This window comes from Saccostrea cucullata, unplaced genomic scaffold, assembly GCF_032062105.1.
Source record: "Saccostrea cucullata isolate Sc308-1 unplaced genomic scaffold, CSIRO_AGI_Scuc_v1 ctg1644, whole genome shotgun sequence".
Taxonomy (NCBI): domain Eukaryota; kingdom Metazoa; phylum Mollusca; class Bivalvia; order Ostreida; family Ostreidae; genus Saccostrea; species Saccostrea cuccullata.
In genome coordinates this window covers 1-72,089 of record NW_026939053.1, presented here as the reverse complement: position 1 = coordinate 72,089, position 72,089 = coordinate 1, and the positions used below count along the sequence as shown (strand labels likewise).

The window sequence follows — 72,089 nt, the reverse complement described above, 5'->3', positions numbered from 1 at the left end:
TGTTTTTTTCCTTAATGCTATATGTACATGAAAATCTATAAAGTACAAGTATGTGGAATATTGTATTTTTTATATATACAAATAACTGTATTTTTTTTTTCAATAGTTCTAGAATGTACTTACTCAGTACAAGTATGTGGAATATTGTATTATTTATATATACAAATAACTGTATTTTTTCAATGGCTATATTTTATTGAAGTTTGGACATCTGAATACATGTATATCAAAAATCAAATTTAATTAATTATTTCTATCTGATCCAGGGAGCCCCTGGCACCCCAGGTGAAGATATATTAGGAGGGCCTCCGCGGAGGTATTACCTCCAATTTTTTTTTGTTAATTATTATTGAAATAAAAAAAATAAAAAAAAAAAAAAAAAAAAAAAAAAAAGAACTGAAGTTGAATATCATATATTGATAAAAGTTGATGAAGAAAACAACACTGTTGCTATGGTAACCAAGAAGGGAAAATGTTCGATTTTGTGAACTTTATATCAATATTAAACCCTGTGTGCCAACTTCTTGCATCCACTTAGAGATTGGATGATAGTCAAAATTAAAAGTCAGGTTAGCTGTTAATAAATATCAATCATAAAAGTTTTGGGAATCTACATTTAAGGGTATGTATCCAAGGAAAGAAAATATTTTTCAGGTTTTTAAGCATATATTTTCTGCTTATCTCCATAGCAACACTCTATTTAAAGAATCTAATCTGATTTTTTTCAAATGGGAAAATTAGGAGCACACCAACACCCTTAAAAATTGATCATTAGTTATGAGGAAATGTGCTTTTTTAAAAGATAGGATCAGATTTAAACAAACAGAGTGTTACTTTGAAGGCTCTCCGTGGTGTAAAAACCTTGGCAACCATTGCCAACCAAAATGAAATATCATATTTTGTTCTTGGTATATGTTTCAAGGCTCTTTTTTGTATTATTTGGTCTTATTTCATCCTATAATTGCTTTTTATTTTTACGTGTATGACTTTATATAATTCAATGAATATTTTTTTTTACTTTTGAATACTTTGTTACCATAGTAACGTATGTAATAGCTGATTTACCAAACATGTTTATCATGCATTTGAGACATCTGACCTTCAACTTTTGGAAACAGTCATTGCCAATTGTTTGCTTTGCCGCAAATGTTAACTATGGGGCTCTAAACATGTTAAAAAATGCCATTTTTCGAACTTAAAGACATGTTGCCATGGTAACTATAAAACATAGCAACCAATTTTTGCCTGATTTAAGTTTAGGGTATCAATGACTTTTATCATAGAAAGTTTGGAGAAATTCTGAGACTATGCGTGCCACAGCTCCTATATAAAATTTCAAATCATTACAGAGAATGCCTCTTAATTACTGGTTTTCCAGAGGCATATGAAATTTAAGAAAAAATAGAACTTCCATGGACGTTGATTAAAGGTGTGGTCGCTTTTTGGAGGCTCTGTTTTTAGTGCATATCCCCTTAGACAAATTAAAAGCATTAATGGACGTTGTCGGCTGTCACACTGTTCTTGACACTGCTACTGAAATTGGAACATCATACTGGTATGGAAAGATGAGTAGTAATTTGAAATATGAGGAAAAAATGAAGAGAAGTTGGTGGGAGATGATATCCAGGCTTTTTTCTTGAGAAAAAAAAATGGAGGAGAGGGCAGGATTTTATAGAATTATGTATTCAAATTGAACATTAGGGTGAGATGCTTCTACATGTATATTGTGCCGTGACGTATCTAACTTGACGTTACATCGAAGTCTCCCCAAGGTTTCACAACTATCCATTTTGAGAAAGCTCGTGTGACCTTATTGGTAATTGGAATGTGGTGAAATTTTCCAATATTGTTGCATTATGACTCTATATTATAAATATGCCTGTTGATTGTTTTCATGAAATCATGATAAAATTTTAGAAAGAAATTCCACGAACTTTTTGATCAACCCTCGTACATGTTTATGCAGAAAACGTTACTTAATTCAAACAAAGAAGCAGGAGAAATTACCTAGCTAGTTTACTTAGACCAAGAACCCGCTTGTTTGGCAAATATCCTATGGACACCTGAAAAGAGACATAGGTTTTAATGACAATTTATTGTACAGTCAGTTGATTCCTTTTATGGATTACACAGGAAAATATTGTATGTTCACACCTGAAAATAATACTGTAACTATTTATTCTTGAGAATTTCACTCTTGTCTAAAGTACATTGTATTCCTTAGAGTACATAGAGCAATATAGTCACAATACTTGAAAATTTTGTCTTGCATATAAAAATTAAATAATATTATCTCATGAAAATTAAAGAAGTCACAAAAATTAAAATATAAGGATCCTCTGTATACACTTTACAGTGCTGAATATAAAATAATGGCATACTGACCTTCCCCATAAAAGGCACCATATGATGTTCACACAAAGAAAACATCTCTATATCCTTCACTATCACCATTTCATCATGGTCCTCATCAAATATGGCATCATTCAAAATATCTGCAATAAAATATTCATAAATAACAGCATGAATAAGAACCTTATGAGCATTGTTTATTGGCTTTTAGATGACATTACCTTTGAGTTTGGGCTGATTGCTCTTTTTTTAAAATAATGATCAGTCACAAACTAACTTGAATAAAAAGCAAAAACATAAACTTTACAATTTATTGTTCAGTTATCCCTAAACTTAACTACAGCAATATTTCTTTCTTTTTTATATATTTTTGTTGATACTACGTGGTTTATTTGGGGCATATTGAGTTTTTGCCCTGTCCATCCTTCTGTCTGTCTGCTTGACAAACAAAATCTTTATCCTATAATTGTCATATATATTCATATTTCACATGTATATTTCTTGTGACAAGATCTTACCTTAGGTCCAAACTGTTTTTACCTTTTTTTTGACCTTGAAGTTTGACTAACTTTTGAAAAACTTGTATCTTTAATTGCCATAACTTTTGAATTGTGAGCCTACTTAAAATGTGTATTTCATGTTCCAGAGTTGGGCATCATTATTTTTACCATTTGACTCTGACCTCACGTAGAACTCTGGCATCAAAACTTTTAATACATTGCACTGGGTGTGGCCATAAGTCTTTCCTTTAATGATATCATAAAAAATTAAAATTGTTCAGTTTAATAAGAGTCAGATTTTTACAGAGTTTTTGTGTGAATTTTTTTGATTTCAGTAATTGTGATAAAAAGCTTGAACAATACAAGTTGAAAAGATTTGTTGTCATTAATTTTGATGTAAACGCTAATTGACAAATTGAAAATTGTCTGAATTTTCAAACAAAAAGTCGCCAACGCAGGCAATTATACATAAAATGCTTCTATTGCAAAATAAATACATCCTCCTCAAAAATCAATAGGTTTTACTGGGAGTGATCAGATGAAAGTCACAAAATGATTGCCCTAAATCAAGACTGTCTAATTTTCCTGAGCCAGAAAAAACCATTTAACTTGAGACTAAATCAAAGCCAAATGTTTTTGCATATGTCATCACAAGTGACGCAACATGGAAAATTGTACATATATAGAACCATCCCTCACTCATTATCCAAACAGATCTTACCCAATATCCCATTCACAAAAAAAAATTGGCATTGATATCAATACTTTTGTTAAGTTAAATAGAATCAATATTGTCCATCTAAATCGTCATGACTTGGATGTTGATTTTTGTCCCTGACTCCCTGGCTTTCAGCCTCTTCTGAATGGCTTTACATCAATGAATATTGATGTTCTCCCACTGATTTCCTAAACCTTTCTGTTTTGCAATCACATTCCCTATTACTTGTGTAAATTGCCAATATGTATAGATAGCTGGAACCCAAAGCAATTAGCCTTGGACACTTGTATTCTTAATGCCAGTGAACTTCCGTTTTTGTACTGAAAATACCAGACATTTTAGATGTCCTCAGAAAGAAACTGACCATACACTGAATATAGATGACATCTTTCCAAACATTGGAAGAATGAATTAATTGATCACCTTTGAATTAGAAAAAAGTTCAGCTTTTACATTAAATATTGCAGTGTATGTATAACCCTTAAAGATTTAATTTAGCATTGAGGTTCTATTATTGGCATACACTCAAGGTAATTAAGCTACTGCAAAATGATTGATTCAAGATGGCAATAAAACATTTCATTGACAAGTCATTTTAGAAATAGGGTTTTCATAACTCCATAGTCAGTGCACCGTGCCATGGTAGCTTAGTTGGTAGAGCACTAGCTCCTTGATCTGAAGGTTTTGTGTTTAAGTGTTAAAGTCAGTTGTAATACATGTGTAAGAATGAACTGTTCCTTCGTCAAATACTCATCACTTTCAATTGGAAGTTTTGGGTTATTTGGATGGAACCGTTAAAAATTGAGACCAAGTGTCATGGTGAGCAATATGGCACAAGTAGAGAATCTGCACTGCTTGATGGTTACAAGTGTCGAGTAAAGGTCTAAGTTCATGCAGGCCCGTAGGAAGAAATTTCAGTTGGGGGGAGGGCACAGCCAAACATTTTCAGCTGGGGGGCAATATCATCCAACAAATCCTTAAAAAGCAAAAAAAGTTTTCAGTTTTTATTGAGGGGGCACAAGCATATAAGTACTTAAGTTTTCTATAAGTATCGGCAAAATTATTGAGGGGCACACCGAGGAAAGAATTAATGTAAAAAGAGACTTCTTAGATGGTTTCAGCAATTTTGGGCAAGTGATGGGTATAATGTACGTATGATCAGCAGAACACAAGAAGGCCAAAAGATGGGAAGTTGGATGGAAATGTTCAATGGTGTCACTGTCTGATGTCAAAAAGGACAGACAGTTAGAACAAGATGTGAAAGAGCAAGAGCCATCTTATGCATAAAATGGCCCTGTACTTATATCAATTAATTAACTATCACCCTCTTTCCCATTTCATATATCAAAATAAAGTAGACACTTAGTGCTTTCATTTTCTATTAAAAAAATTTCGTTTTTAGAATCCAGATATTGGAAAACAGGTTTGAGAAATTGCAATGTTCTTCAAATTTGCAGAAAACAGGCGTATTTGACTACCTTCAGCAAATAATTAAAATATGAGCACAGCCCACGATCCAAAAAATAAAACATGTTTTTTGATTTTCAGAAACAGAGCTTTCATTATGCATTTGCAAATTTTGGATCAGGGGTTGTGCTCTATATGAAATATTGAAAAAATGCTTCAACTTTAGGTCATTTTCAAAGGAATTTACAGGATATGAGGAAAATGACACATTTTATGACGTCATAATGCATTGACGAGATGGGAAATTACGTCACAATTAATAGATACGTGGTCACCAAGACTCCAAGTGATAAATACTGCATTTGCAGCCTAAACTGATCGGTTTTGATTTTTCAGAAATTCTCAGGGCCAAATAAGGCCCAACGTGGCTCTTGCTCTTTGAAGTTTGTTTTATGCTACTCACTCATGCTGAAAAAAATTTGACAGAGGACTTGTAATCATGAAAAGAGTGAGTGTATGAAGAGTACCAAGAATTCTTAAAGAAAGCGTAATTTGTGAACGTGTTCGTGAAATCTCAAGTATTTTTTAATGAAACGAAGGGAAACATTTAAAAGTATATGTATACTTAAGGAATCACTGTCTAGTTAAGAGAGTATGCCAGGGACATCAACAATAGTGGGAAACATGGGATAATTTGCATAACGGGCAAAGCCCGTTATGCTAAAATTAACCCATATTTCCCACTATAGTTGATGTCCCTGGCATACTCTCCTAACTAGACAGTGATTCCTTATATTTTCATTTCATAGTGAAATAAAATGGTAGATTTAGACTTTAGAAATGTAGACATAGACTTAAATTACACGAGGACTTCCATGCCAATTTCAGTAGTCCTCGCCAAATGACGTCAAACACCTAGGCAGCCGCACGAGATTTACATGCACATTTTGCCTCCTTTAGCGTCAGACACAGAGACAGATGCGCACGAGATTTGCATGCATTTTAGGCCTCCTTAGCTCCTGACCTATCGACCTGCCTAATTTACATTCCGGCAGAATTATCAAGAAATAAACTCCGACAACTTTCAAAGAGTTATCGCAGAGAAAAAAAATTAGAAATGGAAATATGATGGTGTGTATCCATCATATACCATTAACGCACATTGCATGTATAATAATCAGATAGTTTAGAAAGTATAAACCATATTAATTTGAATTTTTCAGGTCTGAATTGAAATAACTATAGCTTTCATCATTTATAATTCTGTTGTTTTACATCAACTTTTATCAATTTTATCAAAGTTGTTGCAGACTTTTGGATCGACCCTTATGAAAATCACATGATATCAGTTCTTATGTTTATTGTACAGATGTAAAGCAGAGCTGCCAACATTCTGAAATAACAAATAGTAAGGCGAGGTCTACGGACCACCTAGGCCCTCTGCCGCTGATGTTGTTTTGTAAATGAACATGCAATTTGAGGCATGTTTCTATTCTGTTTACTTTAAAACACTGACGTGAATGTGATTGGCCTTCTAAAACCGAAACGATGATACAAGCAGGCGTTGTAAGAATAATGAATATATTATAATTGTAGAAACTATATAGACTGCCAGCTATGAAAATACGGGTATTATAAACTTTGAACGAAAAAAAACTGCAATCGGAAGAATATAGAGAGAAATCGTAAGGCGTATTTTAGACGCTGATTTCGTACGCCTTACGCCAAAATCGTAAGGGTTGGCAGCTCTGGTAAAGTTGTGACATTACTTTTGGATCACGGCCCCTTAAATGTAATTATCACATATCAGTTTTTATGTTTATTGTACAGGTGTAGCTAAGTTAAACCAATAAATGCTTTTTAACAGCTCCCCTGACAAAACTGATAAACCTATTCACTGAATTCATTTTATTTCTCCTTATAACAATACTATACTACATGTATTAAATTACAAACTTTTGTTTTTCACAGTTCTCGTACATTTAATTAATTATCATGTACCCTGTCAATAATAACTGATATTCGATAATGTCAAAATAATAATATAACCAAGAAAGCGTCATGGTGAACCCAGCATGAAATTTTAAATAAATGCCGTTATGCTGTACAGTAAAACACACATATAATGAATTGACACTTACTGCTAATTAGGTGATTTTAATTTCCTATGGCTTAAGTATTTGTGATTTGTGAACTTAATTAACAAATATAATGAATGTTTGTAATAAAACAAAATATTTGTACCAATGGCACTTCGTTATAATAAAGTTGTTTTACTGTAAGAGAACGGAAAAATAATATGCATTTTTTCCCCGCAATAAGTAATTGTTATCTTATATATCTTCTAATTCTTTAATTTTTGTTTTTTTCTTAATATTAGTCTATAAGATAAGATAAGATAAGATATGTTTTATTACTAATTCAGTGCCCAAAAATATGAGCATTAAAGAGAACTATATAGTCTATATATAGAGTAAAACAGAAATAAATATGCAAATATTAATCAAAATAAACTTTGTAACATTATTATTATTATCCACCGTCTCTTAAAATCATAACAATATTGTTAAGAAACAGGATGAAGGAAATTGTTAAAATTTTACTCACCATTCATACTCTCTCTGTATCCCTTTGTGAAAAACATCAGAGCTTTTGCTGCCCTTTCTGGGGTTTTCAGAAGACCTGCTCTTGTAGGATCTTCGCCTACACCACAAAGAATGTCTTTGTAGCTGCTGGACAATTTTTCCTGGAGAAGTTTTTCTGAACTCTGTTTATCCATGACATTCTTGGAAGTTTCGCGATGCGGATCTGCCTGCTTTTTCATATCTCCAGAGTCTTGTGTAGAGAAAGAAGTAAGCAACGATTTCACAGAATTTTCCCTCTCTGCAGCAAAGTCAAAGCAATTCTGTTGATTTTCTTGATATCCTGATTTGGTCGCTAGTAAGTGAGTGTCCCCCATATCAAGCACTTATATATTTGACAACAGTTGTGAACAGCTGATGATAATCGATTCGAAACGAACGCGCTAAATCCTTGCTCTGGTCTTTAATGCTGCGCTCACAGGAAAGCAAGTAGTTGACTTCAATTAACACAATATGAATATACAACCAATTCCGATATGCATTAGCGTGACCGCATTGTCGTCACCAAGTACGCGCAAATTAAACACCTACCCAGACCCTCCCCCTTCTTGATATCGGAAATACCGTAAAAGTTGAAACCTTAAAGAACAGAACAATGTTTTCCGCATTACTTAAGTTGAACGAAGTCCACATCAACATTGACCGAGAAACCAAAAGGACGAAGGACTTGTAGTAGAAAAAACAAAAAATAAAAAAATGAACATTTCTGGCTGAGGATAAACCAACAAAACTACCGAAGTCAAATTCAACAAGTGAAGATGTTGTTTGTGAAATACTGATGCCCCTGAATGGTGGGACATGCAGCTTATAGCGAGAGGAATACTTCTGTTAAATATGAAAGCCATATAGTACTTACTGTTCAGAAGTTATGGCCAAGGTTTAATCTTTTTAAAAAGTGGGGTCAAACTCTAAGGTCAAGGTCAAAAACATTTATACCCATTAAAACTCTTGTCACATTGAATAAACATGTGAAGTATGAAAGCCCTAGAAACAATTGTTCAGAAGTTATGGCCAAGATTTGTTTTGTACTTTTTGTAAAAATGGGTCAGTAAAGGTCAAGAGGTCAAATTTGGTGGTACTCAAAGAAAGGTCTTGTCACAAGGAATACACCTATGAAATATGAAAGCCATATAGCAAGCTGTCAAAAGCTATTGGAAAGTTAAACAGACAAAGCAGACAAACAGATAGACAGACAAACAGCTAAACAGACGGACAGACACGGCAAACTTTATACCCCCGAATCTCAGACAGGGCAAACTTTATAACAACCCCCCTCCCCGAATCTTTGATTTCGAGGGGAATAGAAAATGTTATTTTTCAAACACTCATATGGTCCTACCAGTATAGGTTACATCATAGAAGCCGAGTAGTATTGATTATATCGTTTTCATGGGGCGTGGAAATCGAGGGCGCGGAGCGAAAAAATTGGCAGATCGAAAACTTATTGCATGATATGCAACGGAATTTCCAAAATATGAATGGGCTGCTATGAAAAAAAAATGTCAGAAGAATTAAAGGAACCTCGGTTTCTTTTAAGAAAAAAATGGACGATTTATCCCCTTTTGACCATCACGATGAATATCATTTCTAAGACCTTACTGCACAACGATAGGACACTTCAAATCACATACCAAAAAGTGATTAGCGCTGGGATATCATATTACAAAAAATGTTACAGGAGTTTAGGGAAACAAGTTTTAATGGATAAACCGACTTAATTTTGTTAACCAAAAATCTCCCTGGAAGAAAAAAAATATATATAAAAACTTAACCTTATAGCAAATCTTCAAGACACGCAAATTATTCCCAATGAGAGAGAGAGAGAGAGAGAGAGAGAGAGAGAGAGAGTTACCAGCCAGATAAAATCGCTTTTTCTATACCCTACCCCCGGGTCATAATAAAAATTTCAAAATCTTTTTTGTACATGTTAACATGTTTAAATCAACTTCAATCATATTTCAAAAGATGATACAGCTTCTGCCTGAAATGTGAAAAAATATTTTAAAGAAGAAGAAAGTTTTACGGACTGACCAGGTTCGTAAGGTAGGGCATAAAAATAAATTGACAATAGACACTTCAAAGACTCTCTTTCATTGCCTTAATATTATGTCTAATGGTATTTTGTGGCGAAAGTTGGGATAAATTGTTCTTATCCCGGTCCGACTGCCACTCTATTTTCTTTTTTCAAAACCCTCTCACCTTTTAAGCAGAAGCCAATTCATCTTTTGGGATTATAGTAGGCGGTGTCCTATTGTTGTGCATAACGTTTACTTTGGTTTTCATTTTTACCCTAAGATCGAAAAAGGACATTTTACCCTACAAACCCATGTTCCCAAAGCTCTTCTTACATTTTTTGGACCATGACTGTTGCTGTCCTTTAGAAGTGCAATAAGATTTCGAAATTTCATTTTCTCCTTAGTGATCTATCGAAAGTATAAAATACTATTTTTTAGGTCACCTGAGTAAACTCAGGTGACCTATTGCTATCCGTTTTCGTCTGTCGCCGTGCGTCGTTCGTAACATTTGAACATTTTCAGCTTCTTCTCTGAAACCGCTCAACCAATTTCAACCAATTTTGGCGTATGGCATACATGGGTAAAGGGGAACAAAAATTATGAATTTAATGGTCCCTGCCCCCCTGGGGCCTGGGGAGAAGGGCCAAAACAACTAGAATTAGTGCAATCTTTAAAAATCTTCTTCTTTACTCGTGGACATCAAGCAGTCAAACTGTTGGTACACTGTAAAAAATAACTAGTTAATGTCACGAAGAAAACTAGTAGATTCACTGTCCATACAATCACTACCTTAATAGTAGTTTTACCATATTATTGGTATATTTACTAGATAAGATTAGTAAATTTAGAGTTGATGAGTAACTTTCACTAGGTATCTAAGTATCTATACGACCCCCGCTCCACAACTCACTATCTTAACCAGAAAAGTGGAAGTTTACTAATCACGACCAACGCTTTACGAAACACACTAGTTAAATTCACTAGGTTTTTCTTTCAGTGTATGATTGTAATCAGCATTGAGTCCTCTACCAAAATTGTGAATTTCATGGCCCCAGGAACAGGGGTTCCAGTGCTAGGGCGGAGCTAAATAGATTATATAGTGAAAATGCTTAAATTCGTTGAAATTGTTCTTTTCTGCTAATGGGCATTAAATAAACTAACCAAGTGCATAGTTATGTTGAATAAGGCTGCCTCTTCCAAAATTGTGAATTTCATGGCCCCATGGTCAGAGGTTCTAGTGCTAGGGCAGGGCTATAAAGATTATATAGTGAAAATGCACTATTTCTTTGAAAATTTTCTTTTCTGGGCGTGGGTATTAAACTAATGAACTATGTACACAGGTAGGAGGAGGAAGGATGCCTCTTTGAGATTTGTGAATATCAGGGCCCCTGGGTTAGGGCTTCTTGTGTTAGGGCGGGGCTCTAATGTTTATATATAATGAAAATGCATGAATTCTTTGAAAATCTTTTTCTTTGTTTCTGGGTATTATGCCAGTGATCTAAGTACATATTCATAATGAAGAAAGCTGTCTTTTCCAAAATGGTTAATTTTCGGGCCCCTGGGTCAGAGGTATTTGGAGGGGGGGGGTACATAGTCTGAAAATGAATTAATGCTTTGAAATTTGGTATTAATCAACAATTTATGATGAAACAAAATTCATGATAAAATTTCTAAAATGTTTAAATATGTAGCCCCAGGGTCCGTGGTTCCTGTGGGATGGGGTGCACAACTGGTTACAAAGTGGAAATGCAGTTTCTCTTTGTTACTCTGATGTACCTCTGGGTATTAAATAAACAAAGTAAACACTTCAAGTGTGTAATTATGATAAGCAATGGTGCCTCTTTCAAAATTGTGAATTTCATGGCCTCTGGTTTAAAACATGAATCAAATTCAATTGTTGGAAAGTTGTTACAGGATACTCAGGTGACCTATAAGGCCCGTGGGCCTCTTGCATACAAAGACCGTGTTCATATATCTCCTCTTAAAATTTACGCAAAAAATAAAATGTTATTCTTGTCCTGAAGATGTTCAAAAGGGTTTTGATATTTTTCTTCACCGTTGGGACCTTTTGGTGTTTTTCAACAAAATCTATGTTGTAGAAGCCTTTGATTTTTTCTGTAGTACCCACATCATCTTCTGGATTTTGGTGATGTCCCACAGGTAGATGAACAATTTGGTTTCGAAAGTTGTGTCAACAGAAGAGGCTTTATATATAGCTTATCGTTTTTTTTTTTAAAAATTAAAATACTCCAATCCTCAGCCAGGAAGGATATCTGTACGTATTTAATTTAATTAAATTCAAAAAGTCTTAAAATGAAGCTTGAAAATTAAAATCTTTTCAAGCAACAGTACAGTGTCATTTCATACCTCTCAATGTGCTTCAATGTTCTTTGAAGTTCTCAGAAAGGTCTTATAAAAAGTTAGAAAAGTATTTAAAATTTTAGATTTCGAAGAAACCATAGATACCAATGTTTATTTCCATGATTTGGTCACGGTAATTACTGTATAAACGAGTAGGCAATAATAGGTAATTTAATATTCTTTAATTCTTTTTTTTCCTTATGCCATATGGCACATCAGACAGTATGACACAATAATACATGTGTCGCGAACTAATTGAATAACTTCCATAAAAGAAACAATATTTGGTTTCAGTGTTGATTATATTTTAAATTAGTCCTCTCCAATTTTAATGCACATCTGCCACTGTTCTGCTCATGCGCGAATCACGTGATATAGGCGGTCACGTGACCCCTTCCGTAGCGTTCTGTCACAAAAGCTGAAAGATTTTTCTGAGTTTTATATTTCTTTCCACGTAAGTTAAATTCTATAACAAGAACTATTAATTTGTCAGAAATGGTCAAATCTCGGCAACAGAATGGGTGGATAAGAATATCTTTTCCAAAAATAAGCATGGCGACCATCAAATCCCAAATCTTCTGTCTTGGGAGAGACGTTTATTCAAGGTGCATAGAGAATAGGTGCCTCCTTTTCATCATATCTAATATGTTTAAAATCCAAAGTAAACTATATCTAAGGTTATTAATAATTATGTTATTAATAAAATATTCAACTATTTTTAAAAGTGTAAGTTGGATATTTTTGATAGCAAATTGCCTAATTAAAAACACACCTCTTTTCAAACTTGCTTTTACTAGGCAACATAAAAAGTATCATTTTTAACCATCTGCCTTCCTTCCCTAAAACGATCAATTCAATCATTGATTGAATTAATAAGAAGTCATTTGTCTTAATAAACAGTGTACAATTTATTAAACGCTACTTCAAAGCAATTTCTAAGATATACCATAAATTTTACAGTCGTTTGTTGAACGAGTACAACTGAGACACCCATTTTTCGTCACAAGTGACCTACATAGTGACGTCATTTTCACACTGTGACGTCATTAACAAGGAGCAATACTTTATTTAGCAAATGCTATTTATAGAACCTGTGTGTGTACCATTTTTTTTTCTAATCTGAATTGTGGTTTTTTAGATATAGAGATAGTTCGCAAACTTTTTGATCACCCCTCGTATGAACAAAATGCACATTAACCCATACTACGAGGGTTGATCCAAAAGTAATGTCACAACTTTGATAAAATTGCTATAAATCGAAGTAAAGCAACAAAATTATAGATGATAAAAGCTTTATTTATTTTAAATCAGACCTGAAAATTTCATAGAAATGTGATGTATACTTTCCAAAATATCATATTTTAAACAATGTGTGGTCATGGTAGTCGCCGCACCTATTAAAATATAACGTCATACGACTGATACGCACCGTCATACTTTTAAGCTTTTCCCCTTCGTCTCTTTAAATAATATTTGTGATTTGCAAACACTTTCACCAATTCCACTTTCTTTAAGATTTTTTGGTACCATTATACACTCACTTTTTTTTTTTATAATTAAGCCCTCTGTCAAATTGTTTTGAACAGAAGCATAAGTCAAACTTAAAAAATTCACTTGTCACCTTAAACGTCTGTCATTTTGACAACGTCAGACACCATTGAACGTTTCCGTCCGATCTCCTATCTTTTGGTCTTCTTGTCCTCTGCTGATCATTCAGTGACCAATCACCCGCCCAGAATTGCTGAAACCATCTATTAAGAAGTCTCTTATTTACATTCTCTATTCTGTAAGTCTGATTAATTAACGTAACTGTCGCTTTTAATGATTCCCATATTTTGAAGCAAAAATGCATTTTAACTCCTCGTTCACCTGTGTACATGTAACCTGTATTGTTTAATATTAGATGATCCCCCTTAATGATTTGTTATACATTTAACTATATGTCATTGAATAAAATGACATATTCGACAAAACTGCATATCTGTGTTTGGTTGTTTTTCACTGCACTTTCAGGCTGATATTTCTCATGGGAGGCATAAATGCATTTTAACTCCTCGGGCCGTTTTTCCCATTTCGACATTCCCTTTGTTCAACTCAACAGTGAAAGTAAAACAACAATTTTTATGATCACAAATACCAATGCCGTCATTTAATTTTCAATTAAAGACTAGAAAATGACGAGATTTGTGTCTTTAAAAAAATTGGTAGATTAGGTGCTTTTTTAGAATCTTTTTAATTTGTTTGTCTTTTTCATTCTAAGAAAAAATACACTTTAAAACGTGACGTTCCGTTGTGACGCGGCGACACCCCCTATACTCTATGTTTTAAACATCTATAAAATAAATTCAAATAAACATTATTAAATAAAAAATTTAATATTAATTAGATTTATATTTGTGCATATTTTGGTATATTAAATTTGATAATATGACACCAAATATAAAAGATATGGCTACTGTGACATTACTTTTGGATCAACCCTCGTAATTTAATTTCAATACACCTGTTACATTCTATTTATACATATACTAGTATTGTTTTCTGATATCATGATAATCAGGACATTTTGATATTAAAAAATGAACAAAATGCACATTAACCCATACTATTTTCAATGCACCTGTGACATTCTATTCATACATATATTTTATTCTGTTATTTATATTTTGATTAACACATATGTTTCATATTTGGGTCAATGTTTCATATTTGGGTCAATATAAAAAAAAGCAGCTAAACGTGTCAGTTCTTTGTAAAGTCCTATTTCTTAGTTTCTCCCAATTTTGGATTGTTGCTTTACAATCTATGACATCTATACTTTCTATTTACTAATAGAAATTTTCACATAATTAATTTCATTAAAGTCACTGAATGATTTTTATCACACCAATCAGCCAAATTCATGCAGTCAATGGAATTTTTCTCTTCAAATAAGGATAAATACGCCAAAAATTATATGAAATTTTGTCTGAAAAACCATGTATGCATAAAATAAACGTTAAATAGAATTATATATCTTTGAATAAAAAAATATGAGCCCTATCTTCCATTTAACTGATACAGCATTTAATATGACTGTACAAGAAAGTTGTGTCATTGGTGTTACTATTTTTGTTTTTGCTACAAAAGAGTTATCATTCCTGATAAGAGAATATCACAGTCCTAAGTCATATTTAACATCATTTCTCACCAAAACAACAGAAACTGTTCCTTGATATTCATGATCAAAACCTATTGATGGACTTCAGAAGTAAAGAAAGTAGAGTAGTGGTGAACTAATAGCAATGTGGACAAAACTTTTACTTTATCCAGGGTAAATAAGTGATACCAGATCATTTTATGACTAAGACGTCATTGGTGTTACTGTCATTGGCATTACTTCCTAAAGTTTAACACCAATGACAGGAATGGTTACACCATTGACAAAACAAGTACTTTTGGAGGCAAAATATATTCTTCTTATATAGAAAAATTATTTATTTGTATTATATTTTGCAAACCTAATTTATGGCGTTTGAAAGTAATTTGATTTATTTTCCAATAAATATTTTTTTCCTCTTACAGACGTTTTAAATATATGGTAATGCCAATGACAACTTCAGATCATATACATGTAACACCAATGACTAACATTTTTATGCTCATAAAATATATTTTCCCTTCTGAAAAATTCACAGGCCATGCATGGATGTCAGAGTTTATCACCTAAGTAAAGTAAAATTAGTTAAATTTAACTTAGTTTATTTAAAACTCTCTACGAATAGTTAATTTTTATGGTAACACCAATGACTAGTGAAGTAACACCGGTGACAAGAGATTTTGATTAATACATTATATCTACTAGTTCTTTAAAGAAGAGTGTGGGATTTAAAACATTATATCTTTCACAATTGAGACCCTTTTACCCTTCCAACATCATTTTTTTCAAATCAATGATAAACCAAGACTGTATTTCTTTCAGCTTTTACCATGCATTTGTACACAGTATACATGTGGGGCTTAGTTTGCAATAAAGGGTTTTCTCCTTTATATTTTTTTAAAGTTATCTACATATCTACATAAATCACTTATTTTTTAAATGATTGAATGATAGTACACCTCATGTAGCTCTGCATTATTCTATAGTCACAATGGGATAAGTCTCTGTCACTGGTGTTACCAGATTTCTTTTTGTTATAAGATCATTTTAAGTATGAAATCCCAGAAACTTATTCCATTTTTGTATGTTAGCCATGCAGTGTATTCTGTCTTTCACATGAAGTTTCATGTTATATTATCTTTAATTGCTAATTATTAAGTGCTAGGTCATTGGTATTACTAATTTCAATCATTGGTGTTATAGTTGAGTCAGTGGAGTAACCAGCCTAAAACTTATTATTTTTTACTTTTAATAAGTTTAAATGTAAGAAATAACTTTATATAACCTAATTTTACTCCTTGAAAAAAAAATCTTAAACTGTGTTATTTTGATTTATACACACATGGTACCACATTTACAGCATAGTTTAGCGTGTGTCTATTAATTTTTGTCTCATGTCAATGTCCAAATATGATTGAAAACTTAATTTTCATCACTGGACAACGATATTTTTGGACTTATCAGTAAACTTGAATAATCCTAGTAAATGTTTATCATAGGTTGCATTCATAAGTTTTTCACTTGGTTCTACACAACAAAATTTTATAAAGTAACACCAATGACAGAAAAACACAGTTTGATAATTTTTACGAGAACATTCTGAAAAAAATAGCTTCCCTACTGTTTGCTAAATGTTGTTTTCCCAAAATATTGTACAGCTTTATCAATTTAGATACAAAAAAGAAACGGAAATATTTAATTGTATCTTCAATTTTCATATGAACCATTTAGCTGCTTTTTTTATATTGACCCATTTGTATATTTTACTTTAAAAAAGACGTTATTGGTAATCTAACAACCAAGGTGAAGCTCTATGATAAATTTTATGTGATGACTTTAACTTTTCTATCGTCAATTTCCCTTACTTATGCAACAATATACCTCTAACACCTGCAGAGTTTATATACCTCAGTTGATTTGATACGCAAGAGCATGCTCTACGTATGTATTTCTAAAACGAGGTAAAAGATTGACAAACAGGTTGATGAAATAGGAATTTAAGCAGACTCGTTTAAAGTTATCTTTTCGTAAGTTCTATGGTCGATACAATGATCATAGAGTGAAATGCTGACTAAATGAAGGATATGTAGATAACGAACAGTATTTAATATAAATACAAAAAAATAGGAGTAGAGCAAAAACGGACCTCCAAAACATCAGAGGTAGGATCAGGTGCCATGGAGGTGCTAGTGAGCATCCCCTACCGACCAGTCACACCAGCCGTCCATACAGTGTATTAATAATGGACTAACAATTAGTATGAAAAACGTCAGTCAGCATTTGACTTAATGATAAATTGCATTTCTGACAAGGTCATTGTATCGACCATAGAACTTAGGAAATTATGACTTTAAACGAGACTGCTTATATTGTTGTTTCATCAGCCTGTTTGTAGAAATTGTTCATACGCAGAGAATGTTCTCGCGCATCAAATCAACTGACAGATATAAGATATATATGAACTCCGCATGCAGATTATGAAGGTTTATTACATACTTAGTAATAAATACAGGATTTTTGCATATGCGATATGGGTGACGTCACAATAGCCGTATCAGCCCTGCAGGGCTGATATGGATTTGCGGGGCTGATATAGGTTATCAACCCTGCAGGGCTGATACGGATCAATATCACACCCCTAGTAAATTAAACCTAAAAAAACAGTACTTGTGATCATACACATATTTTGTGGGTTACATAATTCTCTTAATTTTAACTTTTTGAATGTATTGATAATCTAACCGATAAATAATAGATTATTTTAAAATTAAGGATTGAGGACATCTGAAATAGAAGTACATGCAGAAACAAACCGAAGCTGCATGAGACAATAGATTGTGTACATTTTAAGAAGTCCGTGCATGATTATAAAATTTACTTATTTTCTTCTCAACTTAATGTGTTCTGTATTTTATTACTAAGTATGTAATAAATATAATAAAACATACCCTTTTCCACATCACATCCTGTATCAGCCCTCGACCAATATCAGCCCTCGGGGCTTCGGCCCTCTGGCTGATATTCGTGTCTCGTGCTGATACAGGATGTGATATGGAAAAGGGTATGTATTATTCTCTCTATATTGCTGCATAGTAAGGGTAGCTGACGATTGAAAAGTTTAAGTCATCAGGCTTATCATAGAGCTTGGTTGTTAGATTACCATTAACATCTTTTTAAAGTAAAATATCAAAATATGAAACAGATATTTCAGACTCTGTGATATTTTTATCTCAAGCTTACCGGGATACTATTGTTTGCAGCTGACTGTAAAGTTTCACGTTACGTCACGATCTTTGACAGCTGGGATATATGATATCGATCTAAGAACTATTTCCGTATCAATGTTGATAATTTGAGTTGACCAATCACGTGAATTGTTTACGCTGGATGCATCTGACGAAAAAGATCGTGACGAAACGTGAAACTTTACAGTCAGCTGCAAACAATAGTATATGGTATCGATCTAAGAACGGAAATAACCATTGTTCATTGACAATACGTCGTCGATATAACATTCTCTATAAGTATCAAAGTTTTGGAACAGGAAATAAATTAAACCAAGCTTAACAAATTCATTCTTTTCACTAGAACATTTGCCATTATTTCTTACTTTTTTCATAACATGCTTTTAATATACAGTTATTTATATTTTTAAGTTTGAGCCAATAATTCAAAATTTGCAGTTTCCATGAAAGAGGTAATACACCATATTGTTTTGGGAACATAATTTCACACCTTTCTCACAAAATTTACGATGCATTTTTTCAACACCTTTTGCCTTTTGAAACCCCATATTTCAGCTCCATGTGACAAAACACTTTTCATATATCTATCAAAAACTGCTTATTTTGTTTCATATTTAGATAATTGCAAAAAAAAGAAAATGCTTTCCTACCTTGATAGACGTGTCTCTGAGTGATATTGAATTTCCTATTGTAGCTAAACAGCATACCTAAGCAATTAAATTCATCAACAATTTCCACAGGTCAGAAATATTTATACCAACTGAAAGGACTTGTCATGATGATTACACAGGTGAAGTATGAAAGCCCTAGCACAACCCGTTCAAAAGTTATGGCCAAAATTAAAGTTTTGTTCTTTTTTTTTGTAAAAGTGGGTCAAACTTCAAGGTCAAGAGGTCAAATTTGGTGGTACTCAAAGAAAGTTCTTGTCACAAGGAATACACATAGGAGCTATGGAAGCCATAGCCTCTCTTACTTCAAAGTTATGGACATGGTTTAAGTTTTTGAGGAAAAACAGATAGTCAAAAAAGTATTACTGTCAAGAAATCGCTTATTCAAACGATAAGAATGAACTGATTTTAAATGGGTATAATTAAAGAACCATTACTACTATATCACAAGTGCGCCACAAAAGAGTAACCTTTGTTTTTTAAATAGAAAACTTAACGTTGAACTTTTTAAAAATATATAGAATCATCGCTCGGAAAAGATCTTAATTTTAGTCACGGATAACGAAGAGTAGAAATCAATTTCCTCACTAATTATACATGGAAATGGGACCGGCCAATAAGCCCCGGTCCTCCAGGAGTTGTCACTGTGAGATCATCTCCGATGGAATGACGTCGTGGTTTAATCTGCACACTCTATACATCATCAACCACCGTAATCACGACACTAAAGTTCTGACATTTTGATAAATAGCATTGATGATTTTTTGGGGATTTGATTAAAAGCAAAGTCCCATGAGGTGTTTGCGAAAAAAACCCACTATAAGAAATGTTTTTCTTTAGGGAAAACGATAGAAAGTTAAACAATTATGTGGTCCGAAAAAAAGAAGTAAAAATTGTATTTTACGTATCTGTATTAAAACTGAAGAGTGCAAAGATAACTGCAAAAGACGAATCTGTATAATTTTTTGAGTGATTCCCCTTTGATCATGATATATATTCATATTACCATGATAGAATTTGAACTTTTCAATAAGGTTTTGTGTAGCATATTTGCATCGTAACTTAGATGGTATTTTATTTGAAATTATGTCGAATATTTTATACACGTATAAGTAACTGATATACGAGGGTTGTCCAAAAAGTTCGTGGACAATGACGTTTTTGTTCAAATAAATGGTTCTATATAAATGTTTTGTATATAAAACTATGTCTGATGAAAAATCAAGTCAGAATGATTTACTTTTTAATAATGGAACTTAATATTTTTGTGAAAATCAGGGTCTTTAAAGATCTCAGGTAGTTCGCACGGACCAAGGTTAAAATGCCATAAATTCTGATAAAAAGTGTTCGGATTAAAATGATTGTTTTCTATATAAAACAAGTCAAAACTTTATAAAAATTATATGTAACACAAATAAAGAGGCTGTAATCATTTTCTGATATCTTAAGTATCGCTAACTATATTGACAGTGAAAATACTAAATAAGAACCCTAACAAATATGTGTCAAAACGAGACAGAAAAAACGACATCGGCCGTCCGAACGGGACAGCGTCCAATCAAAAAAAATATGTTTAATACAGTTGAAACGATGTAAAAGACAAAAATATTGGTTTAAACAACTCAAAATTAGTGAAATATATTTAGTTTAATGATTTGAGATTGGTTTTTTACGATTTTTCAACGATGTGTACAAATTTGAAGACACTACAAGACATTAAAAACACATGTAATTTGCTGAAAAATGGAGTTTTCTATTCATGACGTTATTATAAATCTAGCGCAGCGTCGGACTAGGCTGTGCAGTTTGTGTATACAAACTGTTTGCATTGATACGCTCGTAAATATTTGTGCATGTTTTGAATTTTAAAAATTAAATAAATTATAAGCTATAATTAAATATCATTGCTAGTACTTGGAAGTGCGGTGCCATAAAAAAGAAATATACTGCGTGTCCATAAACTTGTGTTAAAATTCAAAATCAAAATGTTTGACGTTATAATGAAATGAGCTTAACGTCAGACTGGTCCGTGCGCACTATGTGCAACATTTAAAGACCCCGATTATTTACAAAAATATAGAGTTTCACCAATAAAAATTAAATCATTCCGACTTGCTTTTTCATAAGGAATATTTTAATATACAATAGATTTATACAGAACCATTTATTTTAACAAAAAAGTCATTGTCCACGAATTTTTTGGACAACCCTCGTATATCAAAATTTATTTAGCGTGTCTGCTTATAATGTAATGAATTTTGGCACGTCAAACGTTGCAATATTTGAGCTTTACCATTTGTATTGTATACTTTACCATTTGTGTTATATATTCATATTTTTTTCATTTCTGTTTTATAATATTTGTTTGTATTCTATAATTTTCCATTTGTATTATATAATTTTCCATTTGTATTCTATAATTTATCTTTTGAATTGTTTAATTTATTTTATTGTATTCTACTAATATATTTACTTTTTCTGTTGTAACACATCATTTAAACTGTACAGTTGTATATTTTTTGTATTCTATCAAAAGAATAATATCATTTTTCATTACCATATCTCACCCTTGCTTCTCCAACATCAATACGAATGAAATATATGGAGCTAACAAACAGTATTCAAGCTCAAAATTCTATTTATATAATAGTGTTGCATTATGCATGTACTATGCCTAAATAGTAGGCAGGGTTTGACACATGGTGCACGAGCCGGAGGCGAGTGCACTATGTGTCAAACCCTGCCTACTATTTAGGCATAGTACATGCATAATGCAACACTATTGTTATTATTATGCTGACTGTTGTTATTATTTATGCGGCAATCCATTTGATTTTTTCCAGAAAATAATGGTTGTAACACAGCCCACTTGCAAAAACTCATTCAAAATCTTCATGCTAAAATTAGTTGCTTAGTTATTTTGGTTACTAGTATTTTCTCTAAATAAGTCAGGATTTTCTGTCCCAAAGATACTCATCTTCATTTTCTGTTTTGTTAGTAAGACTGATTTGTTTACAGACGCGGATTCTCATTGATAATTTTCTTTTACATCCTTCAATCAAGCCCTATATAAAAAGGCGTTTTAATGACCCCATGATATCAATTCAACTAACGATCTGTATGTAATTAGTTTGAAACTTTGCTGTACACATTTATCTAAGATTCCTTAGAATAAATATAACTGTTTTCAAATAACATTTGTCTATTTTCTCCTTCTTCTGTCAATTGTATAAATTAAGTTTATATATTTAATAAAATTCATCCTAACAGTGATCGTCTCTGTGGCGTAATCGATAAAGCATCGGACTGGCAACCTCATGGTCGTGCGTTCGATTCCCGATGTGTACATTGAAGAATTTTATTCAGAAAAGTAGGCCGTGCACTATTTCGGCATAGTATGCTAACGCTATATAAATCCTTAGACCACGATGCAAGAATAGTAGGGTATGGGTTATATAGAGACAAACTGACAGGAAGCATAATAATAAATAATACAGAATTGAAGCAGTGCCAACAAGAACCTCCAAAATGTCAGAGGTAAGATCAGGTGCCATGGAGGAGTGAGCATCCCGTGCCGACCGGTCACACCCGCCATTAGCTCCTTTTCCATATCGGTAAATAACGATAAAAAAAATCCGTCGACAATTCAGTGTGGCCTAACAATTAATATGAAAAACGCCAGTCGACTTAATGATAAATTGTATTTGCTGACAAGGTCATTGTATCGACCAAAAACTTACGAAATGATGACTTTAAACGAGACTGCTGATATTTTTGTTTCATCAACTTGCTTGTCAAAAATTTACCTCGTTTTAGAAATTGTTCATACGTAGAACATGCTCTTGCGTATCGAATTAATTGAGATATATAAACACCGTATGCAGGTGATGAAGATATATTGTTGCATAAGTAAGGGAAGTTGACGATAGAAAAGTTAAAGTCATCACGTTTATCATAGAGCTTGGTTGTTAGATTACCATTATGTAACGTTTTTTTTTCACTTAAAATATCCAAGTATGAAACAGGTGTGTCAGACTCTGTGGTATCTTTTATTTCAAGCTCACCAGGATGTATTGTATCGATGTAGGAATGGACATTAGCATTGTTAATTGACAATAGGTCGTCGATAGATCTAAATGTTGAGTTGAAGGCCACATTAAGCGTTTTCTTCTTTTCACGCATAAGAATTTGTACAAATTCTGCTTCATTTGATTACAAAAAGTAGGTATGCTTATAACGGAGCGCAATTGGTACCCATGGGAATTCAAATAAATTGTTAGAAGACCGGTCTCCAAAACCCACATAGATATTATTTGTCAATTTCAGAGTACTTGTGTGTGCAATCAGAATGCGTTTTAACAAAATAATTTTGCAAATGACCAATGACCAAGTAATTAAATTTACAAGTTCCATTTTATTGAAAAAGCAGCCGTCATTGATATCAAAAAGCCTGGACTTTAATTTATCGTGGGGAATGGTTGTGTATAAAGTTGAAAAGTCATAAGTTTTTAAGCTGTTGATTTTGGCAAAATCTTGTGATTTCAAATTGTCCAAAAGTCCTTTGGAATTTTTGAGTAACCACATCTGATTCACACCACTTCCTGAATATATTGTTGCACAATACTCTTGAAGTTTTTCCTTCACTATTGTCAATATCTTAGTGAGGAGTAAAGAAAGAGGCTTGGTTGAACATTTACTGGAACCCGCAATGTATCTTGTTTGTAAGGATTCTTATGAAGTTTTGTAATCCAATATATATATATATGGTAGTTCAAATCATTTTGGTTCTTCGCCTTGGGATATTAAAAATATTCAAAACTGACATATGATTTTGAAGAATTTTTTCCTATAGGGAACTATGAGTATAAGTTGGATCACCACTTGTAGAATTAAATCCAAGTTCTTATAAAATACAATTTATATTATAAGCCTTACAAACGAAGACAGTGTTGTTACCTGCTTTTTTAGCAGGGACCAGTACGTACTGATCATGTAATCTAATTCTTTTTTCACTTCTGGATTACTGAATACAGAAGGATAGATGGTTTTCATATTGCCCCTCAATCTTTTAATACGCGATTCTAACATGAACCTGATACATTTAAAGGGACATGGACACAGTTTTAGTTAAGAATTTTCAAATTTATTTTTCCATTTTTACAGTATTTAACTAAGGTCCTTCTAATGATCATCAAAAATTTAAACTTCACTTGTCGAGATACAAGATAGATTTAGAGCTCCAAACCTTTGTTAGGTAAACATGGCCCGTGTCATGTTTTTGTTTACACATGTTAATATACTAATATATGTTTGTCCAAAGCAGATAATTTCAATAAAAAAGTAAATTCTAAATACGATCAGACAGTTTCTAGTGATTTGCAGAATTTCATTTTGTTATAAATTTGATATTTTCTATATGTAAACATATAAAAGGCACGAACCTTGTGTACATTATGAATAACTTTAAGTTCTTTATCTCGTTTGTTAATCATCAAATGATGTTCAAATTCTTGCTGATCATTAGATGATGCATTAGTTAGGAATTCTTAACATTAAAAATTGGTTTTAAAAATTTAGGTGAAACTGTATCCATGTCCCTTTAATTCATTCTAACAAAGTGTCAACGTCTTCTTTTTCATATCTGGCCCATCGTCTGGGGGTAATCTTCAACAGAATCCATAAAATGTATGAAATTCCGACGCCAGTTGAAGGATCGGGGTTCCCTATATTTAGGACCTTTAAAAACAAGTAATCTAAGGTCTTCATTATTAACTATATTTACGTGACCTGTAATAATTAACACATTATAGGATTAAAAATCATAGATATCCAGACTTTTGAAGAAAATTGTATGATACATTTATTTATACTTATTCGTTTCTTTAGTTTTTCCTATTTACTTCGATCAATTTATAATGTATAGTATATGAAGTGTTTTCTATCACAGAAAGCTACATTAATTCACTTCTCATTTCATATCATGCTAATAAATATTGGAAAGTAAGGCTAGATTAAAAGAACTTCGATTTCTTTCAATACATGTACATGAATGTCGTTTTTTTCTCACTTTCATGAGGTACAAATATAAACGTTTTAAATATATCTCTAAAATCTTCAAAAAACCTTGAATTATATTGAGAGGCATAGAATGAAAATTGCTGCACGAAAAGATTTCAATTTCAAGCTTTATTATGAGACTTATTAAATTAAAATGTAAATTAAAGAGCCATCCTTCCTGGCTGAGGATTGGATATCCTTTCATTGAAAAATATATTATTATTATTATTATTATTATTATTTGTAAACATATTTTTTATTCTCTAATAATAAAATGAGATAATTGAAAATAAAAATAATATTCAAGCCGTTCGGGACGTTCGGCAGATGAGAAAAAATGCAAGGAAACCTACTGTACGAAAAAAGTCACGTTACAAAGAATATATAAGTTAAAATAAATGTGATGGATAATAATACAAGAACTGTTTAATTTATATATTAATTATTGAATTTATTTCTTAATATAAATTAATAAAGAATTAGTATTCAACAGATTTGTTGATAAATTTAAATTTTTCTCTTGAGCCATTTTAATATAAAGATGTGTTCCAAATTACTTTTAATTTTTTAAACATGTTTTCGATATTTTCTTTCGGTATTGGAATGAGCCCTGTTATGCTGAATTCCAATTAATCAGACTCGGCGATCAGTAGGAATACTCGAACAGCGGTTTTTATTCTTGATTCATGTGACGAGTGTTTGATTTAAACTAATAAATGATATTTTCTGGCGGTCTTCAATGAAGTGAAAATTAATAGGCGAGATAATACCGTTCTAGAGGAATTCCATTAAAACATAATCATATTTAGTCAATGGAGGTATCGCAACTGATTGGTAATTAGGCCTAATGCAGGAAAAGTACCACCTGAAGACGCGTATTGTGACCTCTTGTCATTCAGAAGCAAACGACAAAATCCTCCCATGTATAATAATCAGGACGTGGAAATAAAATGTCATTATCCGCGGTTTTCAATGGCAGAATTATGGCAAAATTGCACGATATGAAATACGTCCCGATATTGACTGATACGGGGAAAAATGAAATTAGTGATAATCGCAATATAACGTAAAAGTGTTAAATATGAAAAAAGGTTACTCAAGTTTTGCCAAGATTTTAAAAATCTTTTAATCAAAGATACTACGATTAAGAAACCTATAAGAATACACTATTTGAAAATAGACACTAAGAATACACTACTAGTATTTGAAAATACACTCTAACTTTAGAAATACCCCCTGGTACCTTGTATCATTTTGTCGTGGATATATGTAATTAGACGTGTAATGCAGTACAAATTCATTTGGTCACTGTCAATGCAACCCTCCTCCCCCAAAAAGAAAGTTTGTAGAAAATAAATATCCCAAGGTTTTAGGCAATTACACATATAGCATTATACATATAACTGGGATTAAGGCGGACTGAATTACTAAAAGATTATAAATAGAAATCAACGAAAAGTCCTAAATGCACAATACATGTATAATATTTGTTTTAAAAATAAAGAAAACAGAAAACTTTCGTAGAATGATATTCAAGTATTCCTAAGATACTTTTTTTTCAAAAATTTAGAATGAGGTAATAAACTAAATTTTTTCCTTTCTGAATTATTAAAATTCTATGCAGTAAAAACATACAAATTGTTTTTCCAAAATGAGTTTCTAAATGCTAATTGTGTGCTTTCACGTATTTTCTTTTAAAGTTGCAGAAAACAATTTTCAGTGAAAGCTTGATTCAGAAAACATACCCTGCAGGCATAATTCACAATGATTCTAAGATATGCGAATTTTCAAAGCATTTTACACAATATATCAAACAATTGAAGTTGGTGACGGTGGCAGACACTAATTTCTAAAGAAAATTAAGCATAGAAATGAGTCATTTTGAGGCTTTTCTTCATAAAACTTAGAAATGCACCAAGTCAATGACGTCATATTTCCAGAATTGTCCTACTTTGAACAATATTATTGAATAATTTATAATGTTCATCCACTCAACTCAAGTTAAAGCCAATTTCATAAGTTTTTAAGAACATTAAATTGTAAGGGCACAATAAAGCCCAAACCGTGCCTTCTTCTATTGAGGCTTTTTGCTACAATACAGAAAGATCTTGTTTTAATAAAAGTAAAAAAGAAACGATACATTTTCTACAAGGGATCAATTTCAAGGCCCCTCCAAATCTGAGTCCTGAAACCTTATGAGAGATAGTCGAGATAGGCACATAATATAAATATCGGGGTTAAATGCCTCTGGTTAAAGTCCTTTTATTTATCATAATACCCATCTCAAAAACAAGGTAATGCTTGAAATGCTTTTCCAATAAAAATGGAACTCGTAAATTTACTTTTAAGTACTTAGTATATTAAAAAGATGCCCGAGTTTCTGATTGACAATATCTATGTGGTTTTTGACGACCAGGTCTTCAAACAATCTAATGGAATTCCCATGGGTACCATTTGCGCCCTCTTGTTAACAGGCCCTTTTATTCATATGTAGCAGAACTTGTTCAAAATCTTTAAATGATAAGAGGAAAACACTTGCTGTTGCCTTCAACTCGACATTTAGCTATATCGACGACATATTGTCAATTGAACAAGGTTATTTCCATTTTTATTCTACACGATATATCCCGGTGAGCTTGAAATAAAAGATACCACAGAGTCTGACACATCTGTTTCATATTAAGATATTTTAATAAAAAAGACTTAATGGTTGTCTAACAACAAAGCTTTATAATAAAATGTGATGAATTCACTTTTCAATTGTCAACTTCCCTTTTATCTGAAGCAATATACGTTTTTCATCTGCATACGGGGTTTATATCTCTCAGTTGATTCGATACACAAGAGCATGCTCTGTGAACTATTTCTAAAACAAGGTAAGTTAATGACAAACAAGTTGATAAAACAAAAATATCAGTATGCTGTCTCATTTAAAGTCATTATTTTATAAGTAAATGGTCGATACAATTACCTTGTCAGCAAATACAAATGCTGGCTGACGCTTTTCATACAAATTATTAGGCCATGATTTACACACTGAACTGTCTACGGATTTTCCTTTATTTCCCGATCAGGAAAAGGATCACACGTGGGCATGACCAATCCACAGGTGATGCTTACTCCTCCATGGCATCTCATCCCACCTCTTATGTTTTAGAGGTCCGTGTTTGCTCTGCTTCTTCTTTTAATGAACTTTTCAGCTTAAATATTGTTCGTTATCTCCACATTTTTTTTTATGAAACATGGGAATAACAAAAAGCAGTCATGATTTGAAGAACTTGAACCTACACTTTTCCAAGTAGCTTTCACAAAAGTTTCATCATTTCTAGCCCTGCTGTTCATGAGAAGAAGGTTTTAAATAACACAGCCAACTTTCACTTTTTAGTATTTATCCCTCTTTGGAAGGTGTGGCCCATCATTTGAAATAATCTAAATGTCCTTTGTCCAAGGATACTCTGTTACAAAATTGGATGAATTGGCCCGGAGGTTCCGGGCAAGAAGTTAGATTTGTAAAAAGTTTACGATAACAATGACGACAGACAATCTTTGATCATAAAAGCTCATCTGAGCTGAATGCTCAGATGAACTAAACCTTTTAGAACTGTCTTAATTGAGTCACAATTCAGTTTTTATTTTAAGTCATACTCAGTGAATTCTGAAGTTTGAACGAAATGATTTTGAATCAATGGAATCTGATTTCAATGTTCCTCCATCATCCCAAAATAAGTTCATTATTGGATTATAATGTTTTGCCATTCACTGTGTATATTTTTAAGAGCGAAAAAATAGTGTATGTATCTCCCACTATTCAGAAGCGGTGAAGTATATCGTAACGCCCATTTTCCCTGTAGCTTGAACTGTTTAAAATAGATAGATGAAATTCATAAAATTCAAGAGTTATTTCTGCATCGAACAGTCCTTGAAGTAAATTAAAGAAAATACTTTTTTGTTTTATTTTCCTTTTAGAGACTCGCGCCGTTTTAATTAGATTTTCTGCTAGAAAGATTTGCATTGAATAAAAAGAGGCAAAAAAGCAATCTTTCATTGCGAACAATCACCTTAACTCGTTAAGAATCCTAATTGAATTCCCTAGCGACAACTGGCTTGAATCAGATGTAATCTAACTGACTACGATAGATAGTGACAAAAGATTTGTTGAGATTATGGAAGCATGTCTCCTTCTTTCCATGAATTACTGGTCGCGTTTGAGGGCATTATTTATAAGAAATTAGTTTTATTAAAGATTGCTGTTCGTGTTCTATGGGTTTCAATTTTTCACGCCACTGTGTCGGAAAATGGACAGGGAGAGAGGAACATAATGTGACTTAAACGGTCGGTTTCACGCCTTTGGGTCACAAATCGCCACTAGATAGAAATCCGTTCTCAGATTGGTATCAAGATCGACTGAGGATTTTCTGATATTCAAAAGGAAATTATGTTTATCTTAAAATAATTTTCAAGAGATGGGATTCCTTAATTAATTTATCTATATTAAAAAGAAGCACATTTCAATTTTTTTTAAGTGTTCGTATTTTTCATGTTCTGATTTCAAAAAGCTCATAATAGTCACATTAACATTCATTCCTTTGTTTGAACTTAATTATAAAAGACTTTCACGATCAATTTATGGACTATTCCATCTAACCAAAAGTCGCCCCGTGGCGCAGTGGTTAGAGCGTCTGCTGTAGAGTCGCGAAGTAAGGAGCTGATCCCTTCGTCGCGGGTTCAAATCCCACAGAATGATGTGGAGACCTGTCCTTTGGCTGAGACCGTATAAACCGAGGTCCCGTGTCACAGTAGGTGCTGGCATGAAAAAGATCCCTTCCTGCTCAATGGCCCTAAGTGCTGATTATAGAAAAAAAATTGTAGCTCTCCACCGGCAAGTAGTGGCGTCTCAATATGAGTGAAAAATTCTGTAGAGGGGCGTTAAACAACAATCAATCAATTAACCAATCAATCAACTAATCAATCAATCAATCTAAACAAAATGTAAATAAGACATATTTTATGTAAAAAATATAAAAGGGAACAAAAATTTAAATACGTGTAGAATTAATTCACCGTAGTTTAACTGAATGTGCAACGTGATTGCAACAGTTCAAAGATTTCATTTCGGAAAATCCTCCAATCTTTTATATTTGTGGCGATGATTTTGATGTAATTATTTATTCTAAATAACTTAACTGTACTAAGATAGTTTTAGCATCCCGGCATTTATACAATGATTCTTGGTAAGTAATTCCTCTTCATGTACAGAACATTTGGATCTGACAGGGATCTGTAGGAAGTGCTATTTGAAACAAGTTGTTGACCATGTTTCTTCTTTATTTTGGAACTATAGAATCTTAGTAGTGGGCTTGGCGTTTCGACACGGAAGTCGACAAAAGATTATTAATTTATAAAGACCAGTAGACGAAACGCTTTCCGATCGGAAATTCAACTTAGAATGCAGCACTTTGAACTGGCGGCAATTAATTTTACATCTTATTGATTCCTTTTTCTATCTTATTTCCGATTCTGCAACATCGCGATTTCTTTTTTCAATGCCTTATCTGTCCCTGCTTGATCTTAGGACATCAGTAAAGATTGGAACTTTCCCCATTTCCGCCGCGTGCATATAATACGAGGTCAAAACTATTGAGTCTGTCATATGGTGATGAAGTTTAATTCCATTAAAGATGCTGCAATGTCGTCGTCTCTTGCTTTGTAATGTAGATATTTTTTGGGTTAACATGCGATCTTTACGTGAGGTAGAGATTGTAAATTATTGATGTGCCCAGAAAACTGTCAATCGTAGTACTTATACAATGGTCGCTCTGATGAAGAAGATGTTTTTTAACATGAGATCTTTCGATTAAATAGGAATGCTACGACAAAGGATTTTACACCTTTGTTGTTGGTGGTAGCAGTCTTTCATTTTTTCACTTCTTAAATCCTTACATCAAACGTATTATGTATTAATGAAACTGTCTCTTTTCTAACGGATTTAAAATTGCATGTATATGTACTTGATTTAGTGCTTATTAACGGATTCTTAGTTTTGCGAACCACTATTTTCAATAATTGAATAAGGAGTATCATTTTATTTCGTTTATACTTTAAAAATTAAAAAGAAAAAATAATAAAGGAACTTTAAGGGGACCTTTATCCGGCGTCTGTCTATCACACTTTATATTTAGAAAACTATAACAGAATGGATATGATATGGCTTCATTGTATTCATTTTAGCTTCAGTTGCTATTATATTGGTCTTACTGTCCAAGGATGTTTACTTTTCTTTTGCAGGCAAATGCTTGAACTATGTTGCTAAGTTGCTAGTAGTAAGTAAATAAGCCAAAACCAGAAAAGTTTTGTTCAAATCTTTAATGATGCCATGAAACAGGTGACATGGTCGTTCCTTGGAACATTCTAGTATTATGCATGCACCAGTGCAAAGCAGGAGTAAAATATTTTTAAATTCATGTCTCACTCGTAAAAAAAAATCAAAATTCAACCATAGATAACGAATATAATGGAAAATGAAGATATCTAAGAGTCTTCAGGATAAAAAATCTTTTGAATCAACACAAATTGGGATCAGAGCAACAGACCAATAAAACATGAGATAGGAATCAGGTGCCATGAGGGCGTCAGCATTCTTTGTCAAACAGTCACATCCCTGTGTCATAATTGTGATTGGGCATACAAAAAATAATTATTGAAAATTCAATGTGTAAAATATGGCCTGATAATTCTTATGAAACCTTGTCCAACGTTCGATTTCATAATAGATTGTAGCTGTTGACAAGGTCATTGTCGAGTATAGAAAGAAAAAAATAATAAATCAAAATGTTGATATTCTTGTTTCATCAAATTGTCTGCATGTCATTAGTTGCCCCATTTTAGAAATTCGTCGTACATAGAGCATGCTCGGTCATATCAACATCGGAGATAAAAACTCCATATTTCAAATGATAATGGTTTATTGATATATATATAATGAGAAACTGAAAACAGGAAACTTATAGTCATCACGTTTATTTTAAAATTTGGTTGTTAGGTTATTACTAATCTCTTTTACTAGTAAAATATCCGAGCATACTGTCACTTTGAGGAATCTTTTATTCCGAGCTTAACGTATGAAAATGAATACTTGTAATTGTTAATTAATAAAACGTCGACGATAATTGTTTCTTTTTCCCCAAAAATTTTGAACTGAAGTCCATGGCAAGAAGCTTCTTTTCTATGTAGAATTTTAGTGTCAATCGGAAAGTCTAGCAACTTTTTTTAATTAATCAACCCTGAGTAATTGTCAGTACAATTTCTAAACGAAATAATTTTGCAATGTTTTAATTACAAGTTCAATAAGTTTGAAAGTTTTTACTGAAAAAACCGCTGTTTAGGGCTTCATAAAGCCTGAATTTTAGTTTTAATATCATGTGGATTTGTTGTTTTTAAAAAGTGTTAAAATGATAAACATTTATATGTTATTAAATTTGTTAATATCTAGTGATTTCTAATGATCTAAAAGATTTATAAAGGTCTTTCAAGAATCCACATTTTAGTTAAACCACTTCTCAATTATATTGATACAGTACTCCTAAAATTGCTCCTTCACTGCTCTAAATACTTAAATGAGGAGTTACGAAAGAGGCTTGGTAGAACATTTACGACAGAAAGTTTCCATGATGTATCTTTGTAAGGATTTTTTTTGTTTAGGAATAAAAGAAAGATTTATATGATAATTTAATTTTATCTTATTTTTTATTTTTTATTTATTTATTTATTTTTTTTTTTTTGAGAATGTTAACGTAAAAATTACTTAAATGTGATGATATCTATACTTTTCATTATTCCTACTCAATGAATGTAAAAAGTGCAAATTGATTTATCGTTTAAAGTTAAGTTTTATGTGTCCATAGAGTTTCTTATATATTGTAACGAAGATTTGAGCATTGATATGATGTATGTATTTCGACATCTCTGTACAGTGTCCTTTTTAATATATTTTAACATTTTATCTGATAAAAGGAAATATGTCCAAAAAAAAAATAAATAAATAAAAATAAAATAATAATAATAATAATAGGACAAGTGTTTTACAACCATACCTGTGTCAATATTATTTTAAATCTTGATTCTATGAAAAGCACATTATTTCAAATAATTTATGAAAATTTCTTTCTTGCATTTTTCTATATTAAGAAAATAATGTGTACCAATGAATAGGTTTCTTAAAATTTGCTTGTTGTTTCAAAACAGGCGTAAAATATTACCTTGAATTATATTTCATTTCCATAGTTGCAAATCTGGCGTTTCTTAAAGTAGTGAACATGGTAACATATACAAATTTTACATTTACTACCACCCTGAAAATTTACATAAAAGAAAAAGAATTGAATCAATGCAAACATTTTTTAAAGTACATTTTAGGAACTCCATAAGCAAATGTTGGGCAGTTTATCAAGAATGGAACACGAAATGAAACTTATACTTAAAAAAATTAATACTTCAATACCAACATTTTTTTTTTATTTAAAAAAAAAGTTCACCGTCGGATAATATGTAGATAGGAATGCTCTGTCAAAACCTTTCATTTTGGATTGCTGTGGTTGGAAATACAGCAATCCCAATCTCACTTAGCCTTTGGGAGGGTTCTTTTTGTTTTAGTATGGATGATGCATGAACAGAGACTAATTGCTATTGCCATAAACAAAGATACATGAAGAGTCTGCAGTCAAAATGCTAATGTTTTTCACCCTGAAGGGACTGTGAAGATATTTCTGCTTGTGATGGTCTATAACTTTCCAAAAAAAAAATATTTGGAACATTTCAAATCACGGTAAGTTTTTGAGCGGGAAACTCTATTGAAAAAAAATCTTTACACAATACTGTTGGTTTTCGTTTCATTAGCGCGGAAACAAAAATTATTCTCTTCTAGCAACTTTTTACACAAAGGTTATAAGGAAAATGATGTGTTTCGGAATATTATAATGTTACTATGTTATAAACAATTGCTCATATTTGTTGAATAACCAAGATTACATTCTCATATAAAGAGAATAGATTAAACTATTTGTAAATTTTGTAAATTCAAAGTTTACAATATGACACGATACAAACACTTCTCTTTTCAATGCATCTGCAGAATCAACATTGTGATTGCATATTACATTTCTGTATGGTCTTGCCTTTAAAGCTTAAAAAATCACATATTGATATCCTTAAATGCAGAAGAGAATACAGTGAAAATTAATGTGTGCCGCACCTGAGAATGAAGGTTTTGGGGTGACAGAAGTCAATGTTGTTGAAATGATTATAGAGGAAAGGTATGTTTATATATTGTAATTCATTAGGAGAGAAAATTGCCAGCTGTGTCATAAAATGACATTTCCCTTGAAATTTCAGCAAAATTAAGCTTTACAAGTAATGATCCATAATACAGGGCGATATTAATCCGCAAGAGTAATATGTTTATTTACTAATAGAGTTATCGACTGTCAAGCTTTATACAATCTCCCCTTGCTCTGACAAATCAAACGGTATTAAGTTTCTCTATTTTCTGATATATTCCTGTAAAATATGACAGAATTTAATGGGCTATTTTCTCGATTCATCACTGCTTATACGAAAAGATTTCTGAATATGACGAGGACCCGCAGATCATTTTAACAATGACTGGGGACCCTAACAATAGAGCTGTAAAATTTGTGAGGAACACCGGTGATTGCAAGTCATTATTCGTAGTATCAATTTTCCTTCTATGATTGATGCCAGGAATATCCCTCGTCTTATTAAGTTTCCTGTTGAACACATTACTATTAAAATCTTGTTTATTACCCTGTTAACTCGCACGCCCTTCGTTTTGCTAAAAGGCAAACTCGCGTCATGCATTATAAATGTTAAACAAGAACTTCATTGATTCTACTTTGCCGTTTGTCACATCGAACGTGAAATGCGCGTGCGGAAACGTACGTGCACTGAATAATGAAATAATCATTGATGAGAAAAACTCAGAATAAAAGCTTTGGAAAATATTTCATTTTTCTGCATCAAAGTTATCTCTCTCTCATACTTCTGAAGTGTTCTTTTATGTCTATGTTTAAATAGCTTCATCCATTGTGTGACATGCTTTTTTCTTATTGAGAAACTTAAATCTATTACATTTATTTTAAAATTTGTATCCTTCAAGCCAGATTGAGGTTTGTTTTAGTTTTTTTCTCGTTCTTATATGGTACTTAGAAACTTGCATTTACCATTATATTTCTTTCCTTTTTGTTTTTAGTGTGCTCAAGTTGGTAAAGAGGTCCAAAGTTGCATGGTGCAGCAAAAATGAAGATTAAATGTTTTGGATGTCACAAACCCAGTTTCATATTTTTAAAAGATGAAGGGGAGAAAACAAATCAAATATATGTAAATGATTTATTAGGAATATCTTCAGCCAGGAATGGTTACTCTTTAATATATGAATATAATATACGAAACTTGAAATTGAATTCATTTCAGGCAACAATTTAACTTATGCGTCTCAGTGTGATTCAATGTTCAAGTTCTTAGAAACGGTCTTATACAAAGCTGATATTTGTACCCGATTAAAGCATCTTTATCATTACATTTTTAAAGAAAAAGATTTTTTCTTTAACAAAGCCTTAGGTACCAATGTTGATTGGCATGATATAAAGTTAGAAGTGATTTGAAGTGTTTTGCAATGAAAGGAAACGCTTATATACGCACTATGTTTTTTTTTTTAAATGATTGAAGTAAATAGAAGAAACTAAAGCACTTTATAAGTATAAAGTTCATGCACCTTTTCTTTTAAAAGACTGGATAACTATGATTTTGATTTTTCATCCTAAATGTATTTGTTGATCAATTTTCATTTAGAAAATGCATATAGAGGAGGTGTTTTACACTGTATTCACATTTCCTGAAAATTAATTTGAGGTAGGCTAATTTTCCCTTTATAAAAATGATTAACTTTTCAGATAATGTTTGAAGAAATGCCGTGGGTATATACACATTAATTTGAGAATTCAGAGCCATTTTAGGAGCGTGTTTAATAATTCAGTACCTGATTTCTAGAACCTGAGGATCGGACTTCCTTAAAGCAATGTGAGCTGCAACTTTGATGTAAAATTTTTCTGCCGCAAAATCCGTATTAACTGTTTCTAAGGTGGATAAAAAGAAAATTTTAAATTATAAACTTCTGTTGTTCATACTTATAACAGAAGAACTATTTATATGCTTTTAATGATGCAAAATTACACTATTGTCGTCCTATACAATATTGTTTTCTTATATAATACTAAATATTTGATATACAGAGAGCTCTGTCTTTTAATACAATTTCATACTTTATTTTAGTATCATTAATCATAAAGGATTAAACTACTTAAAAATATATTATTTTGACACATTTTACTCGCAAAATAAATAAGTCGATAATTTATTTTAAAGAACATTCATTGTAACAAATATACACGAATTTAAAAGGTTGTGTTAATCAGATATCAATACTTTTTTAAATCACAATTTTACCAAAGTCAATAGCATTTACACGTACGACTTCCCATCACATTATACCGTAGATGTACAATCATACCTTACAATCAATGAAATATTATTCTTTTTTGACAATCATTCCTAATTAATGAAATATTATTCTTTTTTGACATCATAGACAAAACTACTTAAAAATATATCATTTTGACACATTTTATATCGAAAAGCCAAAGTTATCTCGTTTGTCATAAAGCTTGGTTGTTAGATCATCACTTACGTCCTTTTTACACCGAAATATGAAACAGACGTTTCAGAACCCGTGGTATCTTTAATTTCAAGCTCACCAGGGTATATCTATCGACATAAGAATGGAAACAACCACTGCCAACCGACAAGTATACTATTATCAGAGGTAGGCACCTGGAGTTTCTAGTGTTCCTGCTGATGTCCTCTTCACATATTTGTACATGTATTATTTAAATACTTTTTGAGAATGATCATTGTTCGTTTTCTTCTTCTTTTCATAATCACCTGCGTATGGTTTATGTCTCGCATTTGATTCAGTATGCAAGAAATTACTCTACATAAATACCATTTCTTAACCAAGTAAAAATTATATAAGTTTATGATACAAAGATACTCAGTTTTCTACATTCTCATTTAAATTCAACATTTTGCAATCCTCGATACAACGACCTGTTACAATCTACCGTGAGCTCATTTGATATCAGACATCTTTCATACTTATCATAAGACCATTAAAATAACACTGAAAATTATCGACAGTTTTTTTCGTATTGCTGAGAATAACGAAGGACAGAAGGGAGGTATGGTCGGTTGACAAAGGATACTCACTCGTCCATAGGATCTAATCTGACCTCTGTTTTCAGAGGTCCGTGCATGTTTGCTCTGCTCAAAAATCGTACTGTTTAATTGGACCTTTGAACAAGCGCATAATGCTTTGTCATCTTCTAATGTCATTTTTCTATCATTTTTTTTTCTTAAATTTTTATCAATCCCACTTAAAGAGAAAAAAAAATATATCTGAATATGAAATAGGTGAAGTAAACGTTAATGGGTCTCGAAAAAAAAATCTTTAAACAAAGCAAATACACACAGACAACTGTTAATTCCAAAGACTGTGAGGAGTAAGCACCCCCGTCTACAGGTCCTATCTACCGTGGGCTCTACATGTGATCGGGTAATTATTGTAGTAATCAGTTAATTAGTATTAAAAAGGCCTAACACTTGGTATAAACTCTTTCAATCAAAATACGTTCCAGTAATATATGTATTTTCTAACAAGGTCATTATGTTTGACGACCATAGAAACTTGACATTTACTGTAAAATGCAGATCGACTCTAAAGGAGGTTGTTTAAATCGTTGCAACGTCAACTTATTTTTCAGTGGCCTGTATAAATTTACTTATACAATCTAATATGATTCCTGAATTAAGGGATGTCGTCACTCAAAGGAGAATTATAGAGGTTTCACTAAACTTAAGTTCAATAGTGCGGTAACTCTTTACAAAATTGTTTAATGTCAAAAAGGTAGAACAGTAACAGTATTAAAGGAGAACTGTGTGCGCGTACGTATTAATGAAAAACTGAAAATATAACTCAGTTCTCTTATTCACGCACCGTAATAAGCAGATAAAACCCAAAAATACATAAAAATACATTATGAGTGGGGGAGGAGGAACTTTACAATTTTTCAACTTATTGGCTTATTTTATGTACAAGTATATCAATATCCATAAGCTCAAATGTTTACAAAAATTATTTTAAATACCAATATTAATAATATTCTTGTGTATCTCAATTTGAAGCACATACTAGTGGACTGTTTTAAAATTTTTGCTATTTATGTAAACTTTAACATGCAGAGAGACTACATACATGAATTTGAATCAAAGATTGCATATGATGACTTAAAAAAAAGATTAAATTTAAATTAAAGCTTGCATTCCAATTCTCACAACTTGTTGACTTTGTGACAGGTGAAGCTCATAAAAGAAAGTAAAGACTCGTGCCTTTTCAAAGCCAAACGACACAGACCGTGTATCAGTAACAGATCCTAATGTCCTCAAGTGTCATCTATTGCACTCCAACAGCTGCGCAACCCATTGGTCACGTGTCGCGGAAATTCATTTCCCATCATTGCTGCCATTTTATTTTACAAATCTGTTTGTGTTCCGACACTTGAGGTGTCACATTACTGTAAATGTTAAACCAATAGTTGATTGAAAAATAACAAATTATTTCTTTCCTCTCAGAAAAATAACAGTTTTTGTACAAATCTTTAATGTAAAAGACACGTTGATTTTATTTTCATGGAGCAATAGGTTCCTCACATACATTTAAACAGTCAGGGAATTTTAGAGATGTATGAATTATACTAAATATATAAAATATAAATTTATATCTGTTTTGCATCTTCATTTTTTGCTATAATTATAATGAAATTATATAATATTCATAATTAACCATTCATGTACATATACCCGATTAGATTTTTTTTGTACTTCCCCTCAATGCACCTATTCTGCATTGCTTAAATGCAGTGAGTTTTTTTTTTTACAGAGCCTAAGCTGATTTACATATTAATTTCCTCACGTTTCTTAGTTTACAATAAGGCTGGACTTTTGTCTCATTCGACCAATGAAACTTGGGATCATCCATACTGGGCATCATCCCTATAAGCCACCAGATAGAAACAGAAATAAAAACGGGATTGTCCTTGTCTTCAAAGAATTTGTTGCAACAGAAGGCAGTGATTGCAGAAAATAATTTTCCTTCTGAAGCCAAAAAGAATGGACCTCCATCATTCTGATGACAATTCCACAGTCTCTCGCGTTGGTAAGTTTGCTGAAAAGTTATATGAAGATTTTGGAAACTTAAACTAAAAGTTTGATTCAGCAATATTTGTTCCTTCTGAAAAATTATGGTCTAAACTTGAAAGATAATTAAATAATTTTGATTTGTCGAAGAATTTATTTACAATAAACATTTCATGCAGTTTATGAGAAAAAAATAAGGAAATTATATCATAATAGGCATAATTAGTACGTAAAATGTTCTTGCATACTGGGTATATGTTTTTGTTTTACATTTATAATACAGGTATTGAAAAAGAGAATGTATGTCTAAATGATAATATTAATCATAATGCATGTTTTGTAATCATCTCACCGTTGACAAATGTTGCCAGATGTTAAAACTATGTCTGAAACTATGTCTTAATTTAAGTACTAGTAAAGAGAATTATCATAAAGTTAAGAGCAGATCATCGAATGTTTCGCTGAAAATAATGTTTTACATATTGTCTTATTTTAGCTGTATTTATAAACCGTAATCAGGTATTTACTGCGGTTGGAAAAGTTTGCTATTTGACCCCATTAAGGTGTAGCAAATTAAGTTTCTGTGTTTTCAACTTCTGGGATTGAATCATACAGCAAGAATTAATTTATGGGATATAAACATAAAGCGTTAAGGTTTTGGTAGAACACTGCCTAGCATACATTTTTTAAATTCATTTAAAGATGTGTTGATCATTTGAAGGTGCTTGACAACTGCAACTAAGCTTTACTATCTACTAGTTACTTTTATTTTTAGAATGTAGATTAAGAAGTGATGAAATAAATTAAAACAGATTAACTGACATACGAACCAGTTATAAGACTTGCTTGTATAAAATATCTAAAATATTATTGTAGAAATATTATGCGCTCGTAATTTTGCGGATTGTCTTATTGGCAAAATTTGACAACCTCAGTAAAAATCCATTTTACGGTACTTTAGCGCATTGATATGACATTGGTGTGTTTATATGATATCTTTAAGAAATATTTCATAAATAATAACAAATTGAAATTTCTTAAATTAATTTTCAACTTTACTTATTGATTGATATTAAACGGTGCTAAATTTTGTATACTTTAAAATAAAAACTCGTAGATTATTAACTGTGTTTTAAATAGGTTATTTGCAAAAGTTTAGATATTGAATTTAATATCACATAAAATATATTAAGTAATCCTTTATAACTTTTTGACATTTGCAGATCTGTAATATGTTATTTGTTTTCTCAGTGCTATTAAAATCTATGCTAATGCATGGATGCGATATATTACTGATGTTATTTTTAACTGGGAGGGGAAAAGGGGGTGTGAAGAAAAGCTCTCCGTATTTGTATATTTAAACTGTATATGCAATAAAGAAACATAATGCTATATTAGGGAAAATATTAATATATGTCATTTAGAACTTTTGCTAAAAAGACCCACACTTCCCCAACTATCAACTATTTGCGGATTCGTCCGCAAATGAACTGGTATTGAATATGTAGATTGAGAAAACAAATTAAAAGTTAGAAATTAACTCTCAGCCTTTCACTTGATGTTTCTCCTTCACCATCACGTATCGTGATGGGAATGATGACTAACTAGATATCTAACTGTGTAATTCCCCGATTCTTTCATCCTTGAGTTTATTGAATCAAACCAAACTGGTGATATTTTTATTGAATTAAGGGGAGATAATGAAAAAGACATTGAATAAAAATCTGATTATGCAGAGCAGGGAAAATCTTCGGCATTTTGATTATGGTGCGATGGATGATGAAGAAGCTAAGTTAGAGATCAATCTGGAGTATTTCTCTAAGATTTACAGATCGAGGCAAGAATTACTGTTAGATGAAAAATGCGATATCGAATCAAAAGCTCCCTTACAACAAACATGAAAATGTATTTGGAAAGATATCTTTTCAGAAAGTATGGTCTTAAATTAACTAAGAAATTATACAACTTTTTTTGTCTTCATATTCTTTTGGAAGAAGGTGTCAGATTCTTATCCTTTAATAATTCTTATATCTTTTGTTGTCCTTTTAACAATGATTTCTTAATTATATGAATAAAATGAAAAAAAAAATGAAGAAATTGACTGATAAGTATTAAAATATAATTACGTATTCCAAAAAACAATTAGTATAATAAGAGCTACTTAACAATTCTTTCATACTTAATTCGCATTGATACATTGATCACGGGGGCCTATTATCTCCTATGTTCTCTATTACTACTTGATTAAAAGTGTACACTTTAAAGATAACAGAATTGATAAGATGTCCTGTACTAATACTTTGAAATTAAATTTTGATTTACTTCAAAATTTATTTATTCTATAATTTACATGGGAGATATCATTTCAATGATGATTATTATGGAAGTTAAATTTGAAAAAAGTAATATTTTCCTTTAATAAACAAAAATCATACGAAATTCCAGATTGTTGAGATGCAACTGTACAAAAATTTAAATTTTAAAGAATGGTGAGATACAACTGTACAAGAATTTAAATTTTAAAGAAAGGTTTCATCTACTATAATTTTAATCTTTGATTTACTTAAGTACATTGCAGTTGTTCATAGTAAATTACATGTATTTTGACAATTGTATTTTCTGCAGGTTTTTTTTTTAAATATATTAAAGTAAACTAAAATTATCAAAAGAAGTTCAAGTTTTATCACCCTGCTGTTGCTAATTAACTTTTTGATTTTCCTGAAAAGAGTGTGTTCAGCAAATATTCGTTATTTTCAAATTAAGAATCTATCTATTTCTTTTAGCTTATTCGCATGTCCAGTAAACAACATTAAATTATCTTTTAAGGGTTTAATCCACACTTTAAATTACCTTTACGATGGCAGATTTCAACACCTGTACCGAATATTTGTTTGATTTCTACACCTGTGCTCTATTCTTATTTTTCTGCTGTAATGGTGATCTATTGAATTCTCTTTGGTCTGGAAACCCGATAGCTGTTTCTTCTACGTGCTGACCTTTAGTCTGGTCATCTTTTACTTCATCTGTTACCCCCAGAGTTTATCTAGTAAAATCAGACCAGTACATGGCTATTCTGCAGATAATGAGTTCCTCTGTCATAGAATGGAGACGTGTCGGAGCATTAAAACAGTTCAACATTTAATTATCATTTCATCAAACAAAAATTAAAGAAGCTTTAGAAGTGATACAAAACATGCTTGGGTACCAATGGCGCCCCGTTATTAGAAGACCTATTTTTGTATTCATACGAAGCAGAATTTGTCCTAAATCTTATGCTTGAAAAGAAGAAAACGATGCTCTGGCCTTCCACTCGACATTTAGATACAGTATATCTACGACGTGTTGTCAGTTAATATTGTTTTTTTTTATTCTTATGTCGATACGATATATCTCAGTACGTTTTAAATGAAGACACCACAGAGTCTGACACATCTGTTTCATATTTGGATCTTTTACTTGAAAAAGATGTTAATGGTAATCTAACAACCAAGCTTGATGATAAACGTGATGTCTAACTTATAAATCGTCAACTTCCCCTACTTATGCAGCAATAAACAGTCATTTGCTTTCGGGGTTTATATACTTGTATATCTATCAGTTAATTCGATATGCAAGAACATGCTCTTCGGTGAACAATATATAAAGCGTTGTAAATTGTTGACAAAGAAGTTGATGAAACAAAAATATCAGTAGTCTCATTCAAAGTCATCATTTCGTAAAGCCACAGATATTAAAGCTTTTTAACTTAAAATATATTTAGTTTATATTTTTTAATAGAAAATATCTATTTATCTTTACAAATGCATCTTATTGTAATTTTACCTATCTAATATGATATACTTTAATTACAAAAAAAAAAAAAAAAATACTATGAGTAAATGCACCTCTTATCTTATAAATTCATGGGCATTTTTTGAGATGTTAAAATTTTCTCACTGTTGATCTTCACAACCTGAGGAGCTGACTACCTTAATAACAACATTTTTTTTCATCGAACATATAATAAAATCAAGAATACTTGACTAAATAATTATAAGGATCTTTTTGGTAGATATTCAATATATTTTTTGTTGTTGTGGTAATATTTTACACATCAATTTTATCTTACAAAGGATATTGATGCAATATATAACACCCTAAATTGAATAATACAGATTTGTAATTGTATAATATTACGATATAATTATATACTTAAAGAACATCATATTTTAACATGTGAAGAAATAAATATTTTTTAGAATATGAATTAAAGTAATGACAATTAAATGTTACTGTATGGTATTTTAACATCTAACCTGAAATCATAGGTATACATGTCAGCATATAGTCGGGATGCACAGAGAAGATATAAAGTGCTACCTGATTTTAGTGTCATGTTGTAAATTTTGAATTTACCGGGTGGCAGTAAATACAAAATTTACAACATGTTGTCATGTTGTAAATTTTGTATTTACTGCCACCCGGTAAATTCAAAATTTACAACATGACATTAGCATAAATATGCGCTTATATTTATCGGAAATATGTTTAATTATTTTTAGAGTGAAATGATCTCTTATTTAATTTTTAAAAATATTTATCATTTTTAATTCGACACGTAATGTAACAAGTGTAAACTTTGTTGAAAAGAATTATCTCTCGATTGATTTTTATCAAACCTCGAATATAGAGACATTTTTGAAGACTTTTAATAGAAATTCCTATTAAAAAATTTTTCCTTAATTTTTATCGCACAAACAGTACGATAAAGTTATAGAAAGAAAAAGAAAATTTTTAACAAAAACTTTTTCGTAGAGAGTAATGTTATGTTTTAACTTTAAACGATTGTAATATGAGAAATAGTTAGATATACATGTAATAGCAGGTTTAGAAGTTTTCTTAACACTGCCATGAAGAGTCTTAACTAATGCTTGTTTTACGAAAGAAGAAACAGGACAATAGAACAGTGTTCGCTTTTTATTTGTAAATATTCCATTTTTTAAAATCCCAGTATATCTAATAAAGATTTAAACCCATAGTTAGAGTTTCCAGAACAAATTTTTGATCGGAAGAAAGTTTTACCTTTGTAAATGAATCCTGTGCTTGTCAATATGCTTCAGAAATGTTCTTCTAAGTAGACGTTCTACTTCAAACATTTTTTCGAATGGTCAAATATTTTTTTTTCAATTTGGATGTAACAAGCTATTAAAAAAAAAAAGAATGATGTGTGTTTGTGAATAACTGATGTTCCTTCTGATGTAGCTTTAGGTGAAGGTTTGAGTTTCTCAAATTCTCGTCAAACTCAAAAGACAAGAGACTGACCTTGTAGTTTGACCCTCTTCTAAAAATCCAAAACCTTTGCTATATTTTTTTAATATTTGATGCTAAATCTTTAATATTTTACACGTGAATTTCTTTGACAAGGCCATCCCCGTGGTATCATTGATTTTATCCTTTGGTTTTGACCATGCAATCAATACCGGTATGACCCACTTTTAGAAAAAGTTTAACCTTAACCATAATGTTTGAATAGTTAGTGCTTGGGCTTTTTTTTTCAAGAATATTCAGAAGTCAGAATATGACAGAAGTCCAAACTCTGGGCAACACGTTTTATCTTTTGACCTTGGACTTTGACTTGCAGTTGAGAATCTTTTACCTTTGTCATTAGCTTTCAAACGGGAGAATCAGTGTTTCACAAACACAGTCATATTGTTCCCCTTATTTCTGTGTTATTGATGCATACATCAAATTAAAACAAATTAAACAATAATAAGTGTCTTAAATGTTTTACTTCAAAAGAAGCAAAATCATCACAGACTCTAAAAAAGAGTATTTATAATTCCTAATGATACCTTTTTAGATTTGAATCATTCACAAAGATCAGACTTATCTTCTCCATTGACTCTTTCGCCCCCTGGTCCTTCCATTCCATCGGCACCTATATCCACTTCCTCTCCCGTTCTGATACATCCTCACCCTATCACCCCTCAGTGTGGACCCATGAAGAGGGGGTCCCCGGGGCTGACGTGTGTTGTATGCGGGGACACCTCCAGTGGAAAGCATTATGGGATTTTGGCCTGTAATGGATGTAGTGGATTCTTTAAAAGGAGTGTTCGAAGAAAATTGATCTATAGGTGATTTAAAGAAAGTGATATCTATTAAATTTTTACTGAAATTGTAAAAAATGATTAAAAAGATCAGTTTCTTGAAAAAATGTATCTGTTATATCTGTTTTATTACACGTTGTTTGCAGATGTCAGGCGGGCACGGGTATGTGTTTGGTCGACAAGGCTCATAGAAACCAATGCCAGGCCTGTCGTCTGAAGAAGTGTCTGCATATGGGAATGAACAAAGATGGTAATTTGGTTTTGAATCGTGCCTTAAAGTAGTCAGGAAAATATTGCTACTTACAACTGAAATGAAGTTTTTAAAATTATTCTAGCATAACTATTTCACCATACAACGGTTAAAGGTACTTGGACACAGATTTGAAGTTAATATTTTCTCATTTTTTCTGTATAATATCACGAATTATATATTTCAATAGCATTTCACACAAAAATAAATTAAAAAAACTTATTTCATTTAAAAGTTATTAAAACTTTAAATTTTTTGGCGGGTTTGATTGACACATCCTTGCACTTTCACAAATTTTAACTTTATTCTTAATCCTTAGGAAAAGTGGCAATTTTGATGTGTTTTAATGAGAAATATTAAAACTTTTATCAAGAAAAATAATTTTATTCAGAGTAGAAATGTTAGAAAGCAAAACACCTTCACAAGTATCGTCATTCCGAACTAAGAGATGCGTACAGAGTTTAGCAAATCGAGCACACTCGTGTTATGTACACAGTTTTTGTAAACAGGGCTCGAGTTCTGTTATTGTTTATATTTAGAATTCACCGGGTGCGTTCAATCGTCACAGTCTGCTTACCACAACTGCACGGACTGACAATATATTGTGTGATTGTTTTGCATTCGAACGTGTCTACTCTGAATTTTCTGGATTATAGTATTAATATTTTTCATTTATACAAAACGAGATTGCCACTTTTCCTAAGGATTAAGAATAAAATTAAATTTGTGAGAGTGCAACGATATGTCAATCAAACCCGCCGAAAAATTTGAAATTTCAATATCTTTTAAACGAAATAAGATTTTTAATTAATTTTTGTGTGAAATGCTATTAAAACATATAAGTCGTAATATTATAGAGAAAATAATAACTTCAAATCTGTGTCCAAGTACCTTTAAACTATATAGTTATGTTTACATGAGGCACAATTTACAGACTTTAGTAGAGTCGTGTTAAATCACTAAATCAGCATAAAGATTAACGTAATTAACTGAATTTACTATAACATTTTCTACGAAAAGTGATGAAATCACTATTGGTCTTCGAGTTAAAATTTTAAAAAGCTACAATACATGAGTTCATGATAGTAGGGCCGTAAGGGGCTATATACATAACTTTTTCCTTTCATATTTATTGGTCTGTTAGCTGTGCAGAATGAACGCCAGCCGAGAAATACAGCACAAGTTCGCCACGATCAGATACCTGCTGAACTGGATAACCCTTTCATTCAATCTCATGTGACCATCTCAGCTACTCACCCGGCCTTTAGTCCCCCAGCCAATACTCGAGTATTCCAAGGAATGTCGCATCCCGAAGCTCACTCGAAACTGGAGCAAGTAGAATCTAGTAAGTAAAGCAACTCAACTAGCTAATCTTGTTGGACAAGTTGCATTTGTAGATATCTGTTGCTATTTAACAAAAACTTCTGTGAGTATTTCATTTAATTCTTATTGAAGGTCGAGATGAAAACATAGATGTCACAAACATTGAAACCGAGCAGAATATCGTTCCACACCCACATGCATACTCGGAACCTCTGATTTACTCGTCAGGCCAGGAAACGATATACGAGTGTTCGGCTCGACTGTTATTTGTTGCCATTCGGTGGGCAAAAAATCTTCCATCATTTGCAAATTTACCTTTCAGAGATCAGGTATTTATATTCTGAAATTTTAAAGATAAACAGATTCCATTTTAAATAAGCATTAAAAGATACAGCTATAATATTCACACAATACAAGGTTTCTTGCCTAGTATAAGATATAGTTATAACTGGATCTACCTTGAAGGAAGAACAATTTAAATGAATTTACAAACAGTTGAAAAGCATTCAGAAAATTTAAATGTAAAATAGCTTATTCTGTTTTATAAGGTAATTCTTCTAGAAGAAGCATGGAGTGAGTTGTTTTTGCTGTGCGCCATTCAGTGGTCTATGCCGATGGAGACGTCACCGCTTCTTATGACGCACGAAACAGTACAGCCGCAAATGGCGAACCTAAAAACAGGAAACCAGTACCCTGATGTTCGCTTACTCCAAGAAATATTCAGAAAATTTAAAAATACGCAAGTGGATCCTGCGGAATTTGCTTGCTTGAAAGCAATCGCTCTATTTAAGCCAGGTTTAAAAGCTTTAATATACATGTACAATGCAATGGCGAAAAAAAAATTTAAATGCCTTTAGTTGAGTGGACTGGACATAAATCACAGTTGATCCTCTGCGATATGGAAAGACATGATATGCCAATTAGTACATTCACTTTGAACTCTCATCTTATAAAAAATTCTACCGACAAACACACAGGAAAATAATTATACCATTTTCTTTCTTTGTAATAGAGACTCGTGGACTAAAAGATCCCATTCAGGTAGAAAATTTCCAAGACCAAGCCCAGCTAATGTTGTCACAGCACGTGCGGTCTAACTACCCAACACAACATGTCAGGTACATGTATATCACGATTTAACTGTACTTTTTAGGGCCCGACTATTCATGGTACATTGGACAAGGCTTGTTTATTGTCTAAAATGAATTAAGAAAAGACAAAACCAAGTATGGGTCAAAATGAAGTTGAGATGTATTGTCTTTATGAAACATGATATGTTTGATATTCAAATAATGAAGAAAATTTAAAAATGAATAATACCGAGGGATTTTGTTTATTAGGTTTGGCCGCCTACTTTTGATGATCCCGTCACTCAGGTTCGTGTCGTCAGACAGGGTAGAGAAGATATTCTTTGGGAGGACAATTGGAAGCGTGCCCATGGAGAAACTCCTTTGTGATATGTTCAAAGGATAAATCAGTGAAAATCATTAATAATAAAAAAAACTAAAATCGTTTTAAAAAATTGCTCTTATTCTCGATCTGATTTAATGAATTATATTGTTTTTAAGGTAATAGTCAAATTTGTTTTTAAAACTTTTGTCACTTATATACAATTGTAGTGTATTTTTTTTTAAATTTGCCATGACAATGTATATGAAGAATTAAAATAAATTCTTGAATCATTATAGTAAAAAATAAAAGTATTGCTTCTACATTCTGTGAAACTGTAATAATGTCTAATTACTACATTGTATTTTATAAAAATTATACAGTTTATAATAACATGATTACTCACTTTTTAATAGGGATACGGGAAAAACTGACGTCTGCAAAAATTATAAGTACATGTACCTCAAAATAACCGATTTTACAGATTCTTCACGTTTATATATCTTTCATGTTAATTTCTCAAGAAATCAATGTGAAAATTTTATAGAGGGACAAATACATTTTATTATTAAAGAATCTCAATTTTAGAATAAGACAAATCAGTTTGATTTGCATCTTGTGTATATATATTCAAAAATATGCGCACTATAGATTCTCGGATAATAAGAGTCACAGTATATGACTAATAAGAAACAATTAAATACCATACTTGACACTCCGCTAAATTATATTCGAACGTCTAGATCTATTTCACAACAGTTCTAGATTTTAAAAATAATGTGTACAAGACCTCGGCTAAATACTTACGTCTACTGAACAAATTCAGAAGCAAGATGTGTTTGTGAAACACCGATGCCCATGTATGACAGCTTATAACTTAAAGTTTCTGTAATGCAAGTCAAACTTCAAGATCAATAGATAAAAATGATGATACCCTAAAAAGGACTTACAAATTCCAAGGTCAAGCTTTCAAAATTAATGGTTACTATGGGAAGTCGCGTTTCAAGAAACACACAAGTAAAATATATATATAAAAGTCTTAGATTCAACCATTTAAAAGGTACAGACAAGGTTAAAGTTTTCAATATTAAGTCAAAATCCAATGTCAAAATTGTTAGTATACAACAGCTGTACAAAGGAAGGACCGTCACAGGGATATGAAAGTTGTATTACTTACAGTTCAACAGTTACGGCCAAGGTTAAAGTAGGCCGTACTTTGTGGCAAAAGTAAGACAAACTCCAAGGTGAGATTTCAAATATGTTGATACCCAAAGAAAGGTCTTGTCACAAGGAATGAACAATTTAAATATGAAAGGCATAGGTCCTATAAATAGAAAGTTATGGACAAGTTTGAGACAGACAATGCAAAATATCTGATAATTGGGGTATACGTGTAATAATCCTAATTGTGGTCTGGTTAGACCGCAGAGCTACATAGAGTCCTTGAAGGCAGACGGTAGTTACAGGAGCTATTGAACAATTCGCGTGAACTTAGGAAATGCATATACATGTACTCTGATTTAAATATATTGTAATTTTTAAGCCCCTGTAATCGAAAATTAGGATGCATATAGTTTTTGCTTTGTCCGTCCGTCTGTTTCTTTTCCAAAAAACCTTTAACCTTGCCCATAACTTTTGATTTATTGTGAATTGTGAGCTATGGATTTTATATTTAACATATATATGTATTCCTTGTTTGGGTACCATATTTGACCTATTGACCTTGGAAGTTTACTCACTTCCACCCTTTTATTTTGGATTAACACATTTGAATTTTGGTTGGCGCAAGAGTTTTCATACTCTACATGTCTTTGTGATATACCTTGGTAGATGTTTTTTTTTTTATAATTTGACCTTGGAAATTGTCACACTTCATAAAAATGTGACCTTTGCAATTGGCCATGTTTTAAATATTTAAAGCTTGAACTATTATAATATAAATGTGTATTCCTTGTGACAGGACCTTCCCTTGCATACCAATAAGTTTGACCCTTTGAGTTTGACTACTTAACCCCTGATCAGAACTTTTAACAGGGTGAGTGCTAAGGTTATCATACTTAACAGGTGTATTCCTGGTGAAAATATCTTAACTTTGGTACCGACAATTTTGTTCATTGACCTAAGACATGGACCATCTTGAAAAAGCATTACTGTGGAATCATTCAAAGTAATGCGGACCAATTGGGGGTAACCCGAATTACCGAAATGCCCCTGGAAATTACCGAAATGCCCCCTAAAACTACCAAAATGCCCCTTGAATTATATTCTAATAGGCATTTTATGATAATTTATGATAAATTTTATTAATAAAACTGTGTATTTTGAACACAAATGTGAAAAAATGCCTTTAATATCGCTCAAATATTTGTGACAACTAAGACCGATAACTCTTGCAACATTGTTGCAACGGGAAGCTTGTTATTGTCCGTTGTTGTAATATTATTTTATGATTTAATGATCCCTTTTCTTTTTCTCTCTCTCCTCTCTCTCTCTCTAGATCTCTCTCTTACTCTCTCTTACTTTGCTGACAAAAATTTATACCGTATGTCATTTAAAAAAGAAGAAGAAGAAGAAAAAATGACAGAAGTACAAGTACAAGTAAGTACACTGTTTTATTTACACCTCATATAAATATAATAACGTAAGGTTTAAAAATAAAAGGGATTTTTAAAATTCAACAAAATATATCTTTTGTAATAAAAAGTACTTAAGAATGTTCGCCGGTATCAATAAATTACACCCCAACCCCTTACCCCAAGATACCGTTGCCCAGCTCTTGCCACGTGCTGGCCTTCTCAATAAGAGCCATAATTTTGAAGAAAAAAATATATCAATATTTTAACGTAATTTATAAATTTTAAGCGTAACTTTTATTAAAACTGGATGGATACAGAACTACCCAAATGGCAATTAACGAGGATGATTGACACGTACTTGTCACCAGACAGGACTTCAAATTTTTGAATGAATAACGGTACACAATCAAAGTTAACAGTAGTACATGTATATGCAGCAGGGGAGACTAAACCCCTGGGGTTCAGAGTTGTAAAATTTATACACTAAATAAACAGAACTATGAAATGCGCATAGCATATTAAACTTAAAAGTTAAAATTAATAAATTTAAATTATTCGGCATGTAAACTGACATCATTCAGAAAATAGTTCTGCTAATATGAAAACAAAATTAATTAAATTGCTTTCATTTGTTTCAAAAATTTATAAATATATATACAAGTGTACAGTTTTTCTCAAATCGGATTAATATGTCAATATTATGCATGTGTGTTCATTTTGATAAAATCATTTAACTGTTAACAAATATATCAAAAAATATTTTGATTAAATATTAAGTTGCGTAGCATTAGCTAGGTATTAACTAACCAGCAACGAACGATCTTTTTTCTCGAGATTTAACAATGAATTTTAAATAAGTGATATAAATGATCGATGAGTAACGTTTAAGCATTACAAAAATTATATTCACGTAAAAAAAACAAATCTTCGACAGTAATATAAAATTTGAAACAATAATGTAGTTCTTTTTCGAATATTACATTGAGATAGATCAACTACAAATACCAGAGTTATCTCTCTTAGATAAACACACCTTTTTGAACTAAAAACACATCTGTAATTTTTTTTTTTAATTTCCGAGTTTAAAATAATATATATAATAAACTCACTACCTTTCATATTAATCAAAGTATTTAAGTTTTTAAAGGGTATTTCGGTAGTTTTAGGGGGCATTTCGGTAATTTCCATGGGCATTTCGGTAAATCAGGGGCATTTCGGTAATTCGAGGTACCGACCAATTGGCAATTTTGATGATTTGATCAAATTTCACAGGTTCTTTGTGATTTAAAACAAACATTTTAATGTCTTGACAGTGGATTTAGAGTGAGACTTGCAATTGAGAAACTTTATCTTTGTAATGAACTGTCATGAGTAGGCATCAGTACTAGTATCTTACAAAATTGAGCTACAGATCAAGCTTTGTAAAAACCTTTGATTTAAGCCGCCACTTTTTTGTAGCTCACTTCAGGAATTATTTTTGTATTTTTAGCTTTCCTCAGCTTTAAGAACAATATCCGATAATTAAGCTTGTATTTTACTCCTTCTCTTATTACTTTATTTACCTTTCAATGGTCCCAAACAGCCCTACATTCTTTCTGAATGTCTGTTTTCAAAAAAGCTATTCCGACAATCATCTTGGAGATTGTGCAAAAAATATCTATCAAAAAATATTTGCTTGTCCCAAACTGGGCAAACTGTAAACAATTCCTAAGGTGGGGAAAAGCATTAAATACAGGGAATAATACCCGGAGTGGGCGACAAAATTGCGGCGGAATAAATCGGAGGTTTTGACAAAAGGTTTGAATCTGTAGCTCTCTGCTTTATCTGTCCGAATTTTCTCAAGCAGAGAGCTACAGTTTTCCAGCCAACTGATGTTCATGAATTTTTATCTTCAAAAAAAAAACTAAAATTCATACAATATATATATATTATATATATATTTCACTGTAGAAATAAATCTGTAAATTGTACTATTACAGTACTTTTTCAAGAACTACATGTCTAATACACTGTACAAAATATTGTGTAGGAGGGACTACTTGTTACATTACATGTTGAATTTTATAAATATGTACAGGGAATTTACAATGGATTGAACATTTTCTTGTTTTAAAGAAAGCTCATTGTCAAGAGTTTTAGACATACAGTAAAACTTTTTTAAAGTGGTCACTTCCATTTCTATAGAAATCTGCCATCTTACTTACTAGACAAAATTCTGGATTAGAAATCATGTTTAACATGAATTTACAGAAAAGAACTAAATATTCTCATTGCAATAGGCAAAATTTAACATACAATCAAGTAATACTATATGGTTGGATAGTTAAAAGAATTACATGTACAGAATTCAGTTAAAAAATACTATGAAAAAACATTTTAAGATATTGTGCATGTTACTTAATGCCTTGTCTTGTCATTTTCAATAAACCTTAAACACATACATAAAAAAGAAATTTGATGCAATTCAAGCTCCTTTTGTATCTCATAAATTTTGAAATAATAACATGAGCATCATCATACAATCTAAAAGTATTAGAAAACTTTGTAAAAGCTCTATGAAGACAAACAGTATATCAGCTCTGTAATAAGACTGTCTTAAACAAGGAACTGAAAATGTAATTCTATATATGCACAAGTATATGGCAATCAATAAATCTGCAAAAATCCCTATGATAATTGAATTTGTACAATTGCCTCATGAGACCCATGGGCCACAACACTCACTGGAGGAACTTTAGTCCTTCTGTTCTAAAAAAAAAAAAAGAATTTCTTATATTCTCATGAAAAATAACCCTTTTTATAGCCCCACCCTAAATCTAAGGGGCCGCTGATTAGACATAACATGGGTATTATTCAATCCCAAATAATAGCCATGTAACTCGGAGAAAAATTTCCTTTCCTACATGCATTATGTAAACTTTCATCCAGACGAGATGTTTAAAGTGTTCCTATATACACTATCACAAAATGTCTCCTTTTGTGGCTCCAACTATCCTGTTTGATTTAAATGATTTGGAATCAACGTTATAATCTTTTCAAAGCTTTCATACTAACTTTTAACTTTTCAGCTTTTAAAAACTTTTTTTTCTTTTTTATTCCAACTTTGGTCCCTATCCCCCTCTTCCACCCCAAAGGCTGATTTAAACAAATTAGAATCTACTTTATGTCAGAAAACCGTTTTGACCAATGATTCAAAGGAAAAACATTTTAAAACAGATTTGGTATTCTTCTGTATATTTCTCATGTAATACTTTGATCTCCTATTGTGATCCTACCCTACAATGATAGGTACCATAATTTGAGCAATTTAGAATCCACATCACCTTTAAGGCTTTTCCATGATTCTTTCATACAAGTTATATCTTTTCTATGTACAGTGGATATTGAGAAAAGGATTTTTCCTACATACACATGTACATGTAGCACACAGACAGATGCACGTCAGACAATGAGTGTCAAGAAAAATAGAACACATCAAACTTGGACATACAATGCTATAATTAACTGAAATTCAGCAAATTATTAATATTTATGCTATTCCTGGTTTTTACATAGTAAAATAAAAAAAAAAAACACTTTTGTAGAACTGCAGTATATGTAACTGGTAAATGTTATTAGTACTGGCTAAAATTCAAGTATCTAAAATGTCACTAAATTCTAATATGATATACTAAGGCAAAAAAAAATTAATCAATAGTTTCTCAGTAAAACAATTGATCAATTTTAGTAAAACAAAAGCTCAATTTTCTATTTTTCCAAGTTGAAAAAGAAAACCGAGTTATTCCCCTAAGGGGCCCTTTTCATAAATGCTAAGATAGACGTTTTTATTACAAAAACAATACATTTCTTCTAAATTTTCAGTATTTAATTAATTAACTTTTAAATAAAAGTTTGGAGTAACATTATTTAAAGTTGAATACAAGTTACAACCAATTTCAGAGAACAAAAATTAAGAATTGGTAGATATTATCATTTTATTGTACAAATGGCTTGAAAACCTGCTTCAAAAAAAAAAAAAAAAAAAAAGCCTGCCTGCCGCATTGAATTCTGATTTTTTTGGCCCGAGAAACAATTGATTAATTTTTTTTGGCCTAATATGTAGTAAAACAATAGTATTAGTAAAACAAAAGCTCTCTGTATTCTGATGCAGCAAAAACATGCATTTACCCTACACTAATAAAAATCTACAAGTGAAGTTTACAAAAACGGCAAAATAAAACATAAAATGATTCAAATATTCTCATATAATCCTTTCAAAGATAAATGTCTCTTACTCTTGAATCAGGTACAAAGAGGTAATAATGTGGATCCTAATTCCTTCAGTAAATATGCTTTATAAATTTTTGGACATAAACTACAAAATACCATGAATAGACAAAACTTTCTTTCAAAAAATAATAAAAGAACAACTGGGTTCTTTTTATAGTTGGTATCAATCTAAAAAAATTTTTCTTATCTAACATGAAAAACAGTGGGGGGGGGGGGGGGGGGGGGGGGGGGGGGAAACAGGCATTTGTGATGACAGGAAGAGAAAAAAATAATCCATGATGTTGAAATTTTACAGTTAAATTTTACATCCAAACTTCGCAAAAATTTGCAAGTGAGTGTTGAAAAAATGTTTATATGTAAATAGACATATGGACACTATTGCATTTATTCTTGTCTTTGGCAATGGGATTAAAAAAGTCTGAATTACAAGACTGTAAGAAGTACTATTCACTGTTCTGAACGATTCTGTTCCTGAGATTGTAGCCAGAGTTATTCCCCCTAACTCTGCTTTCTGATTTCTTGGTTGGTGATTGGCTGCCGCTGCGACTTTCCCACTTTCCTTCTTTTCTGTTGCTGAAGTAGTAATGGACAAGAAGAATCTGAGGAACGATGAGGAGGAAGACGTTCTGTGTCCAGAAAGCCCACTGTGCCTCGGAGGTCTTAGGAAGGCGATAGTCCTTGTGTGTCAAATGATGGAGTGAGGCAAACATGTAAGGTATCTGGCCCTATACAAAAAAGTAATGTTTAAAAAACAACAAACTACACTTTTAGTTTTATCCAATAATCATACATGTATTTGGCATTTACAAAACTGTTTAAAAAACAACAAACTACACTTTTAGTTTAATCCAATAAACATACATGTATTTGGCATATACAAAACTCCAAGATTCAATTTAGAATTCTTTATTGGAACGTGATTATCTTACATTCAACACAGCACCGGCATAGATGAACAGCCAGTCAAGGAACCACTGCTTAGCAGGAGCATGAATCAAAGAGTAACTGGCAAATGCACAAAACGGGACACAGTAAAACAAGTAGGTCATCATCTGTATGAAAAAAAAATGTTTCCTTTAATACATGTCTAACAGGATATACTTAATTTAGTTCAAATTTAATGGTACATGTTTATCAAATGGCAAACCTGAACTTTTGGGAAGGCAATTGGGTCTCCAAGATAAGGCTCATAATTCTTCACAAAATATTGTGTAACAGCTGAATTACACCCTAGTGCAGCCTATAATGAAATACAAGAGACTTTCAAATAAATACATTATATTGTCTTCAGGATGAAAACATCTACTGTATGCAAGTATAAATATATAAACTTGCAGTGAAAATACAACCAAATGCTAGCTCCATCAAAATGACACAACAGACTGCAGAAAGACTTACCAGTCCTTTAAAAATGTAGATAAACATGGTTGACAGCAATAATACAATGGCTACAATGTCAAATGGTCTCTTCATCAGGTTTTCACTTGCAGATTTCTCCTGTAAAAATTATAAGTGAGTGTCTTAGTGAGCCTTAGCTCAAAAATTTGAGAAAATTTAATTCAATGAAATAACAAGTATATTAAGACTAATTAAATAATTCATATCATTTTTAAAATGTATACAATTTAAAAGAATTTATTTGTTGCCTTTTCATTAATTCGTGAGAAAAACATTCTTTTCTGAATCTCGCTGAAAAGTACACCACTCAAAAAGTATTAGAAGCTCGTTCTACATCTTCATTACAATACAGATGTTACCTTTATATTGGACGGCTTATCTAGAACTTTCTTAGTAATCCATACGGGAACCACCATGTATATAACATTCAACAGCATGGACCATTTTGCTCCATGTTGTCCTATAATGTAAAACAAAACAATTTATAAAACACATCAAGGCAGTTCCCTATTTACCAAGCAGCAATAACTGGATTTGGAGAATCATCAGTGAGGACATATTGATAAGTCATCAGAGCCACATTGTCTGACAAATCTACAATAAATACATTTTCCCTTACCTACAGCTCCACCAAGCATCAATACAATTAGACTATTGACTATGGATCCACCCCAATACAAGCCCACTTCTCTGTAATTTTTCCTGAAAATAAAATAAAAACAAAACTGAGTCTTCATATGAATTCCATGGTTGTTAAACTGAATTAATCTGATTGCATAGACACAAACTGTATTCACATATTTTAGACCTGTTTAGTCCAAGTTTTCTAAATCGTAGCTATGAGCTGTTTAGTCCCTATTAATCAAGCACAGATAAACCTAATGAGATGATAAAAACATACAAATTAAATTAGAATGTTAGTATAAGGATAAATTACAAAAAAAATTACTGAATAATAAAGTTTTTCATATACCTGTTGTCAATAGCTAGCAAAATGATGATGTAACAAGCAAAATGAATGATCCCGTCATGATAATTGATGCCTGAACCATGCCCACTTTTCAGGTAGGGCTCACCGCTTACAAAATAGAACGCCATTACACTGTGCACAATTTTGTCATTCTCCAAAGCAATGGTGAGGTCAATTACTGCAGCAAATGTTAGTATGCTCATAGCTAAAACAAAAATACAAAAAAGACCATTATCAATTGAAAAATAATGAACTGACCGAACTGTAATGAGCTTCAAACATCACTGGGGTTCAACAGGTTGGGACCAATTGCCCAAATGGGATATAATAGTCCGTTTGGGATATAATATCCCAAATGGGCTATAAATTTACAGTGCAAAAATTGAAAAATTTTATTTTGGCTATAAATATCACAAATCCGCATCAGGACACTTAAAAAGGAACAACTTTTGGTTGACAAGTTTTCCTGTATGCCCATTATCCCTCGGAAGTTCCTCAACTTCTTGGGGATCAATCTAACAAACGGTAGGGTTGCAGAAAAACTTGCTTACCAAAAGTTATTCCTTTTTAAATGTCCTGATGCGGATTTATGATATTTATAGCCAAAATAAAATTTTTCAATTTTTGCACTGTAAATTTATAGCCCATTTGGGATATTATATCCCAAACGGACTATTATATCCCATTTGGGCGATTGGTCCCAACCTGTTCAAATATTCGATGTACAATATGCATTAATACTATACATATTTTTTTGCATTTAATGATTTTTAAATAATACCAAAAGCAATTACCGTAGTATAACGGGTCGTCATTTTGGACAAAATTTTTGAATTTTGCAATGGCTGGAATGAGAAAGGCAACCAGGAGGCACAATAAAGCTATTACGAATATTGGAACTGGATTTTTGTCGATTTCCGGAATTAAATTAACAAAATACGCCATGGGAACACTTAAAATAGATGCCATCAGCACGACAAATGTTCCTTTTGTCTCCATTTTTATACTGTTTCAGCTGCTCCTCCTACCCCACGCTATCTCTCTTTAGAATTTCCTCTATTTTTCTTTCTGTCTTTGCTAGTTCTTACAAAAATCTATTCGCATTAAAACCAATTAAAGTATTATCTTGGAGAAAATATAGTATGAAACTATATTCGATTCTCAGTTTATCAATTCCAAAAAATTGTTTTTTTAAAGCAGAAAGTCAGACATTGTAAAGGCTTAAATTATACTTTAATTATTATCCGAATACGTTTATGTTTGTATGATTTCTCACTATTACCGCTAGGCGGCGTAATAAAAATAAAAACTTCCGTTTCGAATGACGCTCTTGGCACCGTTCTCAACCCATTGGAAGAGTTTGCCTTAGGCTAAGCTTTAAAAAAAAATCTACAATGAAGGAACTAATTTGTTGGTGAGAAAAATCTCATGATGGGTGATGAGAGTCCAACACACAATCGAGGGTTTTCCCCCGAGTCTGGTATTGTTTTAGAGGGAACAGAATGTACTGTTAATTCAAATACAACAGAGAAAACTCTGGAAGAGCTTGCGACTGTGGATTCTGCGAGAAGCAATGGACTTTCACCTAACCAACTGTACAATTTTAACTTGGCCAATCCGGAAGAAATTACGAAAATGTTGGAAAATGTTGATTTGACGGACGAAGATACTGACGTTTTGTTACAGGAAGCATACAATATCAATAGAAAACTCAAAGAAATATTACGAAGGCGAGAGGAAGGCCAAACTTTAGATGCCGCGGATCAAGCAATACTGAATCAGATGATCGTGGTTGTACCAGGGGCATCTAAAGAGGGTCGCGCCTCAACAGCAAAAGCATCGGGAGGGCTGGAGTTACAGAAAAAGGATCCTTTACCTCCCATAAAAACGGACAGTGAACAAAACCCACGTGTGGCCTCTGCAATATACAGTGCAAAGTTAAACAGACGAGCGGCACAGGGGACAGCATCTAGTCGTTCTGGTGCGAGAAAACCAGGAGGGGCAACTTCCGGGGATATGGTAGGCAGGAAGGAAAGGACTGGGTCGGGAGTTTCCCGGACTAGTGTTCAGAAATCAGCATCGTCTACAAAGGTATTAAATCAACCATGTTTCATTTGGTAAAGATTTAATAAAATTACTATTTAGAATTTTTTTAAAAATTAAACTCATATGATGATTATTTGGAAGTGAATGAACAAAAATTATTCATTCTTATCTATTAATTATTTCAGTACGGCAAATTCACAATTTCCTAAATTAATTTTGATCTTGTTGAAATATTTATTTGGGAACGAAAAAATTATTAACTCAATTAGAAATCGTCTTTGCTGTTATTTAAGGTTTGTAACTTGTCAACACAAACTTTATATTAGTCATTTTGATCACAGTTGTTAAATTGCCTTTTGTGTTAATGGATTACAAAAAATATCAGTGTAAATACACACATAATAAGTTTAAAAGTTAAACCAGTACCAATGCTAGAGCAACACTTAAAGCCCTCATCGGAATCCCAAATAAATATTTCACACAATGTGACATGTTTACAATAGCTTTCAACAATGAGTGCAGACCTAGTTGTTATTGATTGGGTTTATCTACATATGTAAACACGCCGTGATCAGATTAAATTTTTTTTTGAATGGTAACGGATTTGGAAATTTTGTTTAACTTTGATGCATAAAAGATTTTTAAAATAGACATGATTGAGTTATTGAGAATTTCTATATTATTAACATATACGTGCATATAATTGCGCAGAAGAGTGCTTGACTAGAAAGTCTCGCTGCCTTTGATGTATACATAATTTATGTATGTAAGCAATAGTTCTTAGAAATAAGGAATGTCGTTCACAGTTTCAATGAAACACGACAATCATATTTTCAGATCAGTTGCTTTACAATTACATCTTTTAACAATCTATCTTCTAGAGGTTTCCCTGGATGTATGGAATGTCTACATGGAATCTAATTCAATTATTTACTTGATTTTCGCTTTTAAAGTCAGTAAAAGTACATTTCACGGTAATTGGTTTTATGCAAAAAAGACGTTCACGCCATGTTACACGTGTTAGTGAAATTGATCCTTATTTCATTGCACCGAGTTTTGCTTTGGGAATAGGGCGAAGTTGCATTTATAGTAAGACTGTTTCTTGTCGATGTTTACAAGTGTGAATGCATTGGAGGTTGTCATTTAACCATGTTTTATTGTTAATTTTTTTAATCTGTAAACACATTTGCTACATTTTATCGAAACATCTTTTTACGCTTCCATTCGTATTTTGGGTTATATGAAAAGCTGTTTCACTTTTCAGGGATTTTGGTACTTGAGATAGTACACTACACTTTACTTTGAAATCTTACTAGCCGAATAGAATGAGTTTCACTTATTTTTAATTTAAAACGTAATAAATTTATTGTGAAAATCAGTGAAATAAAACTTGAAGTATGGTTATGAATAAAATGCTCTCTCTATTTAAATTACAGAAAGGTGCATCAGGGCTCAGGCGGGAGAAAGCGCCGATTCCTATAGCAGAGAGACCTGAATGGAACGACAGATACTGACAGTGTTTAAAAAAAAACTTGTCATTTTCATGCATTTGACCTTTCATCTTATTCATTCTGTTGAATTTTAATATCATAATAATTAGTGAAATGTTAAAATCAAATGTAATTTTGCTTGCCAAAGACGATATAGTTTGGAATTTTAGCTTGCGAGAAGGAGAATGTTGAGGATATTATATATATACATATGCATGTGTAAGTAATTGGCACGAAAAGTCAACGAATATTATGAATTAATGTACATTGTAAATTTACTGAAATACTCTAGAAATAATTAAATTTAAAATGAAATGATCGCTCACCTTTAATTTTGTTTAAAGGTACTTGGACACAGATTTGAAGTTAATTTTTTCTCTATAATATTACGACTTATATATTTTAATAGCATTTCACACAAAAATTAATTAAAAATCTTATTTCATTTAAAAGTTATTAAAATTTCAAATTTTTTGGCGCGTTTGATCGACACATTCTTGCACTTTCACAAATTTTAATTTTACTCTTAATACTTAGGAAAAGTGGCAATCTTGTTGTGTATAAATGAAAAATATTAATACTATAATCCAGAAAATTCAGAGTAGAGATGTTCGAAAGCAAAACAAACACACAATATATTCTCAGTCCGTGCAATTGTGATGAGCAGACTTTGACGATTGAAGCACCGGTGAATCGTAAACATCAACAATAACAGAGCTCGTTCCCTGTTTACAAAAACTGTGTACATAATACGAGTGTGATCGATCTGCACGCATCACTTAGCTCGGAATGACGATACTTGTGAAGGAGTTTTGCTTTCTAACATTTCTACTCTGAACAAAATTATTTTTGTGGATTAAAGTTTTAATATTTCTCATTAATACACAACAAGATTGCCACTTTTCCGAAGGATTAAGAATAAAGTTAAAATTTGTGAAAGTGCAAGGATGTGTCAATCAAACCCGCCAAAAAATGTGAAGTTTTAATAATTTTTAAATGAAGTAAGATTTTTAATTAATATTTGTGTCAAATGCTATGAAAAAATGTAATTTGTGATATTATACAGAAAATATTAACTTCAAATCTGTGTCCAAGTACCTTTAAACCTTCTAGTCGACATTCAAAGAGATACTTTTTCTGGTTGAACTTAATAACGATGCTTTTCCACCCGGATTTAAAAGAAATACTCTTCTCGATACAGTAAAAATGGTAAGTATCAGTGGCTGGTCCCTGCTGGATTCTTCAAAGGGATTTATTATCGATCCGGGAACATAATTATAATAAATGCAACAATATTAAATAAACAGTTTTTTAAATTTATAATTCGTAAATTTTTGGTCACAGAAGGGGGCTCCACTGAGAACATGTCCTGACAATATCTAAAAAGTTAACATGTACATGTTCTCCAAATGAAATGGGTCTATAATAAGCGACCAGAGTTTTAAATTTGGTATAAAAAAAGCTTTCAAACTATTTCTTGTCAAGAACAGCAAATTTATAAAGCCAGGAGTACTTTTATTAATGTGGAAAAATTCAGAGGCAGTATTGGCTCACGTTCTTCAAATCATAACCCCTCGATGGGACCATAATATGTCATGGTAAGTTGGGCAAATTTTATGGCACATAAGAAAAAAAATCTGCTCGTGAACAATGGGGCCAAAGACTAAGTGATTTAGGTCGGTGTTGTGTCCCACGGGCCTTTTTTTGTTGTTGGCTTCGTCTACGTAAATTTCATTTTTATTGAATTCAGTGTCATGTTTTTTTATTAAACTGAAATAAAAACAGCATCAAACTATTATCAAATTTGTCATATGTACATAGCGTAAAATAAACAAATGAACTTGACGATCATAGACTACTGGCGTTTAAAGTAACCAGTGTAGAAAAGTGAAGTGTTCACAAACGACAGACCTGTTTGATATACTCCTTTGCATGTTTTGTATGATGTTCCTTAATATTTCTTTCATTCCAACTTTACTGAAATAGAACTTAACTATAGTTAAGATCGAAAAGTTCAAAATTAGAGATCGCGGTAAATGGAATACCCTAAAATGATGTCTATAATTTCCTAGTAAAGAGCTTTTAAAATTCATTATATTTATTTTTGGCATAAAAAAAAATGAATAATTGTTTTGGGCTGAAATGAAAGTCATAAAAAATACAAAGGCTTTCTTTGAATATAAGTAAGTAAGTAAATATTTTATTATAGTGACATGTGTATACAGTTATTTTTAACATTCATTATACATAATATATGTTCTCAACACCCGGCCCATCGGACCTATAAGTCACTTTTAACAATTTATATACATTACAATTTACATGCGTGTGATTTTTCTTTGTCTTATATTATAGGCTTTATAAATAAAATTTGCAGATTGACGAGGGAAATGAGTTAACAGATATCTAAAGAGAACATTTAAATCAGTATAATGTAAATTTGAGATTCCAATATTTCTTAGAAAGTCCTGTCTACAGATTTTATATAGATTACATTTAAATATATATATAATTGAATATTATAAAAGAAAGAAAGAAAGATAGTCGATTATATAATTAAGTCGACTTATTTACAAGTTTTTAAATTGGCAAAGAACTTAGCTCATATTGCTGAACAAAGGAAATTTCGCACCAGCTAGATATTGAACTCTGAATTCTCCGGCGAAAAAATAAGTTATTCTGACATGGTATAGAATTTGAAAACAAAATAAACTTTATTATTGTGGTTAGAGTTAACTTGGTCTTAATAGTTTCTCTATACAATATATTTAGATTCCACATTTTATTCTACATGTACATGTATTTTTATAAAGTGCATCTGAAGCTCAAGCTCGGCATTAAAAAACACCTTTGCATGTGGATCATCAAAATCAAATAAGAGATATAACCTCATATTATGCAGGTAATAAGAGTATATTGCTACATAAGACCAGTAAGAGAAATTAAATTGCTGAAGAGTTGCAGAAATCATATTTATCATGAAATTAATAGTTGCTGTTTTACCACCATCAATCTATCGATATGTTGAGCGCGCCGTCCAAAATTTACAATTTATTAATATTATACAATGTACTTCTTAAAACCTGCAGTTTATATGCAGTAAAGCTTATAGCAAATTAAATATTTTTATTTAAGGATATTATTACTGTATCGTAAGCTGCATAGACGTCGGAACTTTAGGGGGGGGGTAGGGGCGCTTACTCCCCTTCTTTGTAAAGACAGACATAATATATGCATTGAAACTTGGAGATTACTCTCCAAACTTATTTTTTGGGGTGGTTAACATCTACTTTCAACCTCCCCCCCCCCCACTTTCTAGTTGTTTCTGACACCTCGGTATGAGCTGGATAGAATTTGTCTTTATAACTTTTCAGTTAGGTCTATTTGTTTTCATGTAATTTTTAAAACGAGTCTGTTAGGATTACAAGAATCGGTACATGTTACGATATAGGTTAGGCTATGGGTATGATCTAGGCCTATATGGGACAAAAAATTATACATTATTTTCATAAATAATAACTAATATTTACATTTCCAATGTCTTTGTCCGAGATAAAATTACAAATTGTAAATGTACTTTATTTCCCCGTCAATGTATTGGCGCGGTTCCAAAAAACCACGTGCAGGGCGGGACAAGCAGGGCTTGGAGCACGTGGTTTGGCGGAATCAAAGCATGTAAATATAAGGAATAACTGTCAGATTTTTCAGTTTCATGAAGATGATCAATCGATTGGCTTGCGTGATAATTTTATGCATTAACGCCTTCGGCGTATATGCAAATTATCACGCAAGCCAATCGATTGATCACTTCATGAAATCGAAGAATAAGACAGTTATTCCTTAAATATCTTGTCAGTGTGTATTTATATTTCCAAGAATAGCTGAATAGAAGATATGCTTAATTTGAATGATAAATTGAATTTAATGAGCTCGGTTCAGACAGGTATAAATAAAATAACATGATATGACCAGTGTTGAATGTCAAAATAAAAACTAAATTGATTTTTCCCGCAACTGTAGATTAAGATGGAGTTATCTGCCCATAGATGGCGTTGTTGTCGTGAGATATTACATGGCCGACATCTACATCTCTTCCTGTTCCTCTAGACTACTACAATGAAATGTATAGAAAGTAAGTGTTTCAAGAGATTTTTATCTATGTCAGTAATTCAGAGGGATAATAAAACTACCAAGAATGGTTGGAAAACTTATTAAATATGGAAATTTAAGTGATAGTTGAAGGCAGTTTGTGAATAAGGTATGTCAAGCAACAGGTAAAGAGCTTAGTTCTGTATTCAGGAAGGAAAATCAAAATTAAGTGCTTACTTCTTGAACCTATCAAAGGATTTTTTTTAGGTTGAAGTATATATCTGTTGAATTGTTGAATGTGCAGTGTTTCATTTTTTTTATTGTGATGTTATTATACTCAGTTACTGACAAGAAACACCCAAACGATAATCATCGTGTATATTTGGTTAGTATGTTATGTAATGGGAGAGGAGAAAAATGCATGCCCGAACTATTACAGTTATATATTGGGTGGTCAGACAGGTTTGATTGCTAGTGGCCAGATAACTCGTTTGATAGGGCACCTACATGTAACAAGAGATTCAAGGTAGAGGGGGGATGGGGGGTACCATTAGACGGAAATCAGAACCGCTCTGGTCTTTGTTTAATGCTTTCCTGTTACATTTGGTGCCATGGAATTAACAGGTGATGAAACCCCTGTAAAGAAAAATTCTGGACGATGTTTAAGGGAGACAAAGATCTTAAAGGGAAAATTGTGGAAGTGAAATAGGTTCAATTGATTGTCATTGCATGGTCATTGGTCAGATAGCTCAGCTGATTAGAGCACTGGACTAAAGATTCATTAGTCCCGGATTGGAATCCTGCATCTGGTCCATCACTTTTTTCTCTTTTCGTGTTACAGAAGTAAAGTGGTAATTCCTCTGTACATTCGTTAGTAATGTGTCTTTAAAGGATGTGTCATTTTCTGTAGATGATCATATGCTTGCAAATTTGCCCATAATGGTTGTGACTCTTAATAGGTCAAGAAGGTTTGAGAAGTATAGTCTGTGCATCTTTGTATATTTGTTATGATCAATTTATACTTCTATGAAAGTAAAGATTGTGGTATCGTTTCAGCAAGCAGAGGTCTTGTTCAAGAATCAACAAACTAAAACGTGTATACAATATTGTAACAATAATTTTCAAATTTGATGCATTAGTTGGGATATTGATTGCTTTCATTTTGTTCCACGGTTATAGGGTTGGGTGATTTGCTTGTTTCATGTTTATTTTAGGTGTTCACACGTGTCACAAACTATTCATCTTTATAGAAATTGAGGAAGTGTTTACCCTGATATGTCTCTTGACATAAGATCACTTAAGATTCCTCTGATCATAAATAATTTTTGATACAAGTATCTGAGTAATAAATTGTCTCAGACTGCATGTATCATGCAGATTGTTTATGAACATGATGAATGTAAAATTTTAGTTGTGTCTTTTGTTGTCCTTTATTTATTAATTTACATTAAAAAAAAAAAAAATTTCAAGTGATTTGTTAATTATAAATTAGGGTTAATTAAAAATTCTGGTCATGTTTGTGGCAAAGTACAAGGCTAGTCTTTCATTTACTGAGTATTTTTTTTTTTATTTTAGCACATTATTGAAATGTTACTCACAACATATTTATCAATACACTGTAGGTGTAATTAATAAACATCGGATCTGTTTGATGCATTGATAATGATTAGTAATTATCATTACAAATACAAAAGGAATGCATTGATTTTATGTAGATATATGTTTACAAGCATACATGGATAATTATAACACACATTTCACATTATATAGGATTGGAGATCTATCTAGCCTGAAATTGAGTTTCATATTAAATGAATTGACACATATAAGTCTTTTTTTTTATGCTTATGACTTACTTCCATTTCGCCCGTTAAAGGTGCTTATAGAACACAGATTTGAAGTTATTATTTTCTCAAATTTTGAAGGATGTGTCAATTGAACCTGGCCAGAAATTCAAAGTTTCGATAACTTTGAGATGAAATTAGATTTTTATGGTATATCTTAGTGTGAAATGCTACTGCAGTATATAAGTTGTCATATGATACAGAAAATTTGAGAAAATATTAACTTCAAATCTTTGTCTAAGCACCTTCAATCAAATGAATTATGAAAGGTTTGTTTTAGGAATTGAGATTCTTTGAATTACATTTTTGAGGGTACAGAGTATACTGATTTAAATCACACTACTTATAATCCAACAGTCAGAAGTTTGAAATTATGGATCTGACATTAAAAAAAAAAACAGACACAAAATGCACTATCAGAATAAGGAAGTATTACAATGACAGTACACTGTTGGGGGAGGTGAAGGGAATATACAGATACACCTGGTACAGACACTTCCTCCTCTACTTCCTGCTTACTTGACCAGACTGGCATGTTCTTTCTTTTCTTAGAAATCAAATTTCCGAAATGTGTTTCCCTCCTCCATCCTTATACAAATAAATGCCATAAAGTTTTTTTTTTGTAAGACCAGTGCATTGTAATTCATGCTTAGATTTCAAGTACTAAGTCACGATAAGCATTAAAATAGAACATGAGATGTACTGTTGTTGATACACTGACATAGGAAACAAAATGGAGTTTTGTAGGCTATATTACATCACTGGATCAAGAAATCAGTATATTTCTGTGTATTCTTTAATGTCCTTTTTGAGAGGGGGAATTCCTGTTATATGCAGCAATTGTAGTTAGTATGTACATATGTATTATGTAATACACTGATACTACACAAATGATTTTGTTGCTGTATAAAAAGTATGATTTGTGTATTGTAGGTTGTGTATGGAATGTATCATAACACAGTGATCAACAGATGACAATGCCCATGGATCAGAATAATCAGGTAATAGACCAATCCACACTTTAAAAAAGTTGTGTCCCTTTGTAGATTTCTCCTCTTTATTACCAAACATTTGGAAATGTATGTGTTTAAATTGTTTTCTTTGGATGTGTGGGTAGCCCCAACATGGGGCAATCAGTATAGAGAGACAAAGTTACAAACCTGAAAACTACAAAGGCTACTGTGAGGATTCACTTTCTTTTTGAAAAGTGTGGATTCAGCTATACAAAGTGCAGATATTCAAGGAAATATATTAGATTTCTTGAGAGAGAGAGTCTGACAGTCACTTTCTTTTAAAGTGTAGATCTGACTAGATCAATTGAATAAAATTTTAGGATTGAATTTCAATACACATTGCCTTAATCTTTAAACATGCTAAAAGAATAAATGGTAAAGCTACATATTAAATTGACCCTGCAGATATGTTTCAACTTTCCCCTCAAAAATCTTGTCACAAAATACTTTCTGTGTCCTAGGTAGAGGTTGATGTAAAAGAGTATGACACTATGCAATTTTAACAAGGAGTCATTAAACCATAAATATTGTAGTATGATCGCAGCATAATCTTTCTTAATTTTGATATACACTTGTTAGAAAACACATTTGAAATGTCCAGTATGTGCTTGTGTTACAAATGATTTTACTGCATTATGGTTTTATGGCGGTCAGTTAGATGCCAATAAACCTTTTGATTTTTGCTTCTAACAATCTGTTGAAATTCTCTGTCAGCAGCATCATGAGACATGGCCAAAAGGAACTCAGGTTGTGGCAAATTATAACTTTGATGGATCTTCACCAGATGATTTACCATTTAAAAAAGGAGATGTGATAACTATTGTACAGTCCACAAGGGTAAGTTAGCTCTTATTTTTCACAGAAATGCACTAAGTGGGTAAGAATCTACTTAGCTTTTGATAAAATCCATGTTTTAACTATAAATATAAATTAAAGGGTGATGATTGTAAAAATTACCCTGTAATTGTATACTGTTCACAGTGATTCATGACACTTTACTTTTGGAAGAAAGTTACTTGGTATTTATATGAACAAAAATTGTTCTCTATGAATTCCTGATATTATTGCATATAATCTCTAATAATAATTATATTAAGCTAATTTAGTTAATCATAAATTGCAAAAACTTTAAAGGTTCTTGAGATACAGACAGTAAATGAAAGTTTTGAACACAAAATGTATGAATTTATTACCTTGACCTTTTGATCTAAAGATCAATAGGGGCCTTCCTTATGCCATAGGGAGTTGTAGTATAAAATTTCACTGGAAAAGATCGAAGGCTTCCCAAGTTATAATGCAGAAAGGAAAGTGTTAAAACAGACAGAATTTATGACCTTGATCATTGACCTTTTAACCTCAAAATCAATAGATGCTTAGGTCAAAGGGAATTGTGTTAAATTTCATTGCAAAAACTCAAAAGCTTCTCAAAATATCGTGCGGAAAAAGTAGTGTTACAGACAGAAATACAGACAGACAGCTAGACGGAAAGTCAAGTGAACAGACAGAAATTAATATCCCCCATTTTCATTGAAAGCAGGGGCAAAAAAAAAAAAAAGATGGTATTGCATAATTATGTGAAAATATAGTTTTATCAAGTACAAACTCAAGTAATTTGCAGTATAATGATATGGTTAAGTTTGCAAGCTTTGCTTCGCAATGCTTGCTGTGCTCAGTATTACTATTACCAATAGTTGATATGATGCAAATAGAATGGATCTTAATAAAAAAAAATTTCTTTTCAAATTTTTAAATACTTACATAAAATCCATGGAAGAAAACTTTGTATTGATAATTAAATGTACATGTATGTAGTGAAGAAATGGTATTATGATTTTAAAGAAGAAGAGTAATTTTATTTTTTCCTTTCTTCAGGATCCAAATTGGTATAAAGGAAGAAATGATAATGGCAAGGAAGGAATGGTGCCTGCCACTTATGTACAGAAAAGGAAAGAAGTTCACTTACAGGCAATGCCGTGAGTACTCTGTCTGTGTGTCTGTAGCAGTAGAAGTGACAGGTCAATGAATGTAAAAAAAAAAAAAAATTACACGCCTGAGTGAGTCATGATATTGTGACTCAATAACTTTTCTTAAGTATCTCATAAAGGGTATTCCCCCCTAAGCTAGGTTATAAAGCTAGCAAAATAATATGGTTTAGAAGAGTTGCCATATTTAAACAGGATAAAGTCATTTTTTCAGACACCTTATCTCTGTAGAGAAGACAGAAATAACGCCCGAAATAACTGTTTATTTTAAGTTATAGTTCTGAAATTTTTGACATGAAGTAAAAAGATGATCAAAACATATGATTTCAAAAATTTGATAATTTTGAAATGGCAATATTCTGTTTAAAAAAGAATGAATGAAAAATTATGATAATGCCAGTTGCAAATTTGCAAATCCTTTTGCTGGTGTTTTTTCAGTTGGTATCACGGTAAAATCTCCCGAGAGGAGGCCGAGGCCCTGTTAAATAATTTCCGTGAGGAGGGGGACTTCCTTATTAGGGACAGTGTCCATTTTCACGGGGACTATACACTGTCCATTTACTTTGAGGGTCTGGTGGACCATTATAGAATTATTGCTAAAAACAACAAGTTGGAAGTGGATGGTGGTGACTGTTTATTTGATAACTTAATACAACTTGTGGAGGTACTGTAACACAGACTATAAAGACACAGTAGAGGGAGAGAAACACAGGCTACAATATACAGGGGGTTTTTGTGTTGTGCGTTTATGGGGCAATTTTTCTTAATTCATGTTAGAGGAAGTTTTAAGGTACATGTATTGATATCTCTTATGTTGTGATAAGATAAAAAGTTCAGCACAGGCAAGTTTTAGTGTAATTTTGAACATGTTCAAGTAGGATGCTATTTTATGGAGATAACAAGAAAACAATATCTGCTAAAGGAAATAAAACAAACAAAAAAATCACACAAATATGTATCCAAAAGAATATTACATGCACAAGATGATATGTAAAGGAAAGCATGCTCTGTAGATAACAAAACACAATAAATGTACATATCCTATTTTTATAAAGAATGACCTAATGTGGGTAATGGCCATTATGGTGTGTATTGAATTGGGTTGGGTACATCTAGGACTGCATGTTACATGTAGTTAGGTGTAGACATGACTGTGTGTCCTCTACTAATTTCTATTAGGCTTGAACTGTTAATGACTAAGACACAATTTATGGTTCTTCTCAGACAATATTGGATATATTCTGAAAAGTTTTTTTTAAAAAGTTCATATTTATCGTAGGAAAAGAAAGAAAAAATAACTGTTTACCCAAAAACCATGTCATATCTCATCATTTTCAAATGGTTGAGCAAGTTTTGAAAGAATAAACTCTAAGGTTTAGTTTTTATGTAACATAAGTATATAGACTTGTTGATAAAATTTAATTAGAGAAGAGAAGAAATTAAAGCACTAACTTTGACATCAATTTACAAATTATTTATTAATGTAATTGTATATGTTAGTAGATGGCATTGACATGTGTTCTTGTGAAGACAGCTGATACATGTCAGTTTTAGGCTATAATCATGATGTAAACAAATTCTTTCCTATACACACATTGACATAAGTACTTTAAATTTATCTCATACAAACTCAGGAAATTATTAACATTTTACACCACAGTAATTATAGAGATGAGATTAGAATAGGAAACAAATCGTGTAAGAAATAGGAAATGATTGAGCATCAAGATTTTTATGAGGATCAATATATGTTTGAAGATAGAGATCAGAATTACAGGGTATAGTAATTATTACATAGGAATTTGTAGTCCTAGGGTGGGTATGATAGTACACATGCCTTTAAGACATAGATTTGTGTAAGAGCCTGTTTGATAGTGTGGTATAGTCTGTATTAACCAATACTGATGACTCAGTCTGGGTCATTAGTTTGACTTGGCT

General features: G+C 31.9%; 5 protein-coding genes across 9 annotated transcripts in view; 3 read left to right on the top strand and 2 right to left on the bottom strand.

Annotated features, from left to right (window-relative positions):
* The window catches only part of LOC134252167 (GTP cyclohydrolase 1-like), a 23,623-nt gene extending 15,453 nt beyond the window's left edge, over positions 1-8,170 (bottom strand). For both annotated transcript variants that reach the window (XM_062734604.1, XM_062734605.1), the window contains exons 1-3: positions 7,585-8,170; positions 2,386-2,495; positions 2,008-2,063 (exon numbers count right to left, since the gene is read on the bottom strand). In XM_062734604.1, coding sequence (XP_062590588.1) covers positions 2,008-2,063; positions 2,386-2,495; positions 7,585-7,936 — 518 coding nt within the window. In that variant the 5' untranslated portion in view covers positions 7,937-8,170. The remainder of the gene's footprint in view (positions 1-2,007; positions 2,064-2,385; positions 2,496-7,584) is intronic.
* A 31,229-nt stretch (positions 8,171-39,399) lies between these two features.
* On the top strand, positions 39,400-48,558 carry LOC134252164 (photoreceptor-specific nuclear receptor-like). Its single transcript, XM_062734602.1, has 8 exons — positions 39,400-39,445; positions 45,266-45,539; positions 45,659-45,762; positions 46,907-47,107; positions 47,218-47,414; positions 47,634-47,880; positions 48,098-48,203; positions 48,426-48,558. Exons 1-8 carry the CDS (start codon positions 39,400-39,402, stop codon positions 48,556-48,558), a joined length of 1,308 nt encoding a protein of 435 aa, XP_062590586.1.
* A 7,023-nt stretch (positions 48,559-55,581) lies between these two features.
* LOC134252165 (transmembrane 6 superfamily member 2-like) lies at positions 55,582-58,744 on the bottom strand. Its single transcript, XM_062734603.1, has 8 exons — positions 58,482-58,744; positions 57,691-57,892; positions 57,337-57,419; positions 57,077-57,177; positions 56,718-56,816; positions 56,467-56,559; positions 56,249-56,371; positions 55,582-56,044 (listed from the first exon to the last, which is right to left on the bottom strand). The coding sequence occupies exons 1-8, from the start codon at positions 58,684-58,686 to the stop codon at positions 55,763-55,765; spliced, it is 1,188 nt and encodes a 395-aa protein (XP_062590587.1). The 5' UTR covers positions 58,687-58,744; the 3' UTR covers positions 55,582-55,762.
* A 265-nt stretch (positions 58,745-59,009) lies between these two features.
* On the top strand, positions 59,010-61,544 carry LOC134252162 (uncharacterized). Its single transcript, XM_062734597.1, has 2 exons — positions 59,010-59,778; positions 61,170-61,544. The coding sequence occupies exons 1-2, from the start codon at positions 59,116-59,118 to the stop codon at positions 61,245-61,247; spliced, it is 741 nt and encodes a 246-aa protein (XP_062590581.1). The 5' UTR covers positions 59,010-59,115; the 3' UTR covers positions 61,248-61,544.
* Positions 61,545-65,223: 3,679 nt separating this feature from the next.
* On the top strand, positions 65,224-70,839 carry LOC134252163 (tyrosine-protein kinase CSK-like). 4 transcript variants are annotated; one of them, XM_062734600.1, is made up of 5 exons: positions 65,224-65,355; positions 68,090-68,157; positions 68,887-69,006; positions 70,042-70,142; positions 70,590-70,839. In XM_062734600.1, exons 2-5 carry the CDS (start codon positions 68,128-68,130, stop codon positions 70,822-70,824), a joined length of 486 nt encoding a protein of 161 aa, XP_062590584.1. In that variant the 5' UTR covers positions 65,224-65,355; positions 68,090-68,127; the 3' UTR covers positions 70,825-70,839. The 4 variants fall into 4 exon arrangements, with proteins under 4 accessions (XP_062590584.1, XP_062590582.1, XP_062590585.1 ...); XM_062734598.1 differs by having other exon boundaries at positions 68,884-69,006; XM_062734601.1 differs by having other exon boundaries at positions 65,351-65,481.
* The last annotated feature ends 1,250 nt before the right edge of the window (positions 70,840-72,089 follow it).

Excerpts from the sequence above, each read along its gene's own strand:
- LOC134252164 (XM_062734602.1), top strand. The coding sequence starts at position 39,400 with ATGGACCTCCATCATTCTGATGACAATTCCACAGTCTCTCGCGTTG. Across the intron at positions 45,763-46,906 it reads TATGGGAATGAACAAAGATG|CTGTGCAGAATGAACGCCAG; the intron begins GTAATTTGGTTT and ends TTGGTCTGTTAG. Across the intron at positions 48,204-48,425 it reads TACCCAACACAACATGTCAG|GTTTGGCCGCCTACTTTTGA; the intron begins GTACATGTATAT and ends TTTGTTTATTAG.
- LOC134252165 (XM_062734603.1), bottom strand. The coding sequence starts at position 58,686 with ATGGAGACAAAAGGAACATTTGTCGTGCTGATGGCATCTATTTTAAGT. Across the intron at positions 57,893-58,481 it reads TGACGACCCGTTATACTACG|CTATGAGCATACTAACATTT; the intron begins GTAATTGCTTTT and ends TTTTTGTTTTAG. Across the intron at positions 57,178-57,336 it reads GATGCTTGGTGGAGCTGTAG|GACAACATGGAGCAAAATGG; the intron begins GTAAGGGAAAAT and ends TTTACATTATAG.
- LOC134252162 (XM_062734597.1), top strand. The coding sequence starts at position 59,116 with ATGATGGGTGATGAGAGTCCAACACACAATCGAGGGTTTTCCCCCGAG. Across the intron at positions 59,779-61,169 it reads AATCAGCATCGTCTACAAAG|AAAGGTGCATCAGGGCTCAG; the intron begins GTATTAAATCAA and ends TTTAAATTACAG.
- LOC134252163 (XM_062734598.1), top strand. The coding sequence starts at position 68,128 with ATGACAATGCCCATGGATCAGAATAATCAG. Across the intron at positions 69,007-70,041 it reads CTATTGTACAGTCCACAAGG|GATCCAAATTGGTATAAAGG; the intron begins GTAAGTTAGCTC and ends TCCTTTCTTCAG. Across the intron at positions 70,143-70,589 it reads GTTCACTTACAGGCAATGCC|TTGGTATCACGGTAAAATCT; the intron begins GTGAGTACTCTG and ends GTGTTTTTTCAG.